Source organism: Anomalospiza imberbis, chromosome 1, assembly GCF_031753505.1.
Source record: "Anomalospiza imberbis isolate Cuckoo-Finch-1a 21T00152 chromosome 1, ASM3175350v1, whole genome shotgun sequence".
NCBI lineage: Eukaryota > Metazoa > Chordata > Aves > Passeriformes > Viduidae > Anomalospiza > Anomalospiza imberbis.
In genome coordinates, this window is record NC_089681.1 from 151,200,990 (window position 1) to 151,256,821 (window position 55,832).

General features: G+C 53.5%; 5 protein-coding genes across 5 annotated transcripts; 3 read left to right on the plus strand and 2 right to left on the minus strand.

Moving 5' to 3' along the window:
• The first annotated feature begins 2,829 nt into the window (after positions 1–2,829).
• On the plus strand, positions 2,830–6,263 carry LOC137465043 (collagen alpha-1(I) chain-like). Its single transcript, XM_068176742.1, has 2 exons — positions 2,830–5,025; positions 5,704–6,263. The coding sequence occupies exon 1, from the start codon at positions 3,695–3,697 to the stop codon at positions 4,655–4,657; it is 963 nt and encodes a 320-aa protein (XP_068032843.1). The 5' UTR covers positions 2,830–3,694; the 3' UTR covers positions 4,658–5,025; positions 5,704–6,263.
• Positions 5,943–27,291, minus strand: KIF9 (kinesin family member 9). The gene is made up of 24 exons (XM_068176894.1): positions 27,017–27,291; positions 26,470–26,547; positions 25,918–26,066; positions 24,570–24,657; positions 23,825–23,990; positions 23,594–23,700; positions 22,420–22,644; positions 21,281–21,364; positions 21,055–21,147; positions 20,341–20,488; positions 19,106–19,170; positions 18,061–18,138; positions 16,938–17,006; positions 16,233–16,337; positions 15,887–15,942; positions 15,347–15,479; positions 14,226–14,347; positions 12,789–12,853; positions 12,668–12,755; positions 10,064–10,272; positions 9,353–9,532; positions 7,808–7,923; positions 6,919–7,023; positions 5,943–6,155 (listed from the first exon to the last, which is right to left on the minus strand). Exons 1-24 carry the CDS (start codon positions 27,260–27,262, stop codon positions 6,048–6,050), a joined length of 2,883 nt encoding a protein of 960 aa, XP_068032995.1. The 5' UTR covers positions 27,263–27,291; the 3' UTR covers positions 5,943–6,047.
• A 10-nt stretch (positions 27,292–27,301) lies between these two features.
• On the plus strand, positions 27,302–46,709 carry KLHL18 (kelch like family member 18). The gene is made up of 10 exons (XM_068188401.1): positions 27,302–27,349; positions 37,735–37,865; positions 38,029–38,169; positions 39,981–40,179; positions 42,654–42,814; positions 42,919–43,055; positions 44,161–44,383; positions 45,094–45,198; positions 45,394–45,505; positions 46,323–46,709. The coding sequence occupies exons 1-10, from the start codon at positions 27,302–27,304 to the stop codon at positions 46,707–46,709; spliced, it is 1,644 nt and encodes a 547-aa protein (XP_068044502.1).
• Positions 46,710–50,025: 3,316 nt separating this feature from the next.
• Positions 50,026–51,641, plus strand: CAMP (cathelicidin antimicrobial peptide). Its single transcript, XM_068176829.1, has 4 exons — positions 50,026–50,348; positions 50,682–50,789; positions 50,877–50,960; positions 51,495–51,641. Exons 1-4 carry the CDS (start codon positions 50,175–50,177, stop codon positions 51,603–51,605), a joined length of 477 nt encoding a protein of 158 aa, XP_068032930.1. The 5' UTR covers positions 50,026–50,174; the 3' UTR covers positions 51,606–51,641.
• A 994-nt stretch (positions 51,642–52,635) lies between these two features.
• LOC137465092 (cathelicidin-B1-like) lies at positions 52,636–53,755 on the minus strand. The gene is made up of 4 exons (XM_068176840.1): positions 53,495–53,755; positions 53,145–53,249; positions 52,962–53,045; positions 52,636–52,858 (listed from the first exon to the last, which is right to left on the minus strand). Exons 1-4 carry the CDS (start codon positions 53,753–53,755, stop codon positions 52,730–52,732), a joined length of 579 nt encoding a protein of 192 aa, XP_068032941.1. The 3' UTR covers positions 52,636–52,729.
• Positions 53,756–55,832: the final 2,077 nt, after the last annotated feature.

Sequence of the window (55,832 nt, forward strand, 5' to 3'; positions counted from 1 at the left end):
GCCACACTTGGACATCCTCAAGACTTCTCCTCGAGGAGTTATAAAATTCTGGAAGGAAAAATGCCCATCAAAAACAGGTGCTGATAAATCCTCTCTTCCCTTCTAAATATCCAAACAAATCATATTTAAAATTCCATCAGCACATCTGGGAACAGGCTGCCCCAAGAAGCTCCTGCTGCCCCATTCCTGGAAATGTCCCCGGTCAGGATCCCAAATTCCCCATTCAGGTTCCCAAAGCCAAACACATAAAGTGAATTTTCCTTAAATAATCCAACTTTCCAGACACATTAAAGCTGGAAATTCCATGGATACGCTCAGGCAGCCAGAGTCAAGTTTCTCCCTTTCCTCTCCCCATCCCACTGACCATCATTAATCTCCTTAATAAAGGGGAGGAGCATTCCAAGGGAAATGCAGGTGGAAAACTCAGCCTTTCCCTCCGCTCAGCATCTCCCAGGTGGATTGGAACATGCTCCAGGACCTAAATGTGGGTGTTTAACACAGCACTTTTGCCAGGAGTTTGTGCCGAGGGAACCAACCTTATGGATGGTGTTCATTAGGGAAAAGCAGAATACAGAATCCAGATTCCCAGAAAAAAAAACATCCCAAAGTGACACCAACAGGGAACAGCCTGGGAGACTCTACAGCTCCAATGAACATCAAAAAAAAAAATCCTTGGGAACAGCCACAACCAGAAACCTGGAGTTCCAGACTGTCTGAATCCGTATCGGGTCACGTTAACAAAACCAACAGAATATTCCATAGTCTGATCCTAAATCCCAAGTCTCCAAACCACCCACCAAGCCCCACCAGGATCACCGGGATGGCTGGAAAAGATTCTTCCCCCAAAAGGGAGCTGAATTCCTGTTGGGGAGGTCTCCAGAAGCAGATAGATAAATGTAGTTTCCATGATGACAGAAGGGCATGAGGAAAAGAAATCCTTGGAGTCTGAATTCTGCCCTATCATGGAGGTGTCACTGGTCCAAGAGGTTCCTGCACCCTCAGGATGGGGACGATCTTGGAATCTTCTTCCAGGAAACAGCAGCACCAAGAGATGAAGTAGCTGCTGCTCACAGCAGGATGCAAACATCCATCCATGTCCATCGGGAACAGCTTGTCCAGAGAAGCCATGGCTGCACCTGGATCCCTGGCAGTGTCCAAGGCCAGGCTGGACAGGGCTTGGAGCAGCCTGGGACAGTGGGAGGTGCCCCTGCCATGGCAGGGGTGGCACTGGATGGTCTTTGAGGTCCTTTCCAACCCAAACCAGTCTGGGATTCTAAGCAGGTCCAGGCCAGCGTGGGCAACTCCATGGAGAAGCTCCATGTGGAATGTGGTGGCAGCTCTGAGCTCTGGGAATTGGATTGACCCAAATTTAAGCATCCAAATCAAGGAGTCCTGGTTCTGCTGGACACTGACGTTCCCAGGAATGCGAGCTCTGGGTGACAAGCGGACACGGAGAGCGACCCACGAGGTAAAAGCGAGCCAGAGTTCCTTTCCTACAGGAAAATTCCAGTAAAAGCCATCGGCACGGACAGGTCATCGTTCAGCTCCCGGCTCAGCATCCACCTTCTCCGGTCAGCCTGGAGCTCCAGCTCAGCAGCACCCCTGGAAGTGTCCAAGGCCAGGCTTGGAGTACCCTGGGACAGTGGAAGGTGTCCCTGCCATGGGAGGGCAGGGATGAGATGATCCTTAGGGCCCCTTCCCAAACCATCCAGTTAATAATTCCCAGGAAAAACAAGGCTGAGCCTGAGGATTCACGGGGCTCTGATCAAACCTCTGCAAGCAGCACAATCCCACCGTTCTGAGCTACAAAAGCAGCTCATCCCAGAAAACCAACCCTGCACACCCCTCCTCATCCCACCCCGTGGCAGGCACGGAATGGGGGAAGCCACAAACATCCCACAGGCAGCACGGCTCCGTTTGAATTCCACTCTTCCCAAACACCCAACAGGTTCCTAACAACTTTCAGCCAATTATCCCAAACGATCCCTTTCTCCAGGTAAAAGTTCTGTGCTGGGAAAAGCACATCCAAATTAAGGCACGCCACTAACGAACGGAACGCCAGGATTCGAGGTGGGGATGGGGAAACAGCAACCCTAAAAATACCAGGACAGCTCCCAAAAACTTTCTGAGTCCCAACATGCAACAGCCACCCCAAAGAAACCCCAAAATCAGGCCAATTAATCCATAATTCCATTGAAAAGTCGTTAGAGGAGCCGCTCCAGCTCCTTTCAACAGCCCAGGCTGGCGCCACTGGACATTTTTAGACAACAAGCAGCAACATGAGACAACGTGGACAATTTTGGACACCAAATTCCAAGTGCCAGATCAACCCCGGGCACGAGGGTCCCACCACAGGCTCCAAATGACAAAGGTTAAACACCTGAATTAGCCTAAAAGTCTCGGGATGAACAAGAGTCCTTTGGACCCAGAGGGTCTCCCGGGAAGGGATCATCCCACCAGGGTTAAGCTGAAGTAAACCAGGATTTACTCCCATCCCAGGAGCCATGTCTGGCAAAACACAACCTGGATTCCAAAGGAAATCCTCCATTCCTCACTAATTTTAGAAGGCTCAGCCACCGGCACCGTTTCAGCTGCAACAAGGGGAAGCTGTTCCTCAGCTGCTCCAGGTGGGCACGGGCAGAACTCGCTCAAAAAAGGTTTGCTCTGTTGTCCCTGCTCAAAAAAGCCACCATTTTTAGCTTTGCCTCCAATCCGACCGTTGCTTGGAGGGTGCTCCATGCCAGATGTCTGCTCCTTCCACCCCAGAGCTGGCAAAGTTTACAGAGCCCCTGAATCCTTCGCCAAGGAAGTCTAAAAATGTAAAAATAGCGTTGAGAACCAGCGGGAAACGGGTGTGGGGGGAGAAACCCAGCAGGGACAGAGTGACTTCTCAGGAGAGGCGATAAAGCCGGAGGCCCTGGCGGGATCAAGGGGGTGGGTTGGTGAAATTCCCCATCCAAAGGAGAACCAGAGTTCCCGGCCATTAGGCTGCTCCCCCTTCCCTGGCTCCTTCCTCCTGGCAGAAAATGGGGTCAGGGCAAGGGCCGCCCGAGGGGAGAGAATTCCAGGGGTAAAAGCAAGACGAGGCTCGGTAACTAGGAAAAACAGCATTAATAATAACAAAAATAATAATAAAGAAGGTACAGAAAAATGGCCCCGCGGGGAGGCCGGGACACGTCCGCACGCTCCGCCCGGCTCCCCCCGCGCACCCCCGGGCAGGGACGGGACAGGGAAGGGGACACGGGCAGGGGCAAGGGGGACACAGCCCCCGAGCCGACCCGCCACCCCCGGCGCGGCCGCTCCTGCCGCTCCCGCCGCCCGCTCTCCGCCCTCCCCGCGCTCCCTGCCCGCCCTCCCCGCGCCCGCCCCGGCCGCGGCCATCACGCAAGGCCGGGGATGCGCGGCCTACCCCGGACCGGCGGGAGGACGGCGGGAAGGAGAAGGGCGGCGGGACAGGGAAAGGGCAGGGGCGAGGGAATGGGAAGGGGAACGGGAAGGGCAAGGGGAAGGGGCAGCGGCCCGGCTGCCGGCGGTCGCGCGGTGCCGGCGGGCCCGAGGCCGCGGAGGGCCCGCGCTTACTCCGGCGTGGGGTGCTCCGGGTCGTAGAAATCCCCCATGGTGGGTGGGCGGGCGCGGGGCTCCGCAAGTGCCCCCTGGCCGGGGAGGCCCCGCTCGCCCCGTCGGGGCTCCTCACATGGTCCGGCGGGGCCCCCCCGCCACCCGCGCCCAGCCCGGCCCGGCCCCGCCGCGATCCGCCCCGGCCGCCGGCTCCTCCTCCCGCGGCACCGCGCAGCGCCGGGAGCCCTCCGGGAGCGGCCGCCGAGCCCCGCGACACGCCGGCATCGGGCCCGGGATGTCGCCGCGATCAGCCGCGGCCCCGCCGGGAGTTTGCTCGGCACACAGCGGGATCGGCCCCCGAGATCGCCGCGGCCACAGCGGGCACCGGGACCGGGATCGGCCGCGGTGCCACCGGGATCCCACCGGGATCAGCCGCAGCACCACCGGGACTTTCTTGGGACCATATTGGGATCATTCCAGGGATCGCCGAGGGCACGCCAGAATCAGCCTGGGTGTCACTGGGATCCCACCGGGATCCAGGAAGGGGTCAGCGGGGCACAGCGGGATCAGCCGCGGGACTGCCGGGATGTCCTCCAGGTCAGCCCTGCACCAGCAGGAGCTCCTCAGGATCACGCCTGGGTCACTCCCAGGATCAGCCATCGGATCCAGGACCATACCAGGCTCACCCTTAGGATCACCAGGCCCACAGCAGGTTCGGCCACGCAATTCTTGGGATCTCAGCGAGATTCCCCTGGGGCCATGCCAGGACTGGCTGCAGGATCTCCTTGGGACCACCCCTGGAATTCTCAGGATCTCACCAGGAGCAGATGGGAAATCACCGGGGCCATGCCAGGATGAGCTGCAGGACTGCCGGGATCACCAGGGCTACACCTGGATCACTCAGGGAAAGGCAGGAACTTACGCGATCTTTCAGCATCCCACTGGGATCACCCCCAGGATCACAGAGATCTCCCCAGGAGCACACCAGGATCAGCAGCACGCCCAGGATCACACCCTGAGATCACACCTGGACACCAGCACCCCTTGGCACCAGATCCCTGGGGCTCTTCCAGGCCCCATTTCCCCTAAAAATCACTAAAACCCTTCTTTTTCCTTTCACAGGTCATTTCCCATCTTCCCAGTCCCTGGGAGAGCCCCTCCATGGAATGGTGCCGGAGCACTTCAGGAGACCCAGCTGCTTCTGGGATGCCTGTTCACATGGAATCCTCCAAACCACATTTACAGCTTCCGATATTGAGATTTCTGGGATTTTCCCAGATTTGGGAGCATGGTGTGGGCAGGAGGGACCCACAGGGATGAGGTGGGAAGCAGAGGAGGGGTGGATATAGGGAAGGACAAAGGAAGGTTTAGTTCCAGTCCTGTGGAAGCTTTTCCTGGGAAATCCAGCCTGGCCTGAATTCCCAGCAGCTTTTGGAACCTCTGGAACTGGATCATTACAAGGAAAAGGTGATTTCTGGGATGTTCTCCAATGCCCTCCCAGGGGCCAGGTGCTGTTACGGGGACAGAAGGAAGCTCCAACAGATTCAAGCAAACTGAGCACCGTGGATCCATTCACTTTGCCAGTTCTCCATGGAACTGGGGGTGGCCTGGGGAAAATCTGGGATGCATGAATTTGGGATGCTCCTGCCATGGCTGGCGCTGGTTTTGGCAGCGGGATGTTCCCGACAGCTGGGGGCTGTTGACTTTGGGGCTTTCAGCATTCTCCTTCCAGATCCCAAATCCTTCTGAGGGAGCTGGAGGGGCTCATCCTGGAGAAGAGGAGGCTCGGGGGGCACCTCCTGGCTCCTGCAATTCCCTGGAAGAAGGCTGGAGCCAGGAGGGGCCAGGCTCTGCTCCCAGGGAACAGGACAAGAGCGAACGGCCTCAAGGGCAGGTTCAGGTGGATATTGGGAATGTTCCTCTTGGAAAAGGCTCTCCAGCCGTGGCCCAGCTGCCCAGGGCAGGGGTGGAATCCCCATCGCCGGAGGGATTGAAAAGCCCTGTGGATGTGGCACTTGGGGACATGGGGCAGTGCTGGGCTTGGCAGTGCTGAGGAATGGTTGGACTTGATCTTGGAGGGCTTTTCCAACCAAAACCATTCCATGATTCCCTAGAAAGGAATCTTTGTTTCATTCCCTTCTCCAGGCAGATCCAACAGGCCAAGCCGTGACTTGTTGCTCCAATGGGAACAACAGGAGAGCTGCAGCTCAAGCACCAGGAAAGAGGGAATCAGGAGCAGCCTGCATTATCCACAGCAGCCTCTGTGCTGTGATCCTGCCTTTTCCAGGGGCTCAGGAAAACAAGTGGTGCTGCTGGAACCTCCTGGCTGGTGTCCTGTCCAAACAGCGGCATCGATTCCCAGTAACTCCCTGCCTGCCCAAAGGTTGCGTGGTTCACTTTTCCTGCTGTTTATTTTTATAAATCGATGGTGGACGCGAGCAGGAGGCACTTCCTGAGGTGCCATTCCTTTGGGAATGCTGGGATCCAGGCTATGTGAGGGGCAGGAAGGACAGGGCTTTCTTCTTCCCAGCAGCCGGGACCAGTCCGGGTTTCCTGTGCATTTTCCGGAGGGCCGCCATGGTCCTGTTGAAGGTTTGCTGGGAACAGGGAACACAAAGGGATCACTGAGCTCAGCTCAGCTGTCAGAGCACAGTTCTCACCTGTAAAAACTTTCTTCCTGAAAAATAAAACCAAATGCCTTCTCAGACTTTCCAAGTGGTGCTGGAAAGAGCTGGGAAAATCCCCATTAGGCCAGCATTGCTCTGCTGAGAGCAGATCCCAAGGAGGGGATAGGAATCCCTAGGAAATTCTCCAGGGCACTGAAAAGATGTTTGAGATGTTTTCATGGAATCCCAGAATTATTTCAGTTGGACCTAAAGGCTTATCCCAACCCACCCCATTCCATGAACAGAAACAACTTCCATTATCCCAGGCTGCTCCAAACCAAATCCATCCTGGCCTTGCACACTCCCAGGGATCCAGGGGCAGCCACAGCTGCTCTGGGAATTTCATTCCAGTCTCTCTCCACCCTTCCAGCCAGGAATTCCTTCCCAATATCCCATCCATCCCTGCCCTCTGGCAGTGGGAAGCCATTCCCTGTGTCCTGCCCCTCTATCCCTTGTCCTTCTCCAGCTCTTTAGGGCCTGGAAGGGCTCTGAGCTCTCTCTGGAGCCTTCTCCAGGCTGAACATTCCCAGCTCTCTCTGGGTGAATTTGTTCTGTCCAGGCTGGACAGGGCTTGGAGCACCCTGGGATAGTGGAAGGTGTCCCTGCCCGTGGCAGGGGCTGGGGCTGGATGATCCTGAAGGTCCCTTCCATCCCAGTCCATGCTGGGATTCTCCCTGGGCCCAGCTGGGGTTACCTTTTGATCTGTCTTCATCCTGGCCCTGTAGAAGGACACGGAGCCTGGGCAGTCCGGCAGCGCCGTCTCCTGCACCCGCTCAAACTTGGCCTGCACGTCTTCATCCTGCCAGGGAAAAACATTCCCCATTCCATGTGCAAAACACACACCTGGAGACCTGGGACAACGATCCCCTTTGCTGCAGCAAACACCAGCTCAGCCAGGAAAACCCTGAAAGTGAGAAGTTCCCCTTTCCACACCTTGGAGGAGCAGCTTTGGGCAAAATCCTGCAAGGGTTGGGATTTTCCCACAGGAAAAAAACATTCCCAGCTCTCCCAGCCTGGCTCCAGCCCTGCAGCAGCTCCGGGGCCTGCTCTGGGTCTCTCCAGCAGCTCCAAGTCCTTGTGCTGTTGGATCCACGGCTGGGGCAGCTGTGCAGGTAGGGTCTCACCTCAGAGAATTCCCCCCTTCTGGTCACACTTTTTTAGATGCAAGAATTCTGGGGAATGGGAGTTGAACAGAAACGTGCTTTTCAGGATGAGAAAAGACCCAAGTCCCCACAGTGGCTCCTACCACAGGACTGGTACTGACCAGTGCCACAAGAGTTTGGCTGCAACCTGTGATCCCACAGGCTGGGAATCCAAACATCCCTGCACCCCCAGGCACTTTGCCCAGTTCCTGATATTCCACAGATGCCCAGGTGCCTCAGTCACTGTCCGGATTTAGCCTCTAGACAGTGAAGGGAATGTGACAGCAGGATGTGGCTCCAGATCTTCCCTTTGTGCCTCATTCCTTCTCCTCCTCCTCCTCCTCCTTTTTCTCCTCTTCCTCCTTCCACAGGTTCCCTCATTCCCTCACCACCCCACACGTGGCTCCCGAGGAGAATCAGCAGAACTCTGTGATAACTCACCAGGCACATGACTCTCTTTATGGGAATCATTCCAGGTCTGATGTTCCCACCAGGCTCCAGAGCTTTCTTCACATCTTTAGGGAGACGGAAGTTTTCATTGTACCAAATCTCAAACTCTGTAAAGCAAAGAGGGGCAATTAATGGCTGTAATTAATGACCCAAAAGCACGGATTGCTTATCCCTATGGTTCAGGCAGGATCTCAGTGCTCTTTAAACCCTCAGGCAGAAGCTCAGAACTCCAGGATTTGGAGTTTAAATGACTGGAAAAGTGAATTTAAGGAGGCTGTTGGTGTGCTGAGGTGGCCAGGAGGTAGTGGCCAGCTCTGGGGACATTCCCCTGGCCATGAGAAGGCACCACTCCTGCAGCCTCCAGAATCCCTTTGGAATGGGCAGCACAGCTGGGGCTAGGATTTCAATCCCACACACTCAAGCACAGCCATTTGCCATCCCATAATAGGCAGTGAGAACACACAGCAGGTGGGAATTATGTCCTTATTAATCCTGGGCATTTCCCAGGCACTCCACTCCTGATCTGGGTGAGTCCTGGATGTCTGAACAAACAGCAAACATCTGGAGCACCCAAAAATGCCAAACCTGGATCCAACAGCAAGCAGTGGCCCAGTTGTGATTGGGTCCTGTTTATCCCTGGAATGATGGGAATGATTACCCATTTCTTCCAGCATGGGATGCTCTGATGGATCCAAGCTGTCCCCTGGCAAATGTTGCCATGTGCACAACATCCAAACGTTTGGAACTCTGGAATTCCTACAGAGACCAGCTTCCCTTAGAGGGGCAAATCCAGGGATGCAGCAGGGGCAGTTTGAATGCACAGATTCCAAGGTGGAGCCCAGCAGGAATTTGCAGGGATTTCCCAGGCAGAGCTGTGGCCAAGCTCCTTTTCCTGATAAGGCTGCAACTCTGGAAGCTGGAAGTCACATAGGGACAGAGGAAATATGGAGAATCCAGAAGCAAAGCCCTATCCCAGGGCAATTCCTTAACCACCACCTCTGTTAAATAAAATCAAGGATGAGATCTGGGGTCAGCAGTGTAAGATTCCTTGTAGGAGGCTTTTTCCCCCATGTAGGGGTGGAATCAAGGAGTAGAGGGACATTATCTGGAAGAGAGGATCTGCAGCAATTCAAGGTTAGGTCAGAAAACCCCACCTGATTATGGATAAAATCCAGTCTGGAAGGCAACAGGACAAAGGACAACAGAGAGTGATAATTTGGCAAGGGGCTGGAGGGACAGGACACAGGGAATGGCTCCCACTGCCAGAGGGCAGGGATGGATGGGATATTGGGAAGGAATTCCTGGCTGGGAGGGTGGGCAGGCCCTGGCACAGGGTGCCCAGAGCACCTGGCAGTGTCCCAGGCCAGGCTGGACAGGGCTTGGAGCAGCCTGGGACAATGGGAGGGGACTGGAACTGGATAAGCTTTAAGGTCCCTTCCAACCCAAACCATTCTGGGATTCCATGATGTTTGGGAGTGCTCCAGTCTGGTTTTATCCCAGCTGAGCTGGAGGCTGCTGAGCCCTGCTGCTCTGTACCTGAGATGAGCCTTTTCCTGCACTTATCCACGAGCTGCTGGCAGTACTGGATCTCTGCCTTCAGGTCCTGCAGCTCAGTAAAGCCAGCCCTGTGCTCCTCCTTCAGCTCCTTCAGCTTCAGGATGAGGGAGAACTCCTCCTCATCGATGATCACCTGTCCCTTCTCATCCGTGTATTCTCCTGGAGAGGGAGAAAAGGAAGGGAAGCTTCTGGTGAGGGTGAAGAGCAGGGACAGGGCTCTGCAGATGTGACACCTGATGGAGGGTCTGACTTGGCTCCCAGGGGAAAAATCCCTGGGATTGTTTAGATGGGACATTGGGAAGCAATTCCTGGCTGGGAGGGTTGGGAGGCACAGGTTGCCCAAAGAAGCTGTGGCTGTCCCTGGATCCCTGGAAGTGTGCAAGGCCAGGCTGGATGGGGCTTGGAGCAGCCTGGGACAGTGGAAGGTGTCCCTGACCATGGCAGAGGTGGAGTGGGAATGTCCTTAACATCACTTCCAACCCAAACCATTCTGAAATTCTATGACAACCCAAAACTGCTCTGGAACCTGGAAATCACATAGGGACAGAGGAAATATTGTGAATCCAGAGGCACAGCTCTATCCCAGGGTAATTCCTTAACCACCACCTCTATTAAATTAAATCAAGGATGAGATCCAGATGAGATCTCGAAGCCCAGAGCTCCATCCCCTGTTCCGTGCTGCCTCCTCACCCTCCTGCCTCCGCTTCCGCTTCTGAGCCTCCAGAGCCTCCTTGATTCCCTCCATCTGCTGCTTGAGGCCGTTGATCCCCTGTGCCACAGAATGGCTTCTCTTCTTCCTGGCAATGAGGATTCTCTTGTTGTCCCTGAAGATCCGGTGGATCTCCCGTCCAGTCTCCTTCTTAAACACCTCAAACGCCTCTTGCTTGGACAGAGGGGGCCTGAAAGCAGACACAGACTCGGGAGCTCACTCTGTCCTGCCCTGCAGCGTGCAGTGAATGATTCAGGTTGGAAAAGCCCTCCAAGATCATTGAGTCCAAGCATCTCCCAGCACTGCCAAGGCCACCCCTGACCATGTCCCCAGGTGCCACATCTACATGGATGTCACATCCCACCAGCGATGGGGAACCACCCCTGCCCTGGGCAGCTGGGCCAGGGCTGGAGAGCCCTTTCCAGGAGGAGCATTCCCAATTTCCACCCTGAGCTCCCCTGGCCCAGCCTGAGGCCGTTCCCTCTCCTCCTGTCCCTGTTCCCTGGAGCAGAGCCTGACCCCCGGGCTGTCCCCTCCTGTCAGGAGCTGTGCAGAGCCACAAGGTCCCCCCTGAGCCCCCTTTTCTCCAGGCTGAGCCCATTTCCAGCTCCCTCAGCCACTCCTGGAGCTCCAGAGTCTTCCCCAGCTCCATTTCCTTCCCTGGAAGTGCTCAGTGTGGTGAGGGGCCCAGAACTCGACTCAGGATTTGAGGTGTGGCCTCCCCAGCCCTTGGGAATAGCCACAGCTGAGATCTGATGGGATTTCAGTGGGTTCCTTTGGGCTCCCTGGCACTGTTCCCATGCCAACCCCAACACCCACTGTCCCCCAGGCTGCTCCCAGAACAAAGTTCTTCACACTGACACCATATTCCTCAGGAGATGCCTCAGAGCTGAGTATTCCCTGGAAAGCTGGCCTTTCATGGGTTGAATTTTCACCAAAATAATGGATATTGTTCCTCCCTATTGTTAAACAAATGCCTTTGCTCTGCCCATTCTGCATTCCCAGCAGGATCAGCCCCCTCTGGAGCCAAACCCCACAGCCCCAAGCACTGGCCAGCTCCACAACACTGCTGCCATGCCTTGGAAGCCCTGCCTGTTTTCCAAGTCAGAATTCCAAATGCCATTCCTGACTTTTCTGTGAAATGGCTTGGATGCCAGCATGTCCCTGTGAACAGCTGGTGTTATTCCAGTATGAGCCACCCCAGGCAAAAAAAAGGAGAATGTCATAGTCCACAAGATGCTGCTCTGTGCTGTTGATACTCCTGGAGAGCAGGATGGGTTTGGGGGCAGAAGGTAGAAACAGAAAACCGTGGAATGACTTGGGTTGGAGGGGACCTTAAATCTCTTTCCAAGGCAGGTGCCCAGAGGGCTCCACATTCCTCACTGCCAACTCCAGCTCCTGCCTTCCCTGGGTGCCCTCTTAAGGGCATTTTCCAGCTCCTCCAGGGCTGTGTGACGCTGGCACAGGGCTGTGAACAACAGCTCCTGGGCAAAGTGCCACAGCTCCAGCTCCCAGAGGCAGCTCCCAGCTGCTGGAAGTGCTCTGGGATGTGCAGCTGCAGCAGCCTGTCCTGCCAGCCCTGGGAACATCAGAGGGACAAAAATCCCATGTGGAGGGCATGGAAACGCGGTGAGGAGATCCAGGAGGGAATTCTGCAACAGCTTCACTGCTCTGCTGGAACCCACAAACCACATCCTGGTAGCAGGAATGGGGATTGTGCCCCTCTGCCCTTCAGGTGAGACCCCACCTGCAGAGCTGCCCCAGCCCTGGATCCAGCAGCACAAGGACTTGGAGCTGCTGCAGGGCTGCAGCCAGGCTGGGAGAGCTGGGAATGTTCCCCTGGAGAGGAGAAGGCTCCAGGGAGAGCTCAGAGCCCCTGCCAGGGCCTGAAGGGGCTCCAGGAGAGCTGGAGAGGGACTGGGGACAAGGGACTGAGGGACAGGACACAGGGGATGGCTCCCACTGCCAGAGGGCAGGGATGGATGGGAGATTGGGAATTGGGAATTCCTGGCTGGGAGGGTGGGGAGGGGCTGGGATGGAATTCCCAGAGCAGCTGGGGCTGCCCCTGGATCCCTGGCAGTGCCCAAGGCCAGGTTGGAGCAGCCTGGGACAGTGGGAAGTCCCTGCCATGGCAGGGGGTGGCACTGGATGATCCCTAAATTCCCTTCCAACTCAAGCCAGCCTAGAATTCCATGATTCTTTAGCTCCATTTCCATGACTGTGGGGATTTCTGGCTGCATGTGAGGTCTCCCTGCATTTTTCCCACTCACCAAAGGGATGCTGCAGCTTTTAGAAATTAAAGCATTAAATCAATCAAAATAAAATAAAATTAAAATTAAAGAAATTAAATTAATTGGCGTTTTTTAACATTCAAGAGCAAGTGGCCAGGGCAGAGCTGGAAGCACAGAGGTGACCCCCACCATCATCATGTGGAGCTCAGGGGGTTCCCACCAACACTCCTGTCCTGTATTCCCTGCAGATCTCCAAATCTCTCCCCTTTGCCTTGGAGTTGCACTCAGGGAACACAAACCAGTGTAAAGCACCCTCTGGAAAAGGGGATTTACTCCCTCCCAGGGAAAACCTGCCTGAGGTTCTGGGAATCCTCTGAAGATGGGATTGAGGGCTCTTCATCACTGTCCTGATCACCTCCTTCCTCTTTCTCTTCCTCTTTCTCTTCCTCTTCTTCTTCCTCTTCATGTTCCTCACCCTTGGTGGGACTTTTGGATGGTGAGGATTCATCCTGACCTGTCTCAGGACGAGGGCTCCTACATCTTCCCTTCCTGACAGGGGGAAAACACAAACCAGATTCATTAATTTCTTCACCAGAGGGATCTGGAACCAAAACTCACTGAGGGTTTGGCTTTGCTGAGTTCAAAGCTGATGTAGCTTCTACCAAAGTTTCCAGGGAAATATCCACTGACAAGGAACAAAAACAGACTTGTTCCCACAAATCCTTAATCCTCAGTGTGAGGACCTGCCCTGGGTACTGTGGGATACAGGCCAGGCTGGAGGAGCTCTCCTGAGAAGGATCACAAGGACAGCAGCCCCACCCTGCCCAGCTTTGGGCACAGCTGGACAAAGGCTAACCCTCTCCAAAAGAAATCCCCAAGGATTTGATCCAACCCCACATTCAAACCAAGCCTGGCTCCCTGTTCCTTTCCCTCCACAAACCCCTCCAGCTTCAACTGCAAGGAACAGAAACAGAATCATCATGGAATCATGGAATGGGTTTAGCTGGGACCTTAAAACCCATCCCAATCCACCCCTGCCATGGCAGGGACACCTCCCACTGTCCCAGGCTGCTCCAAACTTAATCCAGCCTGGTCTTGGGCACTGCCAGGGATCCAGGGGCAGCCACAGCTGCTCTGGGCACCCTGTGCCAGGGCCTGCCCACCCTGCCAGGGGATTTCTTCCTAAGGAATGGTGTGACCAGGAGAGTGGGATTTGGAACACAGAAAGAGCAGTGTTTGCCACATCTCCTGGAGTCTCCCTGGAACCAGAACAGCACAGCAGAGCCCAGGGGTCACATGGACACAAAAGCCTTGGTGGTTCTTCTGCTCCCTCCATGAGGACTTTGGGGAAGTGTCAGGGAGGAACCAGGCAGGGTTTACTTCTGTAAATTGAAGGCTCTTCCTCTGCTCAGGACTGGCTGGTTCCCCCTTCCCTCCCCAAATCTCTTCTGCTCCTCTGGCAGCTGCCTCCATTCCCTCCTCCATGGGCTGCACATTCCTGCCTGACCAGAGCTGGGCACTGGGAAGTGCTGGGTCCTGCACTTGGGGCACCACAAGGATTGGGGACAACAGCTGGGAAAGGCCCTGAGGGGGACAGGAGGTGCCAGGGAACAGGGACAGAACAAGGGGAAACAGCCCCAGGCTGGGCCAGGGCAGGTTCAGGTGGATATTGGGAATACTCCTTTCCCAAAAAAGGCTCTCCAGCCCTGGCACAGCTGCCCAGGGCAGTGGTAGAGTCTCCATCACTGGAGGGATATAAATCCCTGTGGATGTGGCACTGGGGGACATGGTCAGGGGTGGCCTTGGCAGTGCTGGGGGATGGTTGGACTGAATGATCTTGGAGGGCTTTTCCAATCTTGACAATTCCATGATTCCACGATTATCAGAGGTAAAGGAGAGGTGTGTGACTCACTCATCATCCTTCTTGGCTTCCTTCTTCCCACCAGGAGTGGGGGATGTAGGAGGACTTCCAACCTCAAGAGTCCCTGCATCATCCTCCTGGTCCGAATCCTTGTCCTTATCAACTGTGCTTTCCTGGAAACACAAAGGAATATCCCCCTTGAGCACACCATGGAAGCACAGAAAGGAGATGTGGAAACACAAAGGAATATCCCCCTTGTGTACACCATGGAAGCACAGAAAGGAGACGTGGAAACACAAAGGAATATCCCCCTTGTGCACACCATGGAAGCACAGAAAGCACAGAAAGGAGTCGTGGAAACACAAAGGAATATCCCCCTTGAGCACACCATGGAAGACAGAAAGGAGACGTGGAAACACAAAGGAATATCCCCCTTGAGCACACCATGGAAGCTGTCCAGGCCTCACCCAGCAGCTCCTCCATCCCCTGGAACAGCCTAATGTGGGAATTAAGAACTCTGTGAGAGCCCACAGGAGGATTTATGGATTAGGTGGGATCTATACACTTGGCTCCAGACACTATAAGGATTAAAAAAGGGATCTCAGCAGAGGCAGGACCTCACCTTCTCCAACCCAGTGACACACAGGTCACTTTGGAGTAGGACATTTTCATTGTACAGGACATTGAGGGGGCTTTAAAGTGAAAGGGGCATTGTCTAAATGGGATATTGGGAAGCAATTCCTGGCTGGGATGGTGGGGAGGCCCTGGGATGGAAGTCCCAGAGCAGCTGTGGCTGTCCCTGGATCCCTGGCAGTGCCCAAGGCCAGGTTGGATTTGGTTTGCAGCAGCCTGGGATAGTGGGAGGTGTCCCTGCCCATGCAATGGGATGGTCTTTAATGTTCCTTCCAACCCAAACCTTTCTGGGATTCTAATTCCCATTTCATGAATTATTCTGTGCAGAAAAAGGGCCCAATGAATCCCTCTGCTGCCAGGAATTCCTCTTTGTTAATGGTGCATCTCTGCTCTGGACACATTTTATGACAAACTCACCCCAGTGACATTTCTGAGTTTGATTTCAGCAAGGAAAAATCTGCTTTATACAATTCCCACTTTGGCAGCAAAGGAGCCAGCTCTCAGGTGGATTCTGGGCCAGGTCAAGCACCAGGCATTACCGTGTCCTGCTCCTCCTGCTGCTCCTGAGCCTCCTCCAGACACAGATCAGAACTAGAACTGGACTCAGACTCAACCATGTATCCCAGCCTGTATTTGTTCCAGAGCCTGCTCTCCACTTCTTCCTCCTGTTGGCTAAGGAAAAACCAGCCCTTTAGCAATCCTTTCCCACCTGTGATCCCTGCCAAAGCCAGATTCCCAACGAAAACCCCTTTTACCTGTGGTTTTATCCCTCAACACTCCTCCCAGGCTTCCCACGATAACCTTTTTCCACTCTCTTCCTCTCCTTTCCCATGACATTCCTTTAGGGCTCTTTAATATTAAAGCTTTTTGATGGTTATTTTAATACTTTCCAGGATCTTTTAATGGTCCACATCAAACCACACTAACTCTGCTCAGTTCCATCCCCTTGTTTGAACCTTTAATCTGGGTTGGAGGGGGCTTGGAGCAGCCTGGGATAGTGGGAGGTGTCCCTGCCCATGGAATGGGATGATCCTTAAGGCTCTTCCCAACCCAAACCACTCTGGGATCTCTGGACTTACCTTAAAATAACTTTGAACTGTCTAAACACCTCCTGGATCTGCCTGACATTCACAATCTGAGGAAGAGAGGTACAAAGCCATCCATTTTGGTATTAATTGTAAAAAGGAGTTCCAAATAAATCAGTTTAAAGGGTTTTAAGATTAAGGAAAAGTCTCCTGGAGATGCCAAACCAGCAAAAATGGAATAAAAACATGCAACAGACTTAACAAAGCAAAAAGAAATTAAATTAAAATTCTGTAGTGGGTTTGGGGTGAAAAACAGCCTCTTCAAAAGACATTGTCACTGCTCCTCTCTTGGAGGAAAAGAGGATGGAATCAGGATTTAAGTCTTTTTTTCACTACTTACATCGATTTCCTCAATGACTCCTCTGAGGTATTTCTGGACTTGGGATCTGATTTCTGCTCTCTGGGCTGTAGTCAGGGGGTTGTAATTCATCAAGGAATGACTTGTCTAAAAAGAAAAAAAAAACTGAGAATCAGGGAGTTACAAACAGCTGAGGGACAAAGCTTTGGGCAGGTCCTGTCGTGGTGGCGGGGGGAGATTCAGGATGGATTTAAGGAAGTAATTCCTGGCTGGAAGGGTGGGCAGGCCCTGGCACAGGGTGCCCAGAGCAGCTGTAGCTGCCTTTGGATCCCTGAAAGTGCCCAAGGCCAGGCTGGACAGGACTGGGAGCAGCCTGGGACAGTGGGAGGTTTCCCTGCCATGGCAGGGGGTGGAATGGGATGGGCTTTAAGGTCCCTTCCAACCCAAACCATTCTGGAATTCTGTGATTCCACTGGTCTGGCAAACACCTGGAATTGCTGTGCCCATTTCTGCTTGGGATTGTCATCACCTGACTTGGCAGGAGATGGGATTTGGGAGCAACAAACCAACAGAAGAGCTTCAAGAGTCTGGAAAAAAACCCAAACCCCATCTCCAGTGGCTGGGGATTGAAATTCCAACACCATCCCTGTGTGGGTTCTTCAGAGGTTTCCCTAAGCCCCGGAGGATGGTGCTGGGAACAGAGGGAAGGACACAGCCCCTCTGGACAATGAGTTCACTGCTCCTCACCAAGTTGTCCTGCATGATCAGCTCTTGCTTCAGGAGCTGGATCTCCTCCTCCAGAGCCTTCACTGATGCCTAGCAGGGAAAAAAAAAAGTGTGAGCAAAGCACTAAATTATATTGGGAAAAAAAAAAAAAAACTGCTAAAAGCAGCACTGGAGAATATCCCAGCTGGATCCCAGCCCCCTCAGGGCTTGCAGCAGGGAATCAGTGGGTTTGGAAATCAGTTTGATTTTCCTTTGATTAGCTCTCTATAGGACAGTTTCTGCTGGGTCCTGCCTGCAGAGCCTGCTCAAGCCATCACTGCTTTTTAATGGGATGATTTCCTAGTCTGGAATTGCAGGGACCATCAAATTCCAGGATCTGGGATATTATCCTGGAAGCCAAGCATTGTGCAGGGCTCACCTCTGCCCTGAACTCAGCAGCTCTGCCAGTAACTGGGACAAAGGGGAGACCTTCCTGTGCTGGATTTGACTGGATTTCTCCATAACACTGAATATCTTCAAGTATTCCCTTTTTAAAATGTGTTTCCAGAAAGGTGAGCACAAAAATCTTGGCATTCAGGGAGAAGTGGGCACTGAGCTGCTTTGCAGTGACCGCTGGAGCAGCAAAGCACAAAGTTTCCTTTCAATTTCAGCTCCTCCAGTTTGGTTCTCACTCTGAAAGTGCACTCTAATATCCTGTGATCCCTTCCTTTAAATGATTTCCTTAATTACCCAAGTTTTCTAATTGTGGAGAAGCTGTTCTGTTACCAGCAGCAACAGGGATAAAGCTGCAGGAGGGCTGGAGGTGATTTCCCTGCATGTCAGGGGAATAATTCACCATAAAACCTCTCTGTTGAGAGCTGAATCTCATCAGAAAAAATGTGGGATATGCAGAAGAAAGAATTCCCAGGAAGATGTGACCACTTGCATGGTTGTGCCTTAGACCAGGGAACTATAATTAAAAACCTATAAAAAGGTTTAATATTGATCCATTTTATCGCCCACCTAAAATCAGCAGTGCCAGCGTGGCCGAGGAAAGGTTATTTGTGAAACTACCCGAGTTTCCTCAGGTTTTTGAGGTTATTATCCTAAATATTAATGACAAAATTATAACATTCCCCTTCCTCCAGGCCCCTGCTGTCCCTACCTCCCGGTAGAAGGGCTCGTTGGGGACAGGCTCTGCTGTCACCCAGTTCATCCTGGTGGCAAAACGGAGGGAGGACAGCTGCAAAACAAAGGTTTAAAGTAAATAAAAGAGATACTGCCATAAATATCGTTTTCCTAATCTTTCTACTTAATTCTGTCAGATCCAAGAGCAGAGAGACACAAAATCAGTGAATTGTTCCAGGTGATTCCTCCCTGTTTGCTACGGATCCGGCTCACACAGGGGGAATTTCACACAAGTGATCATTTACAAATTATTAGGTTGAAAAATTTAGATTAAAAAACAACCTCTGGGAAGTTCCTCCTCATTCCTGCTCCAGCAGGGAGCCAGCTCAGCTCTGCTGTGAGCTGGGGCAATTCCAGGGAGTCCATGAGGGGATGTCCCATGGAAACACATGACATAATAGTAATAATAATAATAATTATTATTATTGTTGTTGTGTTGTTGCTGTTGTTATTATATTAGTGTTATTAATATTATTATATAAGAATATATTGTATTATTACATTATTAATATATTATTACACATTATGTTGTTAATAGTAATAAATAAGAATAGATGTTATAATTATATAAATAATAATTAATATAGTATTAATAATGATTAATTATACTTAATAACTATATTAATAATCAATGTATTATTATATATTATTATTGATTCTGTAATAATAATATCACAGTGTAGTATTATTATATAATATTAATGTTGTTGTTATTGTTATGGTTATTGTGATGATGAAGATGATGATGATGATGATGACGATGATTATTATTATTATTATTATTTTATCATCATTATTAATTATTATCATCTCTCCAGTGAGCTTAAATCTGAGCAGCTCCTGCCTGCTCTGCTTCAGGCTCTCATCTGCCAGGAGTCTGGATTTGAGCCTTAGGGATAAGATGAGCTCTCCAAAGTTGGGATGAATTAGGCAGGAGGTTTCCCTGTCAAAACCCTCCAGAGACTGTTCCTTAAACCAAGCAGGAGCAAGGGCTGGATTCTGCAGGAATTCCTCCAACTCACGGTCTCTTCCACGTGCTCAGCTTCCCCATAGATGTTTGTCACCAGGACAGTGTTGCATTTTCCCCCTGGGAAAAAATAGTAATAAAAATAAAGCAAATAATATCATTCTGGGTGATTTTTGTTGTTGTTGTTGTTGTTTCCTTTCCTGCAGTGTGTTTTATTATGTGCTGATAAAAATAGAGGAGAGGTAAAAATGGAGTTGTATATTTTTTAAACAAGGTTTTTTAAGGATAAATTGTTTAATTAAGAAATGATGCTTAAATTATTTTTATTTTTAACTTAATAACTAATTACTTGTGATTAGTAATGTGGATTTTTAAAATTTAATTACATAATATTATTTAAACTTATGAAGAAGAAGGTGAAGAAGGTGAAGAAGGTGAAGAAGGTGAAGAAGGTGAAGAAGGATTAGCTTCTGTCTTAAAACTTTTATCTTGTTTTATATATATTACTATATTTTAAAACTTTAAGTTTTCTAATATGTGGTATTACACACCTTTATTTAAATTACGTATATATAATTTTAGTATTATTATTTAATTTTGGAAAGTTTTAGGTTAAATGTAGTGTTTTCTTGGGGGTCAGTGCCTGTTAACAAAGAAAGTCAAATTTTCAGTAACCAGGGTTCCAACAGAATCCCAGAATGGTTTGGGGTGGAAGGGATCCAGTGACCATCCAGTGCCACCCCTGCCATGCCAGGGACACCTTCCACTGTCCCAGGCTGCTCCAAGCCCTGCCCAGCCTTGGACACTTCCAGGCAACACCCACAGCCCCTCTGGGAATTCCAGCCCAGCCAGGAATTCTTCCCAATATCCCACCTAAGGCTTCTTTCAGTGTAAAGACCACAAAGGACACACCAGAGTGTAACTGTCCCTCCAAAGGGCACAGAAATAGGCACAGAGTGACTAAAATGTGAAATTCGTATCTCATGGAATGAGGATGCCGGAAGGGAATGGGAATAAATGAGTTCCAGGTGTTGGTAAACATTCTGTTTCTCAGGATGCCCAGAGCAGCTGTGGCTGCCCCTGGATCCCTGGAAATGTCCAAGATTGGACACTTGGAGCAGCCTGGGACAGTGGAAGGTGTTCCTGCCATGGCAGGGGAGGAATGGATGATCCTTAAGGTCCCTTCCACCCCAAGCCATTCCAGCATTCCCTGATAAAAGATGACCTTAGGACTTGCCATGCCCATGGCAATACCCGTTTTGCAGGAGCTGTGGGCACTCCCACTCTTACCCAGCGAGTCCTTGAGGACGTGGGTGAGTTTGCTCTGCCTGAAGGGGATGTGCTCCCTCTTGGGATCGGCCAGGGCGATGACCAGCTGCTCTAGGAATGACAGGGATTTGTTGATGTAGGAGGCCTCCATCCGCACCTGGCCCTCAGACTGCCATGGAGAGCAAGAAGAAACAGTTCTGGTCACACACAGGACAGGGAGGGTTCTTCAGCAGGGGAGAACTCTGCAGGGCTGGTGTCGTTTTGGTTCTGATCGGCGCAAATGTCCCGGAACCAGGGAATTGCTGAGGCTGGAAAAGGCCTCTTAGATCGGCCCAAGCATCCCCCAGCACTGCCAAGGCCACCCCTGACCATGTCCCCAATGCCACGTCCACAGGGATGTCACATCCCTCCAGGGACAGGGACTCCACCACTGCCCTGGGCAGCTGGGCCAGGGTTGAAGAGCCCTCTCCAGGAAGGAATATTCCCAATATCCAACCTGAACCTCCCCCTGAGGCCATTTCCCCCTGTCCCTGTTCCCTGGAGCAGACCCCAGCTCCCCCGGGCTGTCCCCTCCTCTCAGGAGTTGTGCAGAGCCACAAGGTCCCCCCTGAGCCCCCTTTTCTCCAGGTTGAGCCCCTTTCCAGCTCTCTCAGCCCCTCCTGGTGCTCCAGACCTTCCCAGCTCTGTTCCCTGCCCTGTTTTTCCAAAGAAACCTGAGGAGCTCCCACCACTCACCCTGGTCTTGCTCAGTCTCTCAGATCCTGCCAGGTCAATTAAGGTGATTTTAGATTTAAGGCATTTGTGATTGGTGTAATCTCTGGAACGACACTGAGGGAGAGGGGAAGAGAAACTGCACTTAGGGGCAGACAAAACTGAAACACAGGAAAAAACAGACTGCAAAGATCCCCTTGGATCCCTACAAAGTCGTTTCAATCCACAGGAACAAGGCAGGAGCTCTCACCTCAATGTACATGGTGAAGATGCAGTGGGATCTGGAGGAATTCTTATTCAGGCTGTGCTCTGCTATCACTCTGTTGGTCTCACCCTGCCAATGGAGAGAAAATTCCAGGCTCAGCTCATGGAATTGTGGCTTTTTGAGGATAAGCAGGCAATATCTCTGTGGCTCTTTCCATTTCCTGATGACTGGAAAAGCAAAGAGCTCCCCAAGCTTCAAATGGCACTGAAAATTCCCACAGGTATGATGGGCATGGATCTGAACCTCTGCCAGGAACACAAAGGGATGTTGGAAGGAGCCTTAAAGTCCATCCCATCCAACCCCCTGGATGGGCAGGGACACCTCCCACTGTCCCAGGCTGCTCCAAGCCCCAGTGTCCAGCCTGGCCTCGGACACTTCCAGGGATCCAGGGGCAACCACAGCTGCTCTGGGAATTCCATTCCAGCCAGGAATTCCTAATTCCCAATATCCCATCCATCCCTGCCCTCTGGCAGTGGGAGCCATTCCCTGTGTCCTGTCCCTCCATGCCTTGTCCCCAGTCCCTCTCCAGCTCTCCTGGAGCCCCTTCAGGCCCTGCAAGGGTCTCTGAGCTCTCCCTGGAGCCTTCTCTTCTCCAGGTGAACATTCCCAGCTCTCCCAGCCATCATCACCCTCCTTCTGCTCTTTAAAAAGGAAGAGGCAGCTCCTGCACATTCCAGAGTTCAGGACACCACTGGGTTATTAAAAAGGCCAGAGAAAGATTTTAAGGACAGCAGGTGGCTCTGGGTGAGGATCCACCTCCTGCAGCCAGATCCAATTATTCATCCCTGTTCTCCTCACCGAGTGAAGCATCCATGAGGAAAAGATGGTGATCCCTGTAATCAAAGTCCCCTCACAAACCTCTCACCCTGAACAGCCCTGCTGTGAGTTCCAACAGTGCCGTGATCCCCCCAAACCATCTTTTCTTGGAGCATCTTCCAGAATCCCTGAGCCAGGGACCATTTTGCTTGAGACCAAGAGTTTGCAGTTTTTCTCCCCACAACCAAGAGGGGTTCAATGGCTGAACCTCATTCTGCCATCTTGGCCACCCACTCCTGCTTTTCTACCTCCTCCTTCAGCCAGCACCCCCAACCACGGGATTAAAGGGAATATTTGGGTTCTCTTGCCTCAAAAAGGAGATGCAGAGCCTCCTCCTCGTGGCTGACAGGGTGGATGGAGAGCCCCTTGACATAAACCCCCTGGGGACCATCCATGACAGACAGCTGGTTGTCCTTGCAGCCTCGGCTCAGCACCGGCACCAGGAGGTCAAACAAGGCCTCGTTGTAGATCTCCAGGTAGGAAATCCGGACAGTCACCAGGACATTGAGGAATTCTGCAGCTGATTTGAAGATCTGCACCAAGACAAAGGGTTTGTGTCCATTCACAGGGAGAATTTTCAGTTATTTGTGGCTTTTCAGAGAAGAAATTCAGGCGGATGTTGATATAAGATATAAATGGGTGTGGTATGAGGAGATGTAAGATATAAACAGAGAAGATAAAAAGATGTATTTCCCATTAAAAGCAACTGTGGGCAAAGAGTTGCTGAAAATTCCTTCTGGCCTTGTCCTGCTTGGAAATCTAAGAATGTGAAATGAGAAGGGTATAAAATATAATAAGATATCAAATATAAATAAATATAAATATATAGAAGATATCAATTTCTGTAATATAGAGATAGATACTGATAGAGAAATATTTCTGAACAGGTCTAAGTGCATCCAGGGGTGTGTGGGGCTAAATCTGAGCTCTGAGGGCTCAGCTTGGATTTGGATTTAATGATCTTATAGAAGCATGGATTTCTGGAATGGTTTGGGTTGGAAGGGACCTTAAAGCCCATCCCATTCCACCCCCTGCCATGGGCAGGGACACCCCCACTGTCCCAGGCTGCTCCAAGCCCTGTCCAACCTGGCCTTGGGCATTTCCAGGGAACCCAGGGGCAGCCAGAGCTTCTCTGGGCACCCTGTACCAGTGTCTCTGTGCCTTAGAGGTGTTTTTAAATGATTTTATGATCAGTTTTAACCTGATTTCACACAATGACAGTTTGGAAAGCACCTCTTTTGAAGGCTCGGTGACATTTGGGGAGCAGCAGGAACTCAAACAGGAACTAAAGGGGAACAAGCTCTGAAAATGACAATAAAACTCCCTTATTCTATAACCATCATCCCTGGGGTAAAATGAAGGAAAAAAACCCACATAAAACTTATTCACTGTATCCAAACACTTTTCTATCAGCAAGAGCTGGTAGAAGAGAGTTCCTTGGTGTTTCTCCTTCCTCTTTTCCCAGCCAGCTGCAGTCAGTACCTGCTGGATAGCTCTGGGGATGATCCCTCTGTTCCTGTACTCAGAGGCTGTTCCTGTCATGGTGTAGGTTTTGCCAGCTCCAGTTTGCCCATAGCACATGATGGTGCCTAAAAAAAATCCAGAAGCAAAAGCATAAACTCAGGAGGGAGCCTCCAACAGAACAGCAAATGGCTCTCTGCTCAAATCCAATCTCTTGGTGTGATCAAAAGAATAATAATTGCAATAAATCACCATTGTAGCCCTGCAAAGCTTTGGACACCAAGCCCTTTGCCACGGTCTCATAAACCATTTCCTGGGAAGTGTTGTGGAGGAGCCCATCCAGCCTGAAGGACCAGTCAGTCTGAGAGTTATTCACAGCTCCTCCCCTGGGACTCTTTTGGATGTAGATATCGATGCTCTGCAAGCCAAAAAGAGAGGGAGATCAACTCAACAGCCCGGAGGGTTTTCAGCAGTTCAGGACCTGGGGTTAAGTAGAAAAGGAAGCACAAATAAAAGAGTTATTTCACTGGCTTGGATGGTTCTAGATGTCCTAAAAGTATCTGGTAATGCTCCCAAATTTCTGGTGACAAACCTTATAAATGAAAGGAAATGTGGTTAAGCTCATCTGTTTAACTTTCAGCGATTTTGTGCCTCAGGGAAATTATTAAGCAAGAGAAGGCAAAGGGAGGAATTTGCATAAGAGGGAATGGAAATAGACTGTGCCAATTTGTGGTTAGCACTGGGAAAGCCTCATGGATCAGCCAGCCTCAGTCCTTTGGAGGGTTTTCCTGGTGATTGTACCACAGGAATTGTGTCGTCCCTCCTCACACTCGTCCTCACACTCGCTGTGACAAAACCACTGCCAAGCAGGAACACACAAACCAACACCCCCAAAACATTATCCATGGCCTCAAGGGATGGAAAAATCCTGGTTTTCCATTGGAAAAGCTGAAGCCAAACCCCAAATCTTTCCCACCTCCAGTTTCTTTGACTCTACCTTGTTGTCTGAGCCAAGCCTGATCATCTCTTGGGCAAAATGAGCAGTTGGCTTGACCCGCACAAACGCCAGGACTCGCTTGGGTGTCCTAAGGAGAGAGGCAAAAACAAGGAAAAGAATCACCTTGCATTCCCTAAGCTGAAATTTACATTATTCCTCAGCAAAAGGTGAGGCAGAGGAGTCAGAATTCAAAGGAAAGTGTTGGCAATTATTCAGCTGCAGTTTTTATTCCCCATGAAAAGCAACTGCGGGCAAAGAGTTGCTGAAAATTCCTTCCAGCCTTGTCCTGTTGGAAATCTGAGGATGTGAGGGGAGAAGGGTCAAACTGATCCTGATTTCCTGATTTCCTCGTGTGCACCAGGCCCAGGAGTGCTGGACAACACGAGCTTTCTTCCTCTTAGCCTTGGGAAGCAAAATATTTGCAGGAATGGGAGAGGGATTTTCTTTTGTCACGCTCTGAGTTGTATTTTAAAAATAATTTAAATTGCCAGGGAACAGCTGATTTTCAATTTGCTGGAGGAAATAGCCACAGGCTGGAGGATCTGCTGAGTAAAACCCCCATGAGGAGGGCTCAGGGATCATCCAGCTGCTAAAGCCCCATGCTCTGAGGATTTCTAAACCCCTGGAAATGTGTAAATCCCACATTTTCCCTCAAACACTACCTGCAGACAGCCCGTGCTCAGTAATTGTGCAATAGGCAGTGACAGCTTCTGGTTTGGGACAAAAATCTTTGGGATTTCTGGTACATCCAGGATTTTTGTGACCTCTCACACTTTACCTGCTGTAAAATGAATTGTGGGGGTTGGAGCTGAGCCAGGATTTGTTGGGTGTAAAGCAGGGTGTTGGGAACAAAGTTCCTCGGGCCGCTGTTATTTGCCACACAATTAAAAACCACAAAAAAAATGTTTTTTTCTTCTTGTAAAAAAAAAAATCTCCATAACCTTAACAAAAAAGACTTCACTCCCTAAATAAACTTAAAAAAAAAAAAAAACTATTCTAAAAATAATAAACTAACTAAAAATTTCAGGGATAATTTCTTCACATTATCAGTAAAAAATAAAAAAAAAAGGGGGGGTTAAGAGAAGTAATATGAAAGGCTTACTTTAATTCTCACTACTTTTTTTTCTTCTTAATCACTATTAATAAAATTTTCTTTGTAGCCTTTTAAAAGTTTTAAACCTACTTTACCTTTCTCCTAATCCTATCTCCCAGCAAAAAATAAATACACTAGCATTTATTTATTAACCCACCACACACTCATCAACACATTAATTACAAAAATTAAAAAAAAAAAAAATCTTGAATTAACAAATCTAAAGCACCGCGCGGGGGAACATCTGGGGGACACCTGTGGCTTTCACCCTTGGGCTCTGTGTCAGAAAGCAGTGAGGAAATGATGCTCTCCTGGTCCTCATCCTCCTCCCTCTCCTTCTCCTGCTCTCGCTCTCGCTCTCGGTCGTGCTCCTGCTCCTGGGATTTCACAGAGGCCGCAGAAACCTGTCCAAAAAAACCCCAAAACCCGGTGTTGGAGCAGTTGGGAATTATTTCTCCAAAGCAAGAAAAACAGCAGGGAAAGGAGGAAGGGAAGGTCTTTTGGGAAAAAACTCCACTAGGAATCAGAGAGAGAACAAATTCTAAATAAGTGGCGTTTTCCTTGCTGCAACAGTGCCCTTTGTGGGGCTTTGCACAGGTGAGGACAGCAGCAGTCATTGCTGGGAGCGGCTGGTAACACCGGGAGCGGGGAAGGGATTCCCAGAGCAGCTGGGGCTGCCCCGGATCCCTGGCAGTGCGGGACAGGGCTTGGAGCAGCCTGGGGCGGTGGGAGGTGTCCCTGCCATGGCAGGGGTGGGTTTGAGGTCCCTTCCCACCCAAAGCATGCCAGGATCCTGGCTGGAATTACCGCTTGTTCACTCGCTGCTTTGGATGCAGAGCTTTCACTCTTTTCCAGCCCCTCGGAGCTCTCCTGCTCCTCTTCCTCCTGCCAGGGAAAAACAGCCCCAGTCCCAAGTGAAAAACACAGGGCACGATCCACACATCTCCAAAGCCTTGCGAGTGGGAGGCTCTCCTTCCCACAGGCCAGGTTTTGGCAGGACTGTGGGGAAAATCCATCTGGAGGGGCTGGGACCTGTCTGGGGAAGCTGTGGCTGCCCCTGGATCCCGGCCGTGTCCAAGGCCAGGCTGGACACTGGGGCTGGGAGCAGCCTGGGCTAGCGGAAGGTGTCCCTGCCTGTGGCAGAGGGTGGAATTGGGTGATCCGAAAGGTCCCTCCCAACTGAATCACGCCGTGCTTCCCTCAGCGCACCTCCCGAGGCGTGTGGGGGGCGACCCCCGGGGGGAGAGGGGCGACGCCTGGGGGGGCTGATGCCGCCTGTGCGGGGATACGACCTCCGATCACCCCTTGAGGAGGCGAGAGCGACCCCTCGGGCACCGCCTCGGCCCTGTCCCACCTGCGACCCCTCTACAGTCAATTCCGGCGTGGCGTCCGGGGTCGCCATGGCAGCGTCCACTTCCGGGTTCTCTATGGCAACGGCTACTTCCGTGCTCTCCCGGAAGTGGCCCCGCATACGGCGGCCGGGCGGGGCCAGAGCGCGGCGGGGGCGAAGCGAGACGGCAGCGGGACGGGAGTGGCCGGGACGATGCTGGAAGCGGCGGCGGCGGCGGACCCGGAGCTGGATCCCGAGGATCTGGTGCATTTCTCGGTGGGAGACCTGCCCAGCCGCGGGTATGGAGTGATGGGCGAGATCCGGCGGCAGGGAAAGCTCTGCGATGTGACGCTCAAGGTGCGGTGCGGCCCGGCCCCCGGGGGCGGGGTGGGGGGGCGAGGGACCACCGGAGCCCGGAGGGGTCTGAGCGGGGCTGAAGGACCTCGGGCCCCGAGGGACAGCGAGGGACCCCCGGTCCCTGATGGGGAGGAGGGACCCCGACCCCTCAGGAGGCTGAGAGACCTCGAGGGACCGCCCCGGTTCCTGAGCGGGGACCCCGGTGCTTGAGGGGACACTGAGGGGGGACCTCGACCCCCGAGGAGGTCACGGGTCTGGGGGAGGGGGATGCTGAGGGACCCCCCCATTCCTGGGGGTGCTGAGGGAGCTCAGCTTCTGGAGGGGGCTCTCGAGGAGCCCCCAGGCCCCTGAGGAGGGACCCCAGCCCTTAGCAGAGGGGGTGAGGGACCCCCCAGTCTGTTTTCCAGAGGGAAGGAGGCAGCTGGAGTTCCCCCAGACCCCTTTGGTGGGGGATAAAGGGGACAGGAGCGGGAGCTGAGGTCCCCCCTTCCCACGGCTTTGGCAGCAGAGACAGAGCTGAGACCCCTCCCAAAGCCCCTTGGTGGGGTGTCAGGGCTCTTGGGCCTTCCCAGCCCTGCGGGGTCTCGGAGGGGCTGTGGATCCAGGTTTGGGGGCCAACCTCTGGATGCCTTTCCCCAGGGAACCATTCCCTTATGGGAATCATCCCTTCTTAGCATTCATCCACGAGCGTGGTAAGCGCTCAGGACCGTGTCCCTGGCTCTGCAGGGAATGGCTGGGAGGGCTGGCAGTGTCCTGTGCCAGGCAGGAGCTGCTGGAATCCCTCAGGATTGCAGACTCGCAGGAGTTGGTGGGCTGGGAGCCACACGCAGCCCTGAGTCACCGCAGAATTAACTCCGCGCTTTAATTAAACGGGAAGGTGCTGCCAGCCTACTCACCCTGAAACCTGCCAGGGGGCTGGGCCTGCCGGGATGTGGGATGGGGAGCATTCCATGGATACGGGGGCTGCTTCAGCCCCGGGGGAAGGGACCGAGGCTCGGGATCCTCCTCGGGAGTGCTCGCTCCTTCTGCAGGGTGATATTGCTGACAGTCTGGGCTGGAAGCTGGGGGAATTCTGTGGCAAAGCTGCTTTGGGATGCAGAGTGTAGTGGTTTTAGGATTAAACTGGGTGTTGGTGTGGCAGGAGAAGATGACCAGATCGTGGCAGTCCCATGTTTCTGGGAGACAAGATGAGGAGGTAGGAGGTTTATAATCCCAGTCTTATCTTGGATAAATTCCTCACCATTGTTTATAAAATGCCTGTGAATAATTATCCATTTCTGTGGAATTTCCATAGCAGAGAGCTGTTTAAATCCTCTTTATCCCTACAGAGGTTTAAAACTTATTAGGAAAGGTCAAAACCATCAGAGACCAGTTTGGGATGGAAGGAACATAAAGGATCATCCAGTGCCACCCCTGCCATGGCAGGGACACCTCCCACTGTCCCAGGCTGCTCCCAGCCCCGTCCAGCCTGGCCTTGGGCACTGCCAGGGATCCAGGGGCAGCCACAGCTGCTCTGGGAATTCCATCTCAGCCCCTCCCCACCCTCACAGGGAAGAATTCCTTCCCAAAATCCCCAAGACAGATGCCAGCAGCACCGGCTGAGTTGTCAGTCCTCTGTCCATGTTGTTTCAAGCATTCCAGCTTTCCCTCCTACACCCACAGCTTGGAATTCCAAGCATTTCATTCGTTTGTCTCAAGCCATGCTGTGAAAATATCCCACCTGGTGCTGCTTCTGCCTCTGGCCATCCCTTTTCCCAGTGCCCACGGGGTGGTGGGATTAGTGCAGCCATTGCCAGGAAGAGGCTGGCTGCTCCAGCTGCTGAGGCTTTCAAGCAGGAGTTTGTCTCAGCTGGAAGTTGGAGGTGGCTTTGGATCACTGAGGCACCCCAAAATCAGCCAGCACAAACTTCTCTGCCCTGCCCTGGCTCGGGAAGGTTTTCCCACTGGAAATCCAGGCTGGGTTTCCAGCAGGGACAGAGTTTGGGTGATTCTTACCCAGAAGCAAGGGAGGAATGTGAAGATCATGGAGCTGCTCCAGGGCTGGAGCTCCTCTATTCTGGAGCCAGGCTGGGAGAGCTGGGAATGTTCCCCTGGAGAGGAGAAGCTCCAGGGAGAGCTCAGAGCCCCTGCCAGGGCCTGAAGGGGCTCCAGGAGAGCTGGAGAGGGACTGGGGACAAGGATGGAGGGACAGGACACAGGGAATGGCTCCCACTGCCACAGGGCAGGGATGGATGGGAGATTGGGAACTAGGAATTCCTGGCTGGGAGGGTGGGGAGGGGCTGGGATGGAATTCCCAGAGCAGCTGTGGCTGCCCCTGGATCCCTGAAAGTGTCCAAGGCCAGGCTGGAGCAGCCTGGGACAGTGGGAAGTCCCTGCCATGGCAGGGATGGAACTAGATGATCCTTGAGATCCCTCCCAGCCCAGCCCATTCCAGGAGTCTCCGATAAAAGCTTGGAGAAACATTCCAAGTCCAACCCAGGGGAACCTCCAGGTGCTCCCACACCACTGCAGTGAATTTATTCCCCCTTTTTCCACACCTGCTACTTTTTGTCTGTCCCATCTCTAAACCAAAAAGCTTCCAACCACCTCTTTGTCCCAGAAGTTGGATCATGACATGCCCAATGCTCTGCCTGATGGAGTTGGGAAGTTCTTTTCTCTCCCTGTCTCTTTAACAGCTGCAGCTCAGGGCTGCTCCTGATGTTGCCTCGGAACTCCCTTTGGAGCCTCTCCGAAATGTTTAATTAAGTATTCATTTGCTAGGAGCACACATGGATGGACTGCAGGGAGGAGACACACCTCAGTCTGTGGTTAGTCCTTTTCCTTTGGAAAAAGTAGGAATTTTGCTTAGCAAAGCCACATTTCTGCTTTCTTCTGTGAGAATCACCAGGCTGGGCGTTGGTGTGGCCATAAAATAACCAACCCAACCCTTCTCCCCAGCTGATCCCCATCCCAGTCGTGTTCTGGAAGGTGAAGCTGTGCTTTCCTCCTCGTCCAGTCCTGTTGGTGGTGGAAAAGGTGATGGAGGTTCCAGCAGGAGCAGGGAGACACCAGGCCTGGAATAATCACGGAGAGAGCAGAAATGAGGCTTCTGAGCCTTTATTTTCTTCTAATTTGGTGGGGTTTGAGGCTTTGAACTCCAGCTGTGGACAAGCCAAGGGGCAGAATTCCTCTCTCAGAACCTCTCCTCCTTAGTTGTAGTGGGTTTCCAGTCTTCTTCCCTTTGCAGCTCACAACTAAACACTGCAAAAGCCCCAAGAATTCCGGCTCACGCGTTTGGGGCCGTTCCCTGAGCGCGGATCCTGATCTGATTTTTAACAGCACAAAAGAAGCTCCTCGGTGCTGGTGTTCTTCCTAAGCATTGTTTCTGGAGTTGTTTCATCCTTGCAGGATGAAAGCAGCCTGGGCAGCTTTGTTTTCTGGGATGTGCTGTCTGTGCTCCAGGCCAAGGTCCAAGCGCTCTCCAGGGACACATCAGAGGCTGCTGGAATGCAGAAACCAGGGCAAACGGATCTATCCTATTCCTTCCTTACAAATTAAGAGGGAATAAATCCCTTCCTACCTCCTGCTGGCTCCCACTGGAGCTGGAGGAGAATGTTCCAAGTGCCAGGCTGGCACCTCCAGAAATCCTGACCAAACTGTGGCAAGAGGGAAGGGTTGTGCCTCCCCAAATCCTTGGAGAGCGGAGTTGATGTGAGCTCCTCTTGCTGCTGCAGCTCCTCCTGTGGATCTGAGCCACTCCAATGCCATTTTTCCATGACTAACTCCAAGACTAATTAGAAAAGTCTCCTAAAATATAACCCAGGTCTGGTAACGTGAAATAATTCCCAGCTGTGGAGAGGGTACAATATTTGTTTGGTGTGCAATCCAAATGGCACCAACAGGTCACAGCCCTGGTGGCTTCTCTCCCATCCTGATCCCAGTTTTTCCAGAGCAGACTGTTAACCCCAAACCCCCCAGACTGGAGCAGCTGCACCCCCGAGAGCTGATGCAGAGGTGGAGGAGCCCCTGGATAAGTGGAATTCCAGACAGCTCAGGCTGCCTGCCTGATCCCAGCAGGATCCTTGACAACTCAGTGCCTGGCTGTTCAGCAGATGTTGCAGCATGTTCGGGAGATCTTCCAGGAAAACAGCCCTGGAAAGAGAGGGAATATCTGTTTTATGGGAGAGACTGGAAGAACAGATGATCCATTGTGCACAGGAGAGCTGCAGGATGAGGATGTGATTCCAACCTTGTCACCCAGCAGACAGGAATTCTTTGGGATTCTGCCTGGATGTGATTCCCCCGAGTTCTCGGCTGCCATCAGCTCTCCCCTTACAGAAAATATGAGGATTTTTAGTTCCAGGAGAACACAAAATTCCTTTCTGCTGTCCCTTCAGGAGCATTGAGGAGGGCAGGGCTGGAGCTGATCCCCTCGGGATGCTCCCTGTCCAGGTGGGAAGTGGAGGGACTGGAATTCCAAAAAAGAGTTGGGTTTCTCTGAGCTGGCAGGGAATTCTCTGGGAGTGTGGCTTTCCTGTACATCCAGAGGGGATGTGTCCTCTGTTTCAAAGGAATTGGTGACCATTCTCATGGAATCCTGGAATGGTTTGGGCTGGAGGGACCTTTAGGATCATCCCATTCCCACCCCTGCCATGAGAGGGACACCTCCCACCATCCCAGGCTGCTCCAAGCCCCAGTGTCCAACTTGGCCTTGGACACTTCCAGGGATCCAGGGGCAGCCACAGCTGCTCTGGGACTTCCATCCCAGCCAGGAATTCCTTCCCAGGATGCCATCCATCCCTGCCCTCTGGCACTGGGAAGCCATTCACAATTCCCTCTTTCCTGCTGCCCACACTGGGGGATCAGCCCAGGGCACAGGGGGTTCTGGCCAGGGAATGTGGAGCTCCTCATCCACCAACAGCCCCAAATCCTTCCCTTCTCATTGTCCCCCCAGCCTGGATTTGTTTTGGATTGTCCTGATCCAGCTGCATCCCGTTAGCTCTTCCTGGCAAACTGGGCTGGGAGGGGTTGGACACCAGCTCTGCTTCTGCTCTGGCCTCTCCATGCCCTCAGTGCCAGCCTCCTCTCAGAAAAGATGGATTTGGGGTTTTGGAGACCTTTGCAGCACAAAAGTCAGCAAGTTCTCAGCGCTGCAGGGTGGTGACGTCAGGAACACAAGAAATGCCTTTCTCCCACCTACACCCTTTTCCTTGGAGAAAGGCTCCTTGTGCCCTGGAATTTGTTCATTTGGGGCTGTGGGGGTGTCTGGGCCCAGATTCCTTTGTTACCCTCTCAGAGACATGTCAGAAGAGAATTCCAGGATTCCTGAGGTCGGGAGGGATGCTTGCAAAGTTCCTTCTTCTGGAAAACAGAATCTTTTGCCTTAAAAGCAAAGGACCTAAAAGCATGAATTATAAAACAGAACATCCTGGAATGGTATCAGGAAGAGGATGAGCTCTTTCCCAGTTTCTCCTTAGGCAACTCCATCAGGAAAGTGCATTAATTTAGTCATGGAAAGGGAGAGCCGTTGGCTGTGGAGGAAGGGAGCACTTTGGGAAACAAGAGGATGAACTGAATGGACTCATCCTTGGAAGGATTTTCCATATTCCACAGGAAAATCTTGTCCTTTGCCTGCAGCAGGAAGTGCAGCTGTTCCCTGGGGACTCGCCACGAAGCGCTGATGGAATGAACACATTGATGCTTTTAGAGCAGAGATCCCAATTTCTCCATCTCCCCAAGGGCTCCCCACCATTCCAGGAGCAAGTTCCAAAGAGAAGGAATCGCAGCTTTTGCCTTGTCCAGCACAGGGAATATTTCCCAGGCTCTTTGCTGATGCAGCTCCGTGCATCTCGCTGCTCACAGGGAACATTCCCAGTCTGGGAGCACCTGGAGGGGCAGCAGTGCCCAGAGTCAAGGGATTTCATCCCAGCTGTCCTTAGCCCAAGGAATCTTGAGGATGCCTGGGGGTGTTTGCTCTGCAAGGCCCAGCTGTGGAGGAGGTAATGAGGCTGTTTGGTGGTAGCTCCTCTGGTGCACCCCTGGAACTGCAGCCTGGTGGAACCCTTCCACCCCTGGACAGGGACTGGGGGCATGGAATCATGGAATGCTTTAGGTTGGAAAAGCCCTCCTGGATCACTGACTCCATCCACAACCCAGCACTGCCAAGGCCACCCCTGACCATGTCCCCAAGTGCCACATCCACATGGATGTCACATCCCACCAGCGATGGGGAACCACCACTGCTCTTGGCTGTCCCTTCCAAGGCCTCACCCCCTTTTCCATGAGGAAATTTTCCCCAAATCCAACCTGAGCCTGCCCTGGCCCAGCCTGAGGCCGTTCCCTCTCCTCCTGTCCCTGTTCCCTGGGAGCAGAGCCCGACACCCCGGGCTGTCCCCTCCTGTCAGGAGCTGTGCAGAGCCACAGGGTCCCCCCTGAGCCCCCTTTTCTCCAGGCTGAGCCCCTTCCCAGCTCCCTCAGGAGTTTTCCAGCCCCTTCTCAGCTCTGTTCCCTTCCCTGGACACCCTCCAGCTCCTCAATGTCACTCTTGTCATGAGGGGCCCAGAGCTGCCACCTGGGCTCTGTAAATTACAGTTACTTTCTGAAATAAGGGCTTTTTTCTCCTCCTTGGGTCACACTACAGGCTTGGGGTTTGAGTAAATATAACCTTGGTGTTGAAATTCCTGTTATCTTTAGTTATAAAGATAATTTTGCCTATAAATAGAAGGTCACTGTATGCATTTGAAGCAGGTGTTTCACTTTAAGAGGTGCCTGTTCAATTTTAGCACCGCGTTTCATTTATTAAAAAGCTGAAATGAGATTTGGACAGTTGTGATTTTTGGCAGCTTGGGCTTAGGGGGAAATGAAAGTCAAGTAAAATGTTGCTTTTCTTGCACACTCAGCCTGAATGGGAGCACTCATCCAAACAAACCAAATGAACTATTCCAGTTGGAGTGAATTCCTTACAGGATTTCAGAGATAAGAGGAGGCCTTGTTCTCTCACCTTTCAGAAACAGCAAAAGGCAAACTGGAGTGTTTGTGTGTGTTGGGATGTTTGAGACACGGGGGAAGGGATTTCCAGCAGCACGGAGGTGTATCAATAGTGGGATTTATTGCTGATAATTCAGTGGGTTGGGCCAGGAGCGGCTGGTGATGGAATGGCCTCTCCCGTGGGGAAGGGATGGGCTGGAAGGGACCTGCAGAGCAGGTCGGGTGTTCCCGAGCCTCCAGGCTGGAATGTGGACAGGCCAAGCAGCAGATTTGTCCCCGTGGTCACCCAGGCTGTGGCTGCTCCTGTGTTGTGGGAATTGGAAAGATAGAAATCCTCACAAACACAAAAGAGTTTGATTTACAGCCTTAGAAGAAGCCTAGATTGATGTGAAAGCAAGGAACACAGACACCGAACAGAGAAATCATACACTTATGTTTCTGTAGTTATAGGTAAGAATATGCCTTAAGTAAGTAAGAAACTGTGTTAGATAAGATGATGAGGGGTTTTATAATCTAATAATGTAGTAATGTGATTATATAGAATAAACTAAGAGTTTAGATATTTTAATATGTGTAAAATATGTGTATACATATAATAAGACCTTATTAGACAAAAGTATCCCCATTGCAGTAGAAAAAAAATAAAGGTAGTAAGTTAAAAAACCAAAATACACTCTATAACTGTCCATTGGATTAGGAAATTATATACTGGCTTACAGCAAAGAACTTATAACCATCTTAGACTATGGCTGACTACTTACTATCTTATAAACCTCATAACCTTTAAGGTTGATGTTATCTAAACAATAATCAATCTTAATGGGATGGTAATGCCATCCCTTCAATGAATACAACAACAACTACACTGTGTCAGCCCTTCCCACTGGGAATTCCCAAACCCAGAGCTGCAGCAGAGTGTCCTGAGGGATTTCCCCACCCTGAGCAGCACCTCGGGACACAGAGAGTCCTCACCTGGCAGGGAGGGAGGGAATGAAAATCCCAGGGATGTGGGGAGGGGCTCTCAGGTTCTGGAATCACTTCCCTTTATGGCCTTGCCTTATGGAATCTGCTGTATTTTGGTGTTTTTAAAGCTCTGGCCGGGCTGGAGTTTGTGCTCTCTGTGTGAAGCTGGGGTGGGAATCCATTCTCCAACATTCCTTCCTCTCCAGGGCCAGGGAGGTGGCCTGGAGCTCCATCTCCTCGTGGACCCTGGGACTCCTCCTGACTCCTTTTCCCAGAGATTCCCCATCCCACCGTGTGCCCAGGAGGAGGCTGGCAGTGACTCTGCAGATATCTCAAGGCTTGGAGCCCCTGGGATGTTTTCTGCGTGGTTTTGAGTTAGGAGAAGGGATGGATACAGCCCTTCATCCCAAAAAGTCACACAGATATAAATGTGAAGGGCTTTGTCCATGAGCTGTCATGGACCACCTCACCTCCTGATGCTGGAATCTGAAATACTGAAAATCTGAAATACTGAAATTCTCAAAACTTTAAGCCTATAAACCAAAACTTAGAATTAAACACAGGAGTTGATTTAAGACCTTAGAAAAAGCTTCCAAACTTGGACACTAAAAGCAAAACTATAGATTTGTAGTTTTAAACAGAAACATGTTCAATTAAGTAGAGAAAAGTTTAAAGTTTTAGAGTTTAAGATGTAGAAAAACTAAAAATAGTTACAAAAGTAAACAAGAAGTTTAAAATACAATACTGTAGGTTTGTGTGTCATAACATAATTAACTAAAAAAACTTACACTGTAACATGAATCCATAAAACAAAATATTTAAGGATTATATAAAAAATATAAATATCCTTATTAAATCCTTTAAAAGTCTTATAACTAGGGGTCTTATGAGCTTCTGCTATAAAGATGTAAACTAAACTCACCCTTCCTACCTATATAAAAAAATAAAAAAATAAACCACACCATCAAAACCAACTCAGAAATCCCATCTCTAACTCCTTCAAATTTCCCCATCTGCTGATTTTGCTCTGGGAATTAGGAATGCTGCAAAATGCAGGAGAAGAGGATTTGTGCAGCATAATCCAGGCACACCTGAGCTGCCCAGCACAGAGACAAGGCTCTCCAAAAGTGCCTCCTTTTTTCCACCTGGCAGGAATTCTGCTTTCCAAACCCCTGGCAAGTTTGTGTTTACTGGCTCTGAGGGAGAAGGGAAACTGCTGGGAATCATGGAATTCCTGAATCCAAGCAGCATTCCTCTGGAGATGGATGGGCTGAGGATTTTGCAGCAATTATAAAAGCAATAATAAATTATAAAATATAATAAATTATATTAAATTAAAATAAAATTCTTTATTAAATAATTTAAATTAGAAAATATAGCTTAAATTAAATTAGAAAATATAGTTTAAGCCCTGCTACTTTAGCTAAACTAACAACTAGCTTGTAAGTTCCCATAAGAAAATATTTTTTAAATAACCTATTTTAGTAAAAGAACCATTGACACCTACATAAACAATTAATCTGTCCCATAAAAATCAGTAAGGAAAATATGTAAACAGTTTAAAAATAGAGAGTCTTAACACGTACACACAAAACCAGATTTTAGCCAATAAATTGAGTAGCAAAAAAACTACTAGAGTTAAACAATTAGAGTTAAACACAAAGTCTGTAAAACCTGCATAAAAAAGAGTTATATAAATAATAAAAAAAAAAAATCTTTTCCTACATAAAAAAAAAACTGAGTCCCATCTGCTTTATTGCAGCAGGCTTGGGTTCTTGGATGCTGCATGTTGGAATCCGAAATGCGGGGAACTCTCAGAACTTTGGGCCTCTAAGCCAAAGCTTAGAATTAAACCCAGGATTTGATCTGAGACCTTGGAAAAGGCTTCCAAACTGAGGTGCTGGAAGGGAGAATGTGGATTTGTAGTTTAAAGCAGAGACACGTTAAGCAAAGTAAAGGAAAGATTAGAGTTTTCGAGTTTAGGATATAAAAATAAAAGTAGTTACAGAGGTAAACAAGAAGTTTAGAGTGCTGTACTCTAAGTTTGTGTATCATAACATGATTGGCTAAGAAAGCTTACACTGCAGCATGGGTCTGTAAGACAAAATATTTAAGGATATAATATTAATATTTAGGACATAATTAAGGATATAATATTTAAGGATGAAATATTTAAGGTCAAAAACATAAATGTCCTTGTTGGCAGTGTTTTATTGGTCAATAACTCTTTAAAATGTCTTTAACTAACTCGTGACCTTCTGAACCGTGCTGTGAAGGTGTGAGCTGAGCTCACCCTTCCTGCCCACGTAAAAGATAAGAAAATAAACCACATCATCAAAACCAGCTCAGAGGTCCCATCTCAAATTCCTTCCAAAGCTCCCCCCAGGTGACTTATCCCAGCTGCAGGGAATCCCTGGAGCAGTGGCTGGTGCTGATCCCTGTTCTCCCTGGTTTAGGTGGGGGACCATAAGTTCAGCGCTCACCGGATCGTGCTGGCAGCTTCCATCCCCTACTTCCACGCCATGTTCACCAACGACATGATGGAGTGCAAGCAGGATGAGATTGTCATGCAGGGCATGGATCCCAGGTAAAGTTCCCAGGGAAATCCCAGGGACTGCCCTGCCTCGTTGTGCGTGCGAGGCTCAAAGCCCGTTCTCAGTGTGAGTGATCCCACAGAACATCCTGCTGTTGGCAGAGTGCTATCCCAGCTGGAACTCAGTGCATTTTCTGCCCTTTCTCCCTGTTTTCAGTGCACTGGAGGCTCTGATCAACTTTGCCTACAACGGTCACCTGGCCATAGACCAGCAGAACGTGCAGTCCCTGCTCATGGGGGCGAGTTTCCTGCAGCTGCAGAACATCAAGGACGCTTGTTGCACCTTCCTCAGGGAGAGGTGAGTGGGACTGGGGGGGTCCTGGGGGAATTCCAGGGGAATTCTGGGGAGATTCCAGCTGCTCCCCAGCAGCAGTGAGGTTCAGTCACCTGTGTCCAGCTTGGGAGGAGCAGGATGTGTCCTTCTAGCAGGATGAGGAGCATGCATCCCAAAACCTGGCATCTGTAGAGTTACAGAACACAAAATGGGTTGGGAGGGATCTGAAAGCTCACCCAGTGCCACCCCTGCCAGGGCAGGGACACCTCCCACTATCCCAAGCTGTTCCAAGCCCCAGTGTCCAACCTGGCCTTGGACACTGCCAGGGATCCAGGGGCAGCCACAGCTGCTCGGGGAATTCCCTCTAGGGCCTCACCACTCTGCCAGCCAGGAATTCCTTCCCAATATCCCAGTGGGAAGCCATGCCCCCTTCTCCTACCATTCTCATTATCTTCAGAATAACCTATCACCCCTTTATGGGGACACAGTAAAAGACCTTGGCCAGCCACAGGAATCAAAACTCAGAGCAAAACTGAGGAGACATTTCCCTTTTTGAGAGCCCATCCTGGCAGGAATTGCTCTTCCTGCTGCTATGTGTGCTAAAGCAGAGGAACACAGTGCTTCAGCCCAGGAGCTGGACAGGAAACTGTGGCAGAGCCCTAAATTGGTCCCAGGTTTTTCAGTTTCCTCACTGGCGTTTGGCTGTGAGGCTGTTCCAACAGCATGGTGTGGAAATGGAAAGCTAGGATACTCTCTGTCCACATTCCACATGGATTCTCAGCCCTGCCAGGGAGTCTGACGTGTTCACTTTTCCCAGCCTGGCTTCTCTGCAGCTGCTCAGGGCACTCCGTGGTGTGATGTTAAACACACCCACCAAATACAGGGATTGGCCACCAAAATTCTCCCAAATCCACCAGGAGGAGCCAGGTGTCCTAAGTGAAGTCCTGGTTTTGAGTGCACAGCTGCCAGTTTGGTTAATAACCAAAAATTAGTGGATTCTGGCCAGCCTGGAGAGCTGGGACGTGGACACTGAGCTCTCCTTCTTAAGTGGAATTGAGAATTGGGGTATTTTTAGGCAGCTGTGTTGTAACCAAGCCCTCAGAGTCACCCTCATGTGACAGTTCCCCACCCAGCAGCACAAGGACCTGGAGCTGCTGGAGAGATCCAGGGGAGGCCCCGGAGCTGCTCTAGGGCTGCAGCCAGCCTGGGAGAGCTGGGAATGTTCCCCTGGAGAAGGGAGATGTCCAGGGAGAGCTCAGAGCCCCATGCAGGGCCTGAAGGGGCTCCAGGAGAGCTGGAGAGGGACTGGGGACAAGGCATGGAGGGACAGGACACAGGGAATGGCTCCCACTGCCAGAGGGCAGGGATGGATGGGATATTGGGAAGCAATTCCTGGCTGGGAGGGTGGGGAGGAGCTGGCACAGGCTGCCCAGGGAAGCTGTGGATGCTTCCAGAGCCACCTGGATCTATCCAATGCCTCTTTGGCAGGGTCAAGGGGACATTTGTGTTTTCCATCCTGTGGCTCTGCCTTGGATTCACCTGGAGCTCCTTGTGCAGATCAGCTCTGGGTGAGCTGGAAATGGCCATCCCTGGAGAGGACACATCTTCCACTGCACTGTGTGTCCTCCTGTGCTTCCCAGAATCCTGGAATGGTTTGGGTTGGAAAGGACCTTAAAGCACATCCCAGCCATGTGCAGGGACACCTCCCACTGTCCCAGGTTGTTCCAAATCCCCAGTGTCCAGCCTGGCCTTGGACACTTCCAGGGATCCAGGAGCAGCCATCTTCTCTTCCATTAACCTGACATTCCTGTTGCTCTCCTCCTCCCCTTTCCCAGGCTTCATCCCAAGAACTGCCTGGGCGTCCGGCAGTTTGCCGAGACCATGATGTGCACGGTGCTCTACGACGCTGCCAACAGCTTCATCCACCAGCACTTCGTGGAGGTCTCCATGTCCGAGGAGTTCCTGGCCCTGCCCTTTGAGGATGTCCTGGAGCTCGTTTCCAGGGATGAGCTCAACGTGAAGTCAGAGGAGCAGGTGGGTACCTGGTGTAGGTCTTGGCTGAGGAGGGTTTGGCCTTGAGGGGTTTCTTTCTGCTTGGGAGTGGAATGGGAATGGGAATGGGAATGGGAATGGGAATGGGAATTACCCTGTTCCTGGGCTGAGTGAAGCTGAGATGTCCTGGCACAGTGGGGACACTCAGAGGTGCTGGATAGAGCTGTGATGGTTTCCTGTGCCTACTCCAGACTGACTTGTTCCTAAAGAAACAGAAGGCAGGGCTTTTTTAGGATCACAGAATCACAGAGGATGGAAAAGCCCTCAGAGAGGATCGAGTCCAACACTTCCCCCAGCACTGCCAAAGCCACCACTGACCAATGTCCCCAAGTGCCACTCCACATGGCTTTTAAATCCCTGCAGGGATGGGGACTCCACCACTGTCCTGGGCAGCTGTGCCACATCTGGACAACCCTTCCCATTAGGGAATTTTTCCCACCTAAAAATTTCCACCTAAACCTCTGCTGGGACACCATGAGGCTGTTTCCTCTCCTCCTGTCCCTTGTTCCCCAGGAGAAGAGCTGGAATCCCATCTGACTGCACCCTCCTGTCAGAGAGTTTGTGGGAGTGACAGGAGTTCAGGGTGTTCCCACAGCCTTGAGAATCCATGGGTGTGGGCTGACAGTGAGCAGGGAAAACAGTGTCTGTCCTTGAGCCTGGAAATCTATCCTGCCGTTCCTGAGGAGGTGACAAAGGCAGAGCAGACCTTCAGCTTCTCCTTGTAGGGTAAAAATATGCTTCTTTAATCAGGCTTAGGGAGGGAGGGAGGGGAACCTGCCCCACATTCCAGCCACATTCCTGTGTCATACCAAGAATTCCTCACTCAGTTTTTCCCAGAGCAGGTAGGATCCAAAGAGTCCATCCTGGGAAGTGTTCCCTTGCCCTTGCACCTGCCAGCCCCACCCTTCAGAAATTCCAGTAGCATCCTGTAGAGTGGAAGAAAGTTGGTTTGGGGTTTTTAATTCCTGTGGTGCTGTTGGAGAAGCATTTTTGCACTGGAAGGTTTGGGAATTGTGTTGGGAGAGAGTCCAGATGCCACTGTGCAAGAAAGGGTTGATGACTCTGTTCTGGTCAGTCGTAAAGGCTGCAATAACTTTAATGGGGAGTCCTGTGAACCCAGGAATGTGGATCCCAAACTAAACTGGGACCAGGGCAGCAGGATCCTTTTGTAGCTGGAGTCATCCAGTGGGGCTTCAGAGAGGGACTTCACTGCTTCACTGTCCCTTCCAGTGTCTGGGATGGAGCCTGAAGGGACCAGCTCAGCTCCAGGTGTCTGCAGTCTAGTTATCCAGAGATGGATCCCTGTCATCAAATCTGTCTCCTGGTTTCTCATGGAGCAGCACCATTCCCAGTCTTCTTTCCAGTTTGCAGACTTCTGTCACTAAATAAACACAGTTTTGTGTTCTGTGCCACCTCCTCAGCCAAAATCCTCCTTGCAGCTCCCTCATCTCCCTGCAAACTTCGGTGCTGAATGTCCCATCCCACGGGACAGGAGGTTGGGATTGTTGGAGGCAGGAAAGAAACCTGCATGGAGCCAGGCTGGGAGAGCTGGGAATGTTCCCCTGGAGAGGAGAAGGCTCCAGGGAGAGCTCAGAGCCCCTTGTGGGGCCTGAAGGGGCTCCAGGAGAGCTAGAGAGGGACTGGGGACAAGGGATGGAGGGACAGGACACAGGGAATGGCTCCCACTGCCAGAGGGCAGGGATGGATGGGAGATTGGGAAGGAATTCCTGGCTGGGAGGGTGGGGAGGCCCTGGCACAGAGCAGCTGTGGCTGCCCCTGGATCCCTGGCAGTGCCCAAGGCCAGGCTGGACGGGGCTTGGAGCAGCCTGGGGCAGTAGAAGGTGTCCCTGCCATGGCAGGGAGTGGCACTCCTTGAGGTTCCTTACAACCCAAACCATTCCAAGATTTCATGTCATTTCATTCCCATCTGTGAGAAATGAGTTTGTTGAGAATTGTTAAAGTTTGACAGAAGATCCACATAGTATATATTTGTATGTAAACTTTGAGATAAGAAACATTGGCTTAGAAATGCCATGGAATAGGACAGACATTGTTGAGATAGAAATGGAACTAGAAACAAGTTTTAAAGCATAGTTTTGTAAATAAGACTAGATATTTTGGAGAAATAGAACTATGAAAGATGCATTGTAGTAGGATTCACGAGGGGTAATTTTAGATGATTTGCTTTAAAGTATTTATAGTATGGTGTGGTAAAAGTTGATAAGCTAAGACACACTTACAATGTATTGTAATTAGGAAACAGTTGGGTTTTGATTGTAATTGCATGAATTATAACATCTCTGTTGTCTCACTCTTCACATGAGACTGAAAATGGAATAAAACTTTTTAAAACACTTCCCAGTTGCCCCATCTCTGGGTCAGAAAAGAGCTTAATCCAACACCCATCCACCTGCACAGCCCCCACGCTCCACCTTCCCACCGCTGTCTCCTGGCAGGTGTTTGAAGCTGCCTTGGCCTGGATCAGGTACGACCGAGACCAGAGGGAATCCTTCCTGCCCGAGCTGCTCTCCAAAATCCGGCTGCCCCTGTGCCGGCCGCAATTCCTCACGGACCGCGTGCAGCAGGACGACCTGGTCCGCTGCTGCCACAAGTGCAGGTGAGGCTTGGCCACGGAGTCGGCTGGGTGGCAAAGTCACATCCTTCAATCTCAGGCTCCAGGCAGTCAGATCTCCTCTTTAATATTCCATGGTTCGATTCCAGGGATCTGGTTGATGAAGCCAAGGATTACCACCTGATGCCGGAGCGCCGGCCGCACTTGCCGGCGTTCAAGACGCGGCCGCGGTGCTGCACGTCCATCGCGGGGCTGATCTACGCCGTGGGGGGACTCAACTCAGCAGGTACCTTGCAGTGGAAAGACCACCAGGGGCTGGGTGGGATGATGGGATGATGGGATGATGGAATTCCCTCCCGTGGAAGCATGGAGCAGTGTCTCATCCTCCGTGCAGCACTTTGACCCTTCCAGTGAAACCCTCAGGGTGGTTGTGCCCAGTTTAACATCTTCCATCTGAAATCCTGTCCAGGTGAGGCTTATTTAGGACAGATTCCTAAAGGCTTTGAGGGTGGTGTCCGTGCCTGGAGCGCCAAGGAGGACATGCAGGGATCTCCACAATGTTGTTGGTGTTGTGGGATCACAACACTTTGACATGAGCCTCACCATGGCGTAAAAAGGGAACAGAAAGTGACCAAGGAATAACCTTTTACAGAGGAGCTGCGCTCCCCGGAAGCTGCGGCACCACAGATGGGACTTGCAGGTCTCTGCTGCCCCTTGGAGGACAGTGGAGGTGCCACTTCCACAGAGGGAACTTGTCCAGGCTCCTCGTGCAGAGCACGGCAGAGCTTGGAAATGTTCCCCGATCTTTTGTGGGAACAATGGGAATTGTTCAGAGCGGGAACAATTACCGTTCTGGGGGTGAGCAGGGATATGTGGCTGGGAAATGTCTCTGTGGGAGCAGGAAGGCTGGAATAGGATGTGAGAGCCCAGGACAGGACAGGACAGAGAATCCCAGCATGGTATGGGTTGGAAGGGACCTTAAGGATCATCCCATTCCACTCCCTGCCGTGGGCAGGGACACCTCCCACTATCCCAGGGTGCTCCAAGCCCTCTCCAGCCTGGCCTTGGACACTTCCAGGTATCCAGGGGCATCCACATCTTCCCTGGGCACCCTGTGCCAGGGCCTCACCTCCCTCACAGGGAAGGATTTCTTACTCCAACCCGGGTGCAGCACTTTGCATTTGGCCTTGCTGAATCTCACGAGGTTCCCATTCCTTTTTTTTTTTTTTTTCCCCAGATATTTTCCCAAAGAAAAGCAGGCAAATTCCCCATGCCAATCCCATCTTTAGGCACACAGCAGCACCCCCTTTACCCCTCCACCCCCCCCCCTCACCATCCCAGGGCTTCATCAGGTCTCCCTCTTTTAATTTGAGTAGCAAATTTCTATGCAGGCGACTCTCTGAACGTGGTGGAGGTGTTTGACCCCATTGCCAACCGCTGGGAGAAGTGCCAGCCCATGGCTACGGCGCGCAGCCGCGTCGGCGTGGCCGTGCTCAACGGGCTGCTCTATGCCATCGGCGGCTACGACGGCCAGCTGAGGCTCAGCACCGTGGAGGTTTACAACCCAGACACCGACTCCTGGTCCAAAGTGGAAAGCATGAACAGTAAGAGGAGGTACGTGCAGCTCACAGGGAGGAGACTTCAGGAAAAGCAGGGAAAAAACGAGGCTGGAGGGAGAGTGGTTCTTGAAAAGCAAGGAAAAATTATCTTGGAGGAAGGGTGGGGTGGCAGGTGGTGGGCGCCCAGCAATGTGTGTGTGTGGGGAAAATGGGAAAGGAGGAGTGGGGCAGTGTGGATGCAGCTGGGATTTCCTTGGTTAGTTTCTGGTGCAGCCAGGTGGGGGCTGAGCTTTGCTCCCAGGGAACAGGGACAGGACAAGGGGAAATGGCCTCAAGCTGTGCCAGGGGAGTTCAGGTTGGGTACAGGGAAAACTCCTCCTGGAAGGGGTTGTCCAGCCCTGGCCCAGGCTGTCCAGGGCAGGGGTGGAGGGTGTACATGCCCCTCACCAAGTTTCTCTGGAGCTCCCTCAGCCACTCCTGGTGCTCCAGCCCTTCCCCAGCTCCATTCCCTTCTCTGGACACACTCCAGATGTCTTTTTTTGTTGTGAGGGGCCCAAATCCAAGCCCAGGATTTGAGGTGCTCCTGCCATGAGCACCTTTCGCCTTCGTGAGCTCAGAGTTCAAGTGGGACTGAGCAGTTTGGAGGTGAATCCAGGGAAAAGGCAGTTTGGTGGGATGGCACAGGCAGAGTGTGTGGGGTCACAGTGTTGTGGTCAGGGTGACAGCACTTCCAGCCACCTCCAAGGGTCCTGCTGTTCCTTGCAGTGCCATGGGAACGGTGGTGCTGGATGGGCAGATCTACGTGTGTGGTGGCTACGATGGAAACTCATCCCTCAACTCGGTGGAGTCCTACTCTCCAGAAACAAACAAGTAAGAGCCCTTGGTGTCCCTGAGCTTTTCCAGGGGGTTCCCCTCCGGTGTTCCGTGTCCTGGCACCGCTGGGCATCTGGGCTGTGAGAATGGTTTGAATAAGGAGTGGGGAAAGGAGAGATGGTAGAATCCAGCTCTAGAAAAGCATGGAATAATCTGTGGGAGTCCTGCTAACCTCTCCCCTCTCCCTCCCAGGTGGACAGCAGTGACCCCCATGAGCTCCAACCGCAGCGCTGCCGGAGTCACCGTGTTCGAGGGCCGGATCTACGTGTCCGGAGGGCACGACGGGCTCCAGATCTTCAACAGTGTAAGGCCTGGGGGCCCTCGGCAGGGCTCATCCCCTGCACTTCAGCATGGGGCTGGAAGGCTCCGTGTCCTTTCCCTGGGCATCCAAACAGCCCCAAGTGGTTGTGCCACCAAATTGTGTCGCTTCCACCCATAACTGAAAAACCTGAGGTGGAACAGAAGTGACTCATTTATCCACTCGGGGCCATGGAGATGTTCTGAGGGCTGGAGCCCCCTGGATATGGAGACAGGCTGGGAGAGAAGAGGAGGCTCCAGAGAGACCTCAGAGCCCCTTGCAGGGCCTGAAGGGGCTCCAGGAGAGCTGGAGAGGGACTGGGGACAAGGCATGGAGGGACAGGACACAGGGGATGGCTCCCACTGCCAGAGGGCAGGGATGGATGGGAGATTGGGAATTAGGAATTCCTGGCTGGGATGGAATTCCCAGAGCAGCTGTGGCTGCCCCTGGATCCCTGGAAGTGTCCAAGGCCAGGCTGGACAGGGCTTGGAGCACCTTGGCATAGTGGAAGATGTCCCTGCCCATGGCAGAGGTGGCACTGGATGAGCTTTAAGGTCCCTTCCAACCCAAACCCTTCAGGCACCACCCCATAGCAGCTGAACTTTTAACTGAAGATAGTTCAATCCTTTCAGCCCCCTCAGCTGCTCCAGACCCTTCCCCAGCTCCCTTCTCTTCCCTGGGAATCCCTTCACTGTCTTACCACGAGAAACCCAAAACCACTCCCGGTTTGGAGGTGCCCCAGCAGGGCCAGCACAGCGGGGGGACATCACAGGGCAATTCCCAAGGCAGCAGCATCCCTAATTGTGGCCATGCTCCGTGGCAGGTGGAATACTACAACCCGCACACGTCCAGCTGGCACGCGGTGGCGCCCATGCTGAACAAGCGGTGCCGGCACGGCGCGGCCGCGCTGGGCAGCCGCATGTTCGTGTGCGGCGGCTACGACGGCTCCGGCTTCCTGAGCGCCGCCGAGGTCTACAGCTCCATGGCCGACCAGTGGTACCTGATCGTGCCCATGAACACCCGGCGCAGCCGCGTGTCCCTCGTGGCCAACTGCGGCCGGCTCTACGCCGTGGGCGGCTACGACGGACAGTCCAACCTCAGCTCGGTGGAGATGTACGACCCCGAGACCAACCGCTGGACGTTCATGGCGCCCATGGTGTGCCACGAGGGCGGGGTGGGCGTGGGCTGCGTGCCGCTCCTCACCCTCTGACCGGCGGAGGTGTTGGGGGCGTCTCGTCAGCAACGAGCGTGCCAGGATTTCCAGGTGCTCGACCCAAACACAAAGAAACTTGACTTGAGAGTAATCCCCACCTGTAACTTTTTGGGCTGAAGGTCCCGGAGGGTCAAACGTGGTGAGTTTATGTGCGAGCAAAGACCCCTCGGCCTTCTCTGGAGCCCAGGCAGAGCGGATCCATCCATCCCTCGTCGGTTTTCCTGCGGTTGCGCCTTTGGGAAGTGCCGTTGTGGGCTGGGGGAGGGGGCCAGGCTTCATTGTGACATAAAAACGGCCACTTCAAGGACTTGGAAAATCCATCTGCACCTTCTGGGAGCAGCAAAACCACCTGAGCCCTCCCAGGGGCATCAGCAGCGATTTGGGGGGTCCTGGTTGCACAGAGGGGTCTCCAAAGAGGACAAACACGGCGCTGTCGCTTCCAGGAGCTTCTTACACAAGACACCCCCAGTTTCTCGTGCTTTCCTCAGCTTGATGTGGAAAACTTCTCCACAAGAGCCACAGGATGGAGAAACCAGGAAGAGGAAACATTCAGTTAAACCAGGATCGTTTGGGCAAGCTCTGGAGAAGGATGGATGGAAACAACTCCAGGCACCAGCCTGAGGGTTTCAAAACAGAAAACAGATTATCAGGATGTCCTTTAAATTAAATATTGAGGTATTTTCCAAGCCTAAGAGGCAGCTGGAACAGAAAGGCTGGGATATTTTAGGAGAGGCAAGGAAAATACGTCATGAGTTTGTTGTGCTCTGCTGGGAAAGGTCTTTGCCATGGGTTTTGTGCCAGGAAACTTTGGAACGTTGGCAGAGCCAAAGAGCTGCCTGGCAGCATCTTCCCTGCATCAGCCCTTCAGCCCCTGTCCTGCATGACCCGTGATCCGCCATCCCTCCGGAGCTCTCCGTGCCCGGCTCTTCCCGTGCCACCCTGGGCACAGCCATACCTCCTCCGGGCAGGCAGGGCCAGGCAGCAGGAACGTGACCCGACCCCAGCTGCCAGGGATTTGGGATGTCCCCCCGTGTCCCCCCATCCTGGTGTTCCAAGGGGCTGGGAGGAGCGGGATGTGCCCCCAGCCCCGCTCCTGGTGTCTGTTCCTGCTCCCAGCATCCCTGGGATTGACTCTGGCTGTATATGTGGATGTCTATATTGGGGTACTGTGTATATTTTAGGGTGTATAATGAGCATATCTGGTTATAAATGTGATCTATCAGGACATATCCATTTCTCCCACATCTATCCACTGCTGGCTTCCCAGGAATGGGAATCCTTTGGACTTTTCTGTGCTGCTCAGACTTTAAAAAGGAAAAATAAGAAAAAACATGATCAGAATGAAGTTGTTGCCCATGGCATCTTCTCTTCTCCAGGACCCCTCCCGATGGTCTCCATGGGCAGAGGAGGCTCTGGTGAGCTGCTCTCCTGGTGTTTCATTATCCCTTCTCCCTCCCACCATCTCCCACCTGGGGCTTGTGTCCATAGGATTGGGAATATTGGAACAAATACCTTTGGAAGAGCAGCAGCTCCCCTGACCCCAGGACTGTTGATGGCCCCAGGGCTTCCAGAGCGCTGTTCCCAGGCCCAGGGATCCCGAGTGTCTCCCAAATGTGCTTCCCGGGGTTCCTTCCCCAGGGATCTCTTTGCTTTTCCATTGTGGATGAAGCGAGGAGAAAGGGGAGCTCCTGGCTGCAAAGGCAGCAGGAAAATACTGGATTTTGGGGAAACGACACTCGCTCACCAGGGAAAGGCAAACTGGGAGAACAGGATGCACACAGTGGAGTCCTCGGTAAACCCTGTGTTCTTGAATCCAAGGAGAACCTGGGCCTGGGTGTTTGGATGAAACTGAGCAGGGTGAGAGGGATTTTAAAAACCCAAAATCGTGTAAAGAAGCTGGGAGAGGGGAGGGGACTCCTGGTTCTTCTCTCGGTGGGAACCAGGAGGATGCTGTGGCTCCCGGCTCGGGAGGAGCAGGATCTCGGCTGGACCAGCGTGCCAAGAAACTGGGAGCAGGCGCAGGGAAGGGGCCGCGGAGGGGGATCGGCCCTGCCGAGCTCCAGCATCGCCGCATCTCCTGCAGGTCCAGGCGCGCTCCCCGCCGCGGCACCGGGCCAAGGAAAACACCGGCAACCCTATCCCGTCCCGCGGCACGGGGGCCGCTGTTTATCCTGGAGCCGGAGCCGGGGGCCCCGAGCCGAGGGCCGAGCCCGAGCCCGAGGCTGCTCCCGAGCCGGGGGCTCATTGCCGGCGCTGCCGCCCGCATGGCGCTGCTGCTGGGGGCCGTGCTGCTGGCGGCGGGCGCTGCCGCGGCCCCGGCCGTGCCCCCGGCCATGCCCGCGCCCCGGGAGCTGGCGCGCTCCGTGCTGGAGACGCACGGGCAGGAGCTGCGGCTGCTGCGGCTGCTGGGAGTGGCCAGGACGGTAGGAAAAGGGGGCGCGGGGGGTGCTCCGGCTCCGGCACCATCCCGTGCGGGTCCCCACGGAGCTTTTCTCCCGGCAGAGCTTCGACTGGGGGACGCACTTCAGCATCAACTTCACGGCCCGGCAGCCGCCCTGCCCCAAGCCCGCCCCGGACCCCCGCGGCTGCCGGGGCCGCCCGGGCAGGGTGAGCGTGGGGTGGGACCCCCAAACCCGGGGGCACGGGGGGTCCCCGGCGTGCTGAGGCCGCTCTGTCCCCAGGTGCAGCGCTGCTCGGCCCAGGTGTCCGTGTTCACCTTCCTGCCCGACGTGCCGCTGTCGATGGTGGAGTGCGGCCGGGAGCCGGTGAGGGCTCCGGGAGCCCATCCTGGGGGTGGGACACGTGTCCCCCTCACTTCGGGGGGATTTTTGGCTCTGGAGTGAAACCCCCCTTTATTTCTCTCCGCAGCAGTCCGGTGACAGCGCCCAGCCCCGCTCCCCTGGCACCAACCCAGGTCACTCATCTTCATCCTCCTCATCCTCCTCCTCCTCATCATCATCATCCTCATCATCATCCTCGGGGCCCCCCCCGCGGCCTCGGCCCCCCCCCAGCGCGTCCCTGCAGGGACCGTCCCGCCGCCCCCTGTCCCCAGCGGGGCTGCAATAAAGAGATTTCGGGGTCGGACGTGTGCGTGTGTGGGGGTGACGGTTTTGGGGACCCGGGGGGCACCCTCGGCGTTGGGCAACAGCGATGGGGCAACTTTGGGGTTGTGCAACCCCGCGGGCACCAACCTCACACCGACAACGTGTCACCACCCGACGGGTCCCGGCCCCCAAATCCCCGGCTCCCAGCCAAGGGGCTCCCAAGGGGGGACCCCGAGGGGTTCAGATGCCACCGCCCATCCACGGGGACACGCGGGGACCCCCCCGCCCCGCGCGTCCCCCCAAAAGAACGGCCTCTCTGCGGCTTGGGGCCGGGCGTTTCCCAAGGGGCAACGCCGGGGCGGGTCCCCAGCCTCCCGTGGGGGATAAAAGGGGCCCGGGGGTGGCCGTGGGGACAGCGATGCCGAGCTCGTGGGTGCTGGTGCTGGCGGTGCTGGGGGGCGCCTGCGCCCTGCCCGCCCCGGCGGCTCTCTCGTACACCGAGGCGCTGGGGCAGGCCGTGGATTCCTACAACCAGCAGCCCGAGGTGCAGAACGCCTTCAGGCTGCTCAGCGCGGAGCCCGAGCCCGGCCCGGTGAGTGCTCCCCACGCGGGACCCCCCCACGCGTGACGCCCGCACCCCACTCGTGGTGCCCGACTGGGGCTGCCCCGGTGAGTGCCCCCCACTCGGGACCCCCTGCTTGTGACCATGACCCCCATTCCTGTCCCCCCAGTGTCACCCCACTCGTGACCCCTCATTTGTCACACACACCCCTCATGACCCCCACCTCGTGAGCGCTCAGCGCTGCCCCTGAGCCCACGCCAGTGATTGCCACCCCACTGGTGACCCCCCCCTAGTGACACCCCGATTGCTGACCCCTCTCCTGTCACCTCCCCCTGGTGACCCGCCACCCACCCGTGTCCCCAGGGCGTGGAGCTGAGCTCGCTGCAGAGACTCAACTTCAGCATGATGGAGACGGACTGTGCCGCCAGCGCCCGCACCAACCCCGACGACTGCGACTTCAAGGAGAACGGGGTGAGGAGGAGGAGGAGGAGGAGCAGCGGGAGGAAGGGGGCACGGGTGTCCGCTGCCGTCCCCAGGTGACACCGCGTGTCCCCCCAGGTCATCAAGGAGTGCTCGGGGCCGGTGCAGTTCCGGCAGGACTCCCCCGAGATCGACCTGCGCTGCTCCGACGCCTCCTCCGACGTGAGTGGGGGAGCCGGGGGTGGGAGGGGAGGGTCCCCCCTCTGCCCCGCATGCCCCAGAAGGACACAGGGACACCCCGAGGGCTCCAGAGGAGGGTGGAGGGTCCTGGGGAGCTCAGCGGCGCTGGGTGGGGGGTCCTGGGTGGAGGGTTTTAGGTGCAGAGTCCCAGGGGTGGGTGTGGGTGCAGGGCATCAGGTGCGGTGTCCTGGGTGGGGTCTGGGCATGGGGACACGGGTGGGGTCCCAGGTGTTGGATTCTGGATATGGGGTCCCAAGTGTCCCAGGTTTGGGGTCCCTGGAGTGGGGTCCTGGGTGGGATCCTGGGTAGGGGGTCCCTGGAGTGGGGTCCTGGGTGGGATCCTGGGGATGGGGTCCCTGGAGTGGGGTCCTGGGTGGGATCCTGGGGATGGGGTCCCTGGAGTGGGGTCTTGGGTGGGTTTCCAGGTGCGGGGGGCCCTGGGTGGGGTCCCGGGTGTGCTCCCAAGGGGCAGTCCCACACCCCCGCACTCCCTGAGCCCCCCCATCCCTCCGGCAGCCGGTTCTGATCCAGCGCGGCCGCTTCGGGCGCTTCATGAGGAGGGTCCGGCGCTTCCGGCCCAGGGTCAACTTCAACGTCCACGTGAGGGGCTCCGTGGGGCTGGGCTGAGCAATAAAGGGGCCACCGGGAGTGGCCGTGTGGGCACCGCATCCTCCTGTCTCTGTCACGTGGGGAAACTGAGGCACGGCTGCGACACGGGGCTGATCCCCCACATTCTCCTCAAGGGGAGGTTGAGTCGGACTGGGGACAGAGATGGGTTTGTTCTGGGGAGCCCCCAGGACCCCACCCTAAAAAGGGACCACCGTCATCGCCAGGGTGTCACTGTCCCCACAGAGTCATTGTCCCCATGGTGGCATTGTCCCCATTGCATCTTGTCCCCCCCAAACCAGCAGTGATGGCAAAGGGAGATGGGGGGGGACACAGGGGACACTGTGAGCCCTCCAGGGAGCTGCAAGGGAGGGGCTGGGGGGGTTCAGGTCCCGAGGGGACCCCCGTGATGGACCCAGTTTGGGACGGGGGTCCCAAAAGTGGCTGGAGCAGGGTCATGGCTGCAGCCCCCTGCGGGTGTCCCTCCTGTCCCCCCAATATTCCTGTGGGTCTGTTCCCCACAAACACCTCTGTGGGGACCCCACAGACTCCGGGGGACCCCCAAGGTGTCCTGGGGACAGGGAAGGACAATCCCAGGGCTCCAAGTCCCTGCAGGAGGCCGGTGCCAGGAGGAGACGCCGGTGGTGCCCGTGTTGTGCCCTTTTTGGGGGAGCTGATCCCGCTCCCCCTGGGACCTTCTGTCACCAGCACCGTCCCCATCCTCGTGTCCCCCTTGTGGTGACAGTAGCGGGGAACGGCACGGCAGGGCCGGGAAGCAGCTGGAGGTGGGATGGGGCTGTCGGGGGTCCCTGAGGGGGCAGCACCTGCAGGGGGGTCCCTTTGCCTCTCCACGGCCTTGGAGAGGCGGGGGGACCCCAGATCTGCCCCAGTGAGAGCCCCCCACTCGTGACATCCCCCATTCATGACCCCCAGGGTGTTCCCAGCTCTCACAGCTCCTTGGCTGGGCACGGGGGGATTTGGGGGAGGGCTGGGAGCGCTCGGGGTCCCCACTGGGGCTCAGGGACACTCAGGGTGACACCAGGAGTGATGCAGGGATGTTTATTGGCAGTGAAGCACCTGGGGAGGGGACACAGGGAGGGGACACAGAGTGGGGACACAGGGTGGGGACACAGCAGTGTCACCCCTCAGGGTTTGGGAGCCTTGAGGTTGAGCCTGTCCCGGATCCAGATCCGACCGCACTGGAAGAACCCCTGGAAACGCTGCTTGATCTTGCCAAAGAAATCCTTGACCTTGGATTTCCAGATCCGGCCAAACTGGGAAAACAAAGAGCAGGGTCAGACTTTGGGGGGGTGAGGAGGGGACCTGGGGGACCCCCAGCAGCCAGGGGGACACGGAGCCATTCCGGCCCCTCCTCACCGCAGCCGGCGCCTTCTCGCAGGAGAGCTCCACCGTGGGCTGCTGCCCCTCCAGGAAAACGGAGCCCTGGCACCAGGTCACCGCCTGTGGGGCACAGAGGGGACACAGGAGAGCCCAACCCCCTCGTGCCTCAGTTTCCCCACCAGATGGAAAATCCCCAGTTCCCGCGGGACGAAGCCTCACCCCAAGCCAGCGGCTCTTGCAGTTGCTGGTGGCCATTCCCGGTGTCCGGCACGTGGTTTCCTCCAGGGTGAAGCTCAGCTCCTGCCGGCTCTGCAGGTCCGAGGGCTGGGAAAAGGGACAGGACCCATCAGGGATCCACCACCCCCCAGTGCCCAGCCCCACAACAGGCCGGAGCCAGCCCTAAGAGGGGCCACATCCAGCCTGGAACGAGTCAGGCTCAGCCCCGACTTGGCTGCGCTCAGTCCCTCGGGGGTCAGACCCAAAATGGGGCAGGTCCACCCTGAGAAGGGCCGGATCCAGCACTGCCCAGTCCTGGAGTTTCCCCTGGAAAAGGAGAGCTCAGCACTCACCCAGCCAGGCCGGGGCTGAGCCTCCCGGAGCCGCAGGACGTAGGGATTGACGGCCCTGGCGTTGAGCACCTCCACAGCCGCCGCCACCACGTCCCCGTAGCTCAGGGACCCTGGCGAGGACGAGGCCGCCGTGGTTCCTTCCCGCCCCAGCGTGACTCCGTCCCGTCCTGCCGTGGATCCGCGTGGCTCCGGCGTGGAGGCTGCGGCCAGCGCCAGCAGCCCCAGCAGCAGCAGCGGTGGCAGCGCTCGGCACGGCCCCATCCCGCTCCTGGATGCTGGTCCTGCTCCCCACGGGCCGCCAGCGCTTTTATGGGAGCTGCCACGGGCGTACCAGGGGGCTGGCACAGAGGGACATTCCAGGGGGGATGAATGTGGCCAGGAGCCCAGCCCAGCCCGCTGCGCTCCCCAGGGCAGTGGGGATGGCTGTGCCGGTCACCTCCGGTCAGCAGGGGAGAGGCCACCGGGTTTGGGGTCCCCCTGCCGTGGGGGTCCCCAGGGGAGGGAATGTGTGACCAGGGGTGACAGCGAGGACAGGGACGGTGGTGACAGACATGGCCTGTCAGATCAAGCTCCTTTTTACCCACAGAAGGGGCAACTGAGAGGCGTTTTAAAAACTTTAATTCCATTTTCAGTCTCATGTGGAGGGTGAGACAATGCAGATGTTATAATTCACTCCATCACAATCAGAAGCCAGCTATTTCCTAATTAACAATACATTATAAGCGTTCCTTGGCCTATCAGCTTCTGCCACACCGTGCTTTAAATGTTTTAAAGTTAATAATCTAAAATTACCCCTTGTGAGTCCTACTACAATGCATCTTTCCTAGCTCTATTTGTCCAAAATATCTGGTCTTATTTACAGAACTACCCTTTGAAACTTGTTTCCGGTTCCATTTCTCTCTCAGCCATGTCTGTCCTATTCCAAGGCATTTCTAAGCCAGCATTTCTCATCTCAAGGTTTGCAGAGGGATGCACACACTGTGTGAGCCTCCTGTCAGGCTTGGAGAATTCCCTTCAAATCCATTTCCCACATTGGCCGTGGTGGGGCTGAGAGGTCCGAGCCAGGTGAGGGTCAGCTTCTTCTCCCAGGGGACAGGGACAGCACAAGGGGAAGTTCGGCTGGATACTGGAAAAATTCCTTCCCCAAAAATGGCTGGCCCAGCTGCCCAGGGCTGTGGTGGAGTCCCCTCCCTGGGGGGATTTAAAATCCCTGTGGATGTGGCACTTGGAGACGTGGTCAGTGGTGGCCGTGGCACTGCTGGGGACGGTTGGACTCGTTGGCCTCCGAGGGCTTTTCCCCTTGATTCCCTGAAGATGGGGTTTTCCAGCCCGATTTATGGCCTGTCCCTCTCTGCAAACAGGGGAGCAGGAAGCTCCAGGAGGACACCCAGGATCCTGCCCCGAGGGTGACCCTCGGCTCAGGGCCCCCTGGAGCCACCCAGCAGGTTCGGAGAGCCAGGATCAGTGGAAAACATCCTCATAAATCACACGGGGACAAAGACACCGACACCAGGGGGGTGGCACCTGGAAGTCCCCAGGGAGGGACGGTGTCTGTCCCTGCCCTGCAGCAAACCCCACCCGACCCTGGAACATTCCAGGTGCAGCCAGGTCCGGCCTTCCATGGAGATGGGTGGGATTATCCTGCACCACATCCAGGCTCACCTCCGGGGATGGGGATCCAACACCTCCCCAGGGATTGATTGGTCTCGCTGCTTCCCTTCAAGTCTTTCCCAGTTCCTTCCAAACTGTCCCCCATTCCTTAAAAATTCCCCCATTCCTTAAAAATTCCCTTTAAATTCTGTAATTACTTCCAAATTCTTCCCCGTTCCTTTCTAGATTCCCTCCAAATTCTTCAGTTCTTTCCGAATTTCCTCCAAATTCCTCCCCACTCCTTCCAAACTCCTCAGTTATTCCCATTTTCCCCATGTATCCCACCTAGGATTTAACAGCAAGAGAAGGCGTTTCAAAATAGATGTAAAATATTTAAATTTCATTTTTAGGTGCCTATGCCAGCCCTGAGCAGGCTCCAAAAAGACACAAAATCCTTGGGGGCCGTTTTGGGAATAAAAAAAAGAGAAAATTCTGTGAGTTTTCCTCGGGAAGTTGTGATTCCCAGGACATCTCCCACCTCTGACAGGGACAGTAAATCCCCCCAAAAACCAAACCCTGAGCCCCCGAGCTGGGGAAATTCCCGGCTCGTAAATCTGACTCTGGGTTTATTTGCCCTTCCCAGGGTTGTGCTGTCCCTCCTCATTCCGGAACAGCCGCGGGTTTGTCTTGGAGCCGTTCCCACAGCCAGACCCTGCTCCGACTTGGGCACTGGAAGGTTCCCAGTCCG

Coding starts and splice junctions, on each gene's coding strand:
- LOC137465043 (XM_068176742.1), top strand. CDS start 3,695: ATGGTCCGGCGGGGCCCCCCCGCCACCCGCGCCCAGCCCGGCCCGGCC.
- KIF9 (XM_068176894.1), bottom strand. CDS start 27,262: ATGCACCAGATCCTCGGGATCCAGCTCCGGGTCCGCCGCCGCCGCCGC. Junction 24,658..25,917: donor CCCAAGGGTGAAAGCCACAG/GTGTCCCCCAGA, acceptor CTCTCTCCTTAG/GACACCCAAGCGAGTCCTGG. Junction 15,943..16,232: donor GAGTCATTGAGGAAATCGAT/GTAAGTAGTGAA, acceptor TCTCTTCCTCAG/ATTGTGAATGTCAGGCAGAT.
- KLHL18 (XM_068188401.1), top strand. CDS start 27,302: ATGGGCGAGATCCGGCGGCAGGGAAAGCTCTGCGATGTGACGCTCAAG. Junction 42,815..42,918: donor CGCTGCTGCCACAAGTGCAG/GTGAGGCTTGGC, acceptor GTTCGATTCCAG/GGATCTGGTTGATGAAGCCA. Junction 44,384..45,093: donor AGCATGAACAGTAAGAGGAG/GTACGTGCAGCT, acceptor TGTTCCTTGCAG/TGCCATGGGAACGGTGGTGC.
- CAMP (XM_068176829.1), top strand. CDS start 50,175: ATGCCGAGCTCGTGGGTGCTGGTGCTGGCGGTGCTGGGGGGCGCCTGC. Junction 50,790..50,876: donor GCGACTTCAAGGAGAACGGG/GTGAGGAGGAGG, acceptor GTGTCCCCCCAG/GTCATCAAGGAGTGCTCGGG. Junction 50,961..51,494: donor GCTCCGACGCCTCCTCCGAC/GTGAGTGGGGGA, acceptor TCCCTCCGGCAG/CCGGTTCTGATCCAGCGCGG.
- LOC137465092 (XM_068176840.1), bottom strand. CDS start 53,755: ATGGGGCCGTGCCGAGCGCTGCCACCGCTGCTGCTGCTGGGGCTGCTG. Junction 53,250..53,494: donor CTCAGCCCCGGCCTGGCTGG/GTGAGTGCTGAG, acceptor CCCTTTTCCCAG/CCCTCGGACCTGCAGAGCCG. Junction 53,046..53,144: donor GCAAGAGCCGCTGGCTTGGG/GTGAGGCTTCGT, acceptor TGTGCCCCACAG/GCGGTGACCTGGTGCCAGGG.